At 36.9% G+C, this 57,117-nt stretch overlaps 6 protein-coding genes across 7 annotated transcripts; 3 read left to right on the forward strand and 3 right to left on the reverse strand.

Moving 5' to 3' along the window:
- The first annotated feature begins 3,459 nt into the window (after positions 1–3,459).
- Positions 3,460–5,879, forward strand: LOC121805981 (probable tRNA N6-adenosine threonylcarbamoyltransferase). Its single transcript, XM_042206042.1, has 5 exons — positions 3,460–3,838; positions 4,484–4,768; positions 4,875–5,030; positions 5,133–5,469; positions 5,689–5,879. The coding sequence occupies exons 1-4, from the start codon at positions 3,563–3,565 to the stop codon at positions 5,463–5,465; spliced, it is 1,050 nt and encodes a 349-aa protein (XP_042061976.1). The 5' UTR covers positions 3,460–3,562; the 3' UTR covers positions 5,466–5,469; positions 5,689–5,879.
- Positions 5,880–6,292: 413 nt separating this feature from the next.
- On the reverse strand, positions 6,293–8,563 carry LOC121802013 (pentatricopeptide repeat-containing protein At1g73400, mitochondrial-like). The gene has a single exon (XM_042201536.1). The coding sequence runs from the start codon at positions 8,187–8,189 to the stop codon at positions 6,468–6,470; it is 1,722 nt and encodes a 573-aa protein (XP_042057470.1). The 5' UTR covers positions 8,190–8,563; the 3' UTR covers positions 6,293–6,467.
- A 1,316-nt stretch (positions 8,564–9,879) lies between these two features.
- Positions 9,880–11,174, forward strand: LOC121803284 (transcription factor RAX2-like). The gene is made up of 3 exons (XM_042202964.1): positions 9,880–10,096; positions 10,194–10,323; positions 10,621–11,174. Exons 1-3 carry the CDS (start codon positions 9,961–9,963, stop codon positions 11,024–11,026), a joined length of 672 nt encoding a protein of 223 aa, XP_042058898.1. The 5' UTR covers positions 9,880–9,960; the 3' UTR covers positions 11,027–11,174.
- An 18,520-nt stretch (positions 11,175–29,694) lies between these two features.
- Positions 29,695–33,203, reverse strand: LOC121803007 (meiotic nuclear division protein 1 homolog). Its single transcript, XM_042202707.1, has 10 exons — positions 33,074–33,203; positions 32,295–32,375; positions 31,148–31,264; positions 30,960–30,998; positions 30,768–30,875; positions 30,627–30,689; positions 30,471–30,522; positions 30,294–30,338; positions 30,128–30,207; positions 29,695–29,988 (listed from the first exon to the last, which is right to left on the reverse strand). Exons 1-10 carry the CDS (start codon positions 33,074–33,076, stop codon positions 29,902–29,904), a joined length of 675 nt encoding a protein of 224 aa, XP_042058641.1. The 5' UTR covers positions 33,077–33,203; the 3' UTR covers positions 29,695–29,901.
- A 17,710-nt stretch (positions 33,204–50,913) lies between these two features.
- LOC121803862 (F-box protein At5g07610-like) lies at positions 50,914–52,168 on the forward strand. The gene has a single exon (XM_042203446.1). The coding sequence runs from the start codon at positions 51,020–51,022 to the stop codon at positions 52,166–52,168; it is 1,149 nt and encodes a 382-aa protein (XP_042059380.1). The 5' UTR covers positions 50,914–51,019.
- LOC121803034 (probable ribonuclease P/MRP protein subunit POP5) lies at positions 51,538–53,344 on the reverse strand. Of its 2 annotated transcripts, XM_042202744.1 has the most exons (5): positions 53,085–53,344; positions 52,791–52,979; positions 52,036–52,639; positions 51,759–51,892; positions 51,538–51,675 (listed from the first exon to the last, which is right to left on the reverse strand). In XM_042202744.1, the coding sequence occupies exons 1-3, from the start codon at positions 53,260–53,262 to the stop codon at positions 52,491–52,493; spliced, it is 516 nt and encodes a 171-aa protein (XP_042058678.1). In that variant the 5' UTR covers positions 53,263–53,344; the 3' UTR covers positions 51,538–51,675; positions 51,759–51,892; positions 52,036–52,490. The 2 variants fall into 2 exon arrangements, with proteins under 2 accessions (XP_042058678.1, XP_042058677.1); XM_042202743.1 differs by having other exon boundaries at positions 51,759–52,639.
- Positions 53,345–57,117: the final 3,773 nt, after the last annotated feature.

Raw genomic sequence — 57,117 nt, forward strand, 5'->3', positions numbered from 1 at the left:
AATTGCAGGGTGAACGTTTTATACTACATAATAGTTATTACTATTACCCAAAATACTCATTTGCGTATCAAAGAGAATAATAAAAACTATAACTGTTCAATGATAAGTTACATGTACTTTGAATATTTGCAGGAGTAGTTTGCATTGAATCACCGGAGTGCTTTGGGGGAAGAAGATGCAGGAGAGAAAGAGGTGAGAGGGGAGAGAGATGAGAAGGGTAAAGAGATTAGAGACGGATTGTGTATGACCTAGGGAATACATTTATAATGTGGAACAAATTTTCACCGGCAATATATAAATTTATAAATGAATGACCTATTTTAATACAAAATACGTTTTTGTATTAATTTGTGCCACACCCGTACGTTGCACGACTTATTTTATTTCATTCATTGTAAATTTTTAAATTGTAAATTAATTGAATGAAATGAGAATAAAATCATAAACACATATTTATTAGATAATTAAAATCGTGAAAGTAAATAATTTTGAATTAAATCAAATTTGACTGAAGCACTTTTACATATTCATACAATAGAATTGTCTATGGTTTAAACGCTAAATGCTGGAAAATGTTCCTTGAATCCCAATCTCCTGCAAGGAAAAAAAATTAACACTAAGTTTTAGATAAATTATTAAAAAACCTAATAAGATAAGAAATGACAACTCATACCATGAGATCATGGAAAACCCATTCCAATCGAACAATATTTGCTTGATCTCCATCCTTTGTCATTTAAAAAATACAAACATTCCAAACTTTGATGACTGATGAAGTTCTACTAGACTGGAGATTATTGAGGGGTGAATTTCATGGTTGCAGTGTCCTTTCTCTGGAAAAATCGCATTATTAGGAACATATTAATCACACGAAGAGTGCTCAAAATAAATTAATATAAATATACTTCTATTGGTAAACAGTAAGAACCATGCTGAAAATAAATTATTTTTCTTACACAAAATTCATTGATGCAACGAAGGAAGACAATGAGGAAGTGAATTATAAGCTAGAAATGATGTCAAACATATCTTCAAATAGATGCACTTTTGTGTATTTTGCGACAGATAGCTTTACCACTAATGATTCGTTTGATAAGAAAGGTGAGATATAAAAAGATATGTGAATTAAGAAAAGTAATATGGGCTTTGTGTCAACATATGGCCAGATAAAATTTTTACATTGCTATTTGGTAGGTGAGATGTTAATAAAACTTGTGTATTAGATAACACATGAAAAACATAATTGCCCTTCTTTAAAAATCTGTCGTAGGAGTTTGCCTAAAGAAACAAAGCAAACCTCAATGTGAATCCAAAATCATTTTAAGAGCAATTTGTTTGGAAAATCAAATATGCTCATATAACCACAATATCATCACTACTTTAGAGAATCAAAGAAGCATTTGGACCATTTGAATGAAGAAAATCAAAGTGAAAAATTGGTATACATCAAAATCATCACTGCCATATCTTTCATTAACAAGAAATTGAAGAAGAAAAGTACTAATTGTCACAGAATCAAAGAAAAACATCAGTTGAACCAATTAAACAGATGTCGAAGAGAAAAATCTATCAACATACAAGAACATCTTTGCCCAGATTTTTTCATCATCAAGAAAAAGAAACAAAGAAACCATCAATTAGATTTTAGAACCATATTCGTCTAATCGTAGAATCCATGGGAGAAACCCATCCCACATTCGAACCAACATCGGAGTGAATCGCACCCCACAGTCGACGTGCCTCGAAGAATTTGCCAGCCACGGTAGAAACCCAAGCCATTAATCGACGTCGGCCAGCGATGTTCCAATGGCGTTGATGGATGCCACACCTCGGTATTTCTCTCCCTCTGTCTCTCTCTCGCTTGCTGATGATGGCATCGTCGGTGGGCGACGTCCGTCAGCTCTCTCGCGCCCTTCGTCCAAATTCTTCTTCTCTATATGTCTCTCTCTCTCACGGCAAGTCCCAAAAATCAGGACTCTAGCACCTTCGTCCTCGCCGGCGTTCCTCACCCGAAATCCGGTTTGGCCTCCCTATTTCCGCCTCTTTTGCTCCTCCGACTGCAACCCCTCACAGCCATTGTCCCACGCAGCTCCATCATCGGCTTGGGTTCGCCATCCATGGTTATTTTCCTGTGGTCTGCCTCTTCGAGGTCATCGTGCAGCGTCTGATCGAAGAATACTCCAGTCGCGTTGCGTCATTTTCCTGCCGCTCTCTGGCTACCGAAATCGTGCCTCCAGATGCGGTCGTCGGCGTTCCTGCTCCACGGTGGTATGAACTTTATTGAGCGAAAGGGTGAAGAGTGTTGGAGAGGGAGGGTAGAATCGGATATCTAGAGAGAACAGTGATATAACCCATCAAATTGGTGGGATACATAAATTAGCATAACCGTGTATATTTGGTCGGGCCGACGGACTTAGGCGTTATGTTAGGCTTTGAGATAGGTATTTCTATGATATCAAACAAATAGAAAAACCAATATATAAATCACTATCTTGGCATTACAACCTTATCAAATGGACCCTAACGATTTTTTGAGTCAGAATTTAGTCTCATATTTATAGAACCAAAAAAGTCTTGTATAACCATTAGCCATTATTAATTTATAATGGTCGGATTCATTGGTGGAAATAGGAAAGGCAGCCACATTTATAAAACGTCAATTTCATTTACTTTCTAATTAACCAGTTAATCCACATTGACCGTGTCCACCTTATTATTTTTGCTCTATTCCTTTTCTCCCATAACCTAAATGAGTTCATGGAGCCTTGTGGCTTTTCATTTATTCGTATAGACGAAATGTGTTATAAGGATGTTTAAATTACAACTATATGTGAAATTAATTGACTGCCGTTAATGACGAAGAAATTAATTGCTAAAAATTAGTTTTAATTGAATTGTAATTTTTTTAATTAAAATGGCATTTATGTAAATATCTCCAAAACTCCCCTTTTATATATGTATAGATATAGATATCAATCAATTAAATACAATCAAGTAATTGAAATAATAACTCAATTAACTAATTGATGAAATAATTATTAAAATTTCCATTGATAAAACAAAATAATATAATAATATAATCGATAAATTATTTTTTAGGTCAATCAATAGTGCTAAATGCAATTTGTAAAGTTTATTCAATCGTTCAAATGTTATTATACTGTTTTTACCTTTTATAGAAAATTAGACATGTACACTATTTGTAGACCACTCAGAATTGTAACAGACATTCACAGAAAAAAAAAAGAGAATCAAAATATGCCCATAATTATATTTTTAGAAATATGCTATGATTTCAGCTCAAATACAATATAGTTGCGCATACATCGATGGCCCAACAGTCAAATTATATCTCATAAACCCATCAAATCAAATAAAGCCCAATAATAAGCCTAATTAAGTTTAAAAACTAATTTATATAGACTTTAAAAAGAAATGGAAAAATGAAAGGAAAAAAAGTTTATTGAATAAAAAAAGAGAACCCTCAACTTGAAACCGCCGTTTCTTTTCCTTGTTCATATTCTTCAGCTTCCATTTCTCAGTTTTTCTTGGTGTGTTTCTTATGGCGAAGAAACGGTTAATAGCGTTAGGGTTTGAAGGATCCGCTAACAAGATTGCGGTTGGCGCTGTGACGCTGGACGGTTGCATTTTGTCGAATCCTCGTCATACTTACATCACTCCGCCAGGGCAGGGCTTTCTCCCCCGCGAAACCGCCCAACATCATCTCCACCATGTGCTGCCGCTTCTCAAATCGGCGCTCGCTGAGGCCAACATTACACCAGAAGATATTGACTGCCTTTGCTACACCAAGGGCCCCGGAATGGGCGCCCCTCTTCAAGTATGAATTCACTTAAATTGGGGATTTTTTTTGTATGTTATCGCTCTTACTTATTTTGACTCCAAATAAATTCAGCTGTATTACCGTTTTATAAAGCTTAGGAGAGCATATTAACACTATTTTTCCAGCTGAACTTTTTTTCCATTTTGATTTTGTTTGATTGGTATTACTCTGGTTGAACATATGCTAAATGAGACCAAGTGTTTGCTGAAGTTTGAGGGTAAATGTTCTTTTTCTTGTGGAATAAATATAAATTAGGCAATGAAATTTCCAGCAGCTCTACACCAGAATATGAATGGTAGTATCATTTTAAGCCTGGAAACCTGAGGAAGTGGTGAAAATTAGATGAAGTGTTTAAGTATGATACTGTAAACATCATGGATCGATTCCTTGCCGAGTAGAGGGTTTTGCCTTGATGTTTATCTTTTGTGAGTTCTTTTGTCGATGTGACAAATTGGTGAATTTTGATTTTTGTCCTTCCTTTCTGGACTTATAAAATTGTATCAACAATTGAACGCAACACTGAAATGGCTGTGCTCTCTTAAAGCAGTTTTTATTGGTTATTTGTATCAAAATTTACCCATAACATTGGGTTTCCCAGGTTTTCATTGTTAGAAGGCTTAAAATCATGTGTTTCTTTTGTAGATTTCAGCTATAGTCATTCGCATATTATCACAACTTTGGAAGAAACCAATAGTTGGGGTTAATCACTGTGTAGCACATATTGAGATGGGGAGGATAGTGACTGGGGCAGATGATCCAGTTGTGCTGTATGTGAGTGGGGGGAATACTCAGGTCATTGCCTATAGCGAGGGCAGGTATCGCATCTTTGGCGAGACGATAGACATTGCAGTTGGAAATTGCTTAGACAGATTTGCTAGGGTTCTTAATCTGTCTAATGATCCCAGTCCCGGCTACAACATTGAGCAGGTATGTTTTTAATGAAGCTTTTAAAGCTGGTTACATGAACACAATTGCATATGATACAAAAACAACTGCTTGTGAGTCAAATCTAATTCCACTAATTTCCTGCCAGCTTGCTAAAAAAGGAGATAAGTTTATAGAGCTTCCTTATGTTGTGAAAGGAATGGACGTTTCCTTTAGTGGGATATTGAGCTATATCGAAGCCACAGCAGAAGAGAAACTTAAAAATAACGAGTGCACACCTGCCGACTTGTGTTATTCCTTGCAGGTAATTTTGGCCCATTTTTGTTATTGATGGGCTAATATCTAGTCCTCATATTTGGGAAAAAAGGAAAATTCTTACCGCTGGTTGCATATTGGGGATTTTCAGGAAACTTTGTTTGCAATGCTTGTGGAGATCACGGAGCGGGCAATGGCACATTGTGACAAGAAGGACGTGCTAATTGTTGGTGGTGTGGGATGCAATGAACGGTTGCAGGAAATGATGCGTGTTATGTGTAGTGAAAGGGGAGGGAAGTTATTTGCAACTGATGACCGATACTGTATTGACAATGGGGCAATGATTGCCTACACTGGGCTCCTTGCATATGCTCAAGGCCAGACAACTCCTTTAGAAGAATCTACGTTTACCCAACGATTCAGGACGGATGAAGTATTGGCAGTTTGGAGAGGGAAGGAAGATTTTAAATCAAATGGCAACTGACAAGGTATTCTCTAACTATGAACAATTCAACTTTTGTTTATGTATTTTAATTTAATCTGATGCATAGATTCTTATGTGTACAAATGGTATTTCAAACTTGGAACTTATGGTTTATGGGGATCTCTGCAAATGTCAACATATTTTCTATTACATGAAACTTGCATAGTTACAGCTACTAATCAAATGATTGTCGCATTTAATTAGTTATTTGTTTGCATTGCAGGCCAATCCACGTGTATCTTTTTCCTTCCGGATTTCGTCTTTGTTGTGTATTAGGATGTTCGATAAGGAATTACTCGATCATGTACTGATTTATACATGGGATTCTTTCTCTTCCATTATTTCTTCTATTGATCATATGTACTGATTTATACAGAAGATGAAAAATTCTCTCTTTTTCTTTGTTTTCTTCTATCGATCATGTACTTGTTATTGTCCAAGAATCAAGATAACTCAAACTAATTTAAGTCTAAGAATAAGCTTGATGTTGAGTTTTTATTTTTAATTGTAGTGCAATATTATCAATGCCATTCAAATAATACTGGTGTGAGTTATTATAAATTGAAGATATGTTATCTCTAAAAACATCCCAACATGCTGATCATGATAAGGTTCGACGGTATATTTTGTAATTATAAAGTTCCAAACTGAATTTCATGATATTATACATTTGTTCTAGATTATGGGCTGAACGACCCTAACTATGTTCTCCCACTTTGTTTTAACTGGAATAAACTTGCTACCCTAAACTTTGAAGCAATCAAATATGGCAAGAAGCTTCTTGGGAATAACACGCATTTAAAGATCGTAATAGAGAAGACGGACTATTTTTGCTTGACATGTGATTTAGTTCCTCAATAAACTGTGTCATTCCAAACTAGACAGAAAATAAATTTACAGGATGAAGAAAAGATGCCAAAGTTGATAAAAGTAAGAAATCGTCACATGTGGGGATATCATTACACGCCATTGTGAATTTATAGTAACCATTTAGAGAAGCACTCACCTTCCCCTCAAGCTCATACTTCTACGCTTCTGAGTTACAGCGAAACGGCGTGCCATTGCAGGATTGTAAAATTTACGCATTTGCGCCGACAGTTTACTGATTGTACGGAGGTCACCAACTGCAGAGAGCTCCTTCAAAAAGGCGTCAAATTTCTTAAAGGGTAATTTCATCCCCATGTTTAAAACTTCTTCCAAAAGTGAAATGGCATCCTTGGTACTATTGCATCCGAATAGTCCTTCAATCATCACGCAGTAGGTATCAGTATCACGAGCACAACCTCTTCTTTCCATCTCCCTCCAAGCTTCAAAGGCGCCATTGGGCTCACCAATCTTGAAAAACAACACAATCAACATATTGTACGTTTGCACACTGGGTGAGCATCCCACCTCATTCATTTTTTGGTAAAGACGAAGTGCCTCTTCACTATTCCTATTATCACACAGAACCTTGAGAAAGCAGTTGTAAGTGACAATATCAGGAGGGTAGCTTGTGTGTCCCATCTCTTCCAAGAACTTATACGCTGCTTCAATTTTCCCAGCTGAACACATGGCATCAATTAGTTCTTTGTACGTAGACACATCAGGAAGGCATCCACTAGCTATCATATCTGCTAAGATCTCAAAGCACTCATCCATTCTCTCATTCTGGACAAGTGCTACCATCATAATCGCATAAGTTTTTGCTGTGGGAGAAGACATAGTTGAGCCTTTGGTCTTCATGAACTGCAGAATCTCAGCAGCATCTTTCAGCATCCCTGCTTTGCAAAAGGTATCAATGGCAGTGTTGTATGTGAAATATTCGGGCGTAAAACCCATACTGATCATATTCTCGAGCACGCCCATAGCTTTAGTCGGGTTCCTAACCCTGCACCATCCAAAGAACAATATGTTATATGTGTCAGCATTCGGCTTGACCTTGCTTCTCACCCTCTGGCACATCGCCTCAGCATCCTCAACGAGAGAGCACTTGCACATAGCATCCAGGAGCAGATTTAACGCGTTTATCTCAGGCTGTGTCTTCACGCGTATCTTTTTCTTCTTCGCAAACTTTTGAAGATGCGTCAAGTGTTTCTCAGTATACCGTCTCAAAATGGTCAGCAACACCTCAATGGGTACAGAGCTTTTGTCGCTCCTTTTCATATAATCAAGAAGATCACAGATGATCCGAAACTGCCTCACCTTGTACTTAGTACTGGATAGAATTTCAATCATTCTATTATAGGATTCAGGCTCATGACTATAATGTCCTCGGTGCCCCGCCCAATTAAAGAACCTGAATGCTAGCTTCTCCTCAAATCGAAGCCTGTCTAGAACCTCTACTACTAAAGGTGTTGTCAATTCAATGCCAAGTTCATCAAGAGCCCCCTCCATTTTGTACTCGGGCTTTGCATAATCCAACACTGTTTTATACACCTCATCAGCACGATCAGTTCCATCAGTAGAAGATGGCTTGATCGATTCAAATTCCTCTGAAGTGCAATAGGGCCTAAACATAAGTGGATATGTAGTCATAAAATGCGGGCCGATGAGAATATTTCTGCTCGGTACAAAGGAGGGGTAGGCGAGCATTTTGCTGTAGTCTCTATAACAACTTAAAGCAACAGGATAAGGCGCTACTGCAACATGATTAGTGAATGATGCATTTCTCAATAATCTGTGAGTTGTGTGTAATAGTGAAAGCCGCCGCGACATTGCAGTGAACATTGCACACAAAAGCATCAACAAGACCTCAATGCATAGTCAATTAGATATCAAAGTATAAGAAAACACAGGTTCAGAGGAAAGAAGGCACAATCATGCCACTGAAGCATTTCATCGAACACCTAAGCGGCATTAAGATAAAGCCTTCCGATTGCCGACGCATTAATACTACAGAGCAGCTCAGATGTTGGAGAAAATCTATCGGACTAGATTCTTCAAAAGCTTGGTGTGCTAGGGGACTGATCAGAGGAATGGAGAAAATTCGCTCGAACTGTAACTCAAAATCTAGGAATAAGATAATTTGCTAATTTGCTTTCATGAAATATATACTAATACAAGATGAATAAAAAGGAGAGCCTTTTCGTCAGATATAAATACATGGAGTACTCTCTCCTTCGTTCTAATTTGACCTGCGAATTTTAAGAGACGTAATAGAATAATTTTAAAAAGTGAGGGGGGCGTGAATAATACTATTATATATTATTTTTTAATGTCAATTCTTTTTAATCAAAATCATCTTAAAACTTTAAATTTAAGTAACTTTCTCGATTTAAATTATTTTTTATAAAAAATATATCGAATTAAAGATAATTTTATAAGGATTTCAACGATATCTCAATTGCATATATTCCGACGATGTTCGGATGATGAAATTTGATAAATTATATTTCAATTTACATGCACTTTGATAAGCCGATTTTATCAACAAATGCAAAAAAAATCTCAGTATAGTATATGCAAAATCTCATCTGGGTTGATATTTTCTTGTACTTGTGTTGATATTCTCATGTCATATTGTTGATATTTGTAATACATTATGTTGATATAAAAAAACACCTATGAAAATTATCATATGATAACATAATGATGATATTACCCTTTTGTTGATATTTTGTCTACTATTTATTGAAATTTGTGAGCTTTAATCTCATTCATTCATTTTAAAATCTAAAGATGTAGATTTAGTCTTAGTTTTGGATTACGGTGTTATAAGCATTAGAAGAGGACCGGGAGGGAGTAGTATATATTAGTAATAAGTATTTTTTATAAATACTCTGTGAATTTAAGGATGGCCCCGTGTAAGGCCCAATCTGAATTGAAGAATATGAGCCTGACCCATGTATAAGAGTGGAAGAATATGGGCCATACATCTTCTCTCCAATTAAAAAATGTACTTGCCGTAAAAAATAAAGTCACTGTTGAAGATACAAGAAAAAAGTAGAATAAAATTTAAAGCCAGAGGATATGATTAACAAAAAACTTAGTTGATCAAATCTCATTACAAAAATGTATAGGTATCTTAGAATAGGGTAGAAAAATGGCAAGAAAAAAGATTAACAAGTCCTCTTTCAACAAAGTCATGCAATGAAATACTAAAAGGAAGGCAGACTATTCAGAGGGTTAATATATATCTAATCATCTTTCATAGTCTCTCATAATATTTTTACCATGCATTTTCAAGAAGTCATAGTTTAGATTATGTGAATACATCAAATCTGAGCAAAGAAAAATATCTATTGGGGCCCTTGAGTTGATACTCAAAGCAAAAAATGTTGACATATGTATTACTTGCCCATGAATCAAATTGACCAAGTTGTGTCCTTTATCCAACACAAGGGAATAAAAGTGCTTATTAATCCAAGTGGGGGAAATAAATTGGTAAATTAGTTGACAAAGTCAAGCTGGGTAAAGCACAAACTCACACCCATCCATAAAATCAAACACATTTCTTCCCCATATTTTGCCAGCCTCTCTCTCTAAACATAATAGTGATCAAAGTGAGAGTTAAATGGGAAGAGCTCCCTGTTGTGACAAAAGCAAGGTAAAGAGGGGGCCATGGTCTCCTGAGGAAGACACCACTCTCAGAAACTATGTTCAGAAGCATGGCACTACTGGAAGCTGGATTTCTTTGCCTCAAAAAGCAGGTACTAAATCTTCTTTTCTTTATTAAAAAAATTTCCAAATTTTTGTATAATATATTCATAGACACACATACATGCTCACTTTGTGTTGACTAAATAGGGCTGAAGCGATGCGGCAAGAGCTGCCGGCTGAGATGGCTTAATTACCTTAGGCCCAACATCAAGCATGGCGGCTTCACTCATGAAGAAGATACCATCATTCTCACACTCTATCATACCATTGGAAGCAGGTATTAATTTATCTCTAAATTCATCTCCCAAATGTTTATAGTTACATTCATTATCCATGCACTGATGCCATGAATTTATCAACAGACTCATTCTGCAACTAATCCATTAATAAACTATTAGTAGCGGAATTTAGTCTGTTCCTAAAATTTAGCAGCGACTAAATCAAGTCAATTTGTTGCTAATCTGTTGCTAAGCATTTTATAGTAGCGGAATTGTGCACTAGTAAATAGTGATTTTTTTGTAGCGAATTAAGTGTCAAATAATTGGCTTGGATTTATACTGTATGGTATGAATAGGTGGTCCGTGATAGCTTCACATCTTCCAGGGAGAACAGACAACGACGTCAAGAACTATTGGAACACCAAGCTAAAAAAGAAGCTATTGGCAACCAATCATCCGTCCACCGCCACGACAACAATGGACAGCATTAACTCAAAAATCGACAACATGTTGCCATATTTCCCGGCCGATGCAGAAATTGTGGACTCTCAGTTCCTACTTCCCGGCCTCAACGAAACACCGGATTCCATCCCGCTTCCTTCAGCTCCGGCGAGCCTTTCAAACATTCATGTAAATGGATCATCCGAAGACGACTCGTTTCTGGTTGAATTAATGCCTAATGATGCCTTCGATTTCGTCCAAGACAGATTCAACCATCAACTTAACTATCTCGAGTCGATGTATCAAGGTTATACGTATTAATTAAGTTATTCTATGTGAAGTTGAACAAGAAAGGAGTGATGTTAATGCATTCAATAAATCTTTATGGCTGAAATTTAGTGGTAATGGATAATGTTCAAGACGGAATGTACGCAGTATATAGTTGTGTTTAAACTATCAATGTTAATTAGCTGTCGTTGAAATTGTATGGTCTTTTTTAATTGATCATATCATACCAATATCCACATGCATATTTCTGTTTGAGATAATTGCAATATCTTGCTGAAAAAATAGTTTATGTTTGATCCAAATACTTAATTTTATAACATAGTATCAGAGCAACTAATGCCCAAAACTACCAAAACAGAAAAGATGGCATCGGTGTTAGACTTGACTTGTTTTGATTAATTATTATTATGTGATAGAATCATAGAAGTATGTTTTTCTTATATTCCTATCAATTGATTGTTTAATGAATTTGTTGAGTTTTCACAATAAAAAGGACTTAAAATATGTCAAGAATAGAAAATACTCACCTTTTATTGTTTAACACTGCAATATTTATAAAACTAGTATCACACTCGTGCTATGCACGGCCCATTTTATTTATATTAAATTATGAAATACTTATATGAAATAAGAAACATTATATGGTTCTAAAATTATAAATGTGGAGTATTTAATAATATAAATGTATACAATGATACATTTTACAAAAGTAATCAATTCTATTAAAATAAAGTTGTAATACATAAAATTTATGATAGTATATAATGATTTTTTAGGACTTCTCATAGTATATATAATGATTGTATTTACAAATGTGCACATATAAATCTACTAACACTAATTTCACTAATCCCTAAAAACCCAAACCTTGAAACCTAAATCATAAACCCTTAACTTTAAAATATACTCATCCCAGTTCAATTTTACTTTGTTGATCACTTATTCTATTTTGGAGATTTTAGATCTATATTCGATATTTTACACTGGGTCGACCTACTTGATAATCCTTACTGATAGTAGTGTTTTTTTTTTACCTAAATCTAAGTTGTAAATATGTTTATATGCTCGTATCAAGAGAGTGCTTTACAATAGGGCTATGTGAATGGTAAAAAAAATGCTTGCTTGCATTCATCCAAACATCTATTCACCCAATTGTATTATTTATTGGAGCCGAAGCAGTGTTTTGTTGAAACTATACTTGTATTCTATCTAATCAAATAATTGTGTTTGACAAGTGCAAGGAATGTAATATAAGGACTGGAATACATATACGAAGGCTCAAAAAATGTAATGTAAAGCTCCCCAAAATGTAACTTTAAAATACAGTCTTTAATATTAAAAAAAAAGATATTAAGATCTCTTTGCAAAAGCATTTCATCTTCTCTTCTAAAATCGTTTCACTACTCTCCATAGTTACGCGAACCCAAAAAATATTTTAACCTTCGAAAACCTTTTCATTTCTACTTCCCCATATTATTACAATAATAAAAAAACTTAATATTATAGATTCGTTTTAGTACTACTATTTAACTTCAAAGTTTAAATAGGTAATCAATTTATCTTCAAAATAAATTCGCTTCCACTTCTCCATTCAATTTATTTTCAAAAACCTTTTCATTTTACTTCTCATAATTATCAAAAATCATAATGACATTCTTTTATTTCTCCAAAACTCCACTTTTATAACTCATAAAATTTTATATGAATATCATTGTAAATAATTGAAATTTATATGGACTAATAATTTAGGTAGTATAATTTATATTATATAGTATATTTGATTGAATTAAAAAAAATTAATTATCGTCATTATTATTGTGAATTAAATATTACACAACATTATTATCTAATATTTAAAACTTTTGATACAATGGAAAAGACTCGATCACGCAACAGTAGTGAGTATATGAGTGTAATGGTCCATGATTTTAGAATACTAGTAACTAAGATTTCATTCATTTATACTAAGACAATTCACATCACATGCCATAAACCCGTCTCACACGTAACTTTACTTCATTTTGATGCCTGCAATACCCACAATAATTCATACCCCACATCAAACACCAAAATTGTATCACAATTTAATTTAATTTTCTCAAATATCTTTGATTCATTTTCCAATTTTTTTCCCCTTCAATTCAAAAACCTCTTATAATTTATTTATATATTAAATATAATATATATTCAATAAAAATTACATAGCTTGACAATTAAAGTGTAATCCACTAAACATACTACAATAATATTTTAACATAAATTAAATCATATGTAAACATTGGAATATGGTACATACTATAATAATAAAATGTAAAACGCATTTTTAAAAATTAATTACTACAATCTAACCAGTTACATTAGCTAATTATCTAGCCCAACTTATTTGGTCCATCCCCATGAATTCCAGATCACCTCTAAAGTAATTTCATAATCTAAAATATTAGCGGCGCCTTTCGAGTCTCTTCATCTTCTTCGACTTCTTTTCTCTTCCAGGTGAGTTTCAAAGCTTTTCCTTCTTCTCTTCTACCCAACGTTTCAATATCCAAAAAAGAATTGATCATGAAGGTATATAAATAGTAACAATCCATCTATCTCGTCTCGGGTTTTTTCACGATGGAGGACTCTATCACAATGGCAAGGAGAACTGCGATGAACTTTTTGGAGAGTGGGCAAGAAGTTGGAAGAAGTAGAGAAAATTAATTCCCTAGATGTGTGGAAGAAGAAAAGACTTTTTAATTATGCACAATAATAATGAGAATTCATGTTTTGTATGTATGACAGAATCCATTAAACAATGTTGAATGCATTGATAAAAATAATTTTAATAAAATTATAAATTTTCAACTAAATTGACATTTTCATAAATACCTCAAGAACTCTCCTTTTATTAATTCTTCACTATCCAAGTATGTCCGATGATCTTCTCAGGGACAGCCTTTTCGACGAATCCTTCACGAGAAGCTGCACAAAAAGGCCACAAAATCAAGAAGCGAAGAAAAGTAAAGAAACTGTCATGCACCCTATGTGAAAGTGAGAAGAAAAATTACCTGCTAATGAGATCTTTAGCTTCTTTTGAAACATCAGGAAATGCTAAATCAATTTTCATTATCCTGCAGCGGCAATCGGTGGACACAGTTCTTAATTAGTTGTGAATGTAATTTGCATGATGAATTTATGTTTGCCAAGTCTTGTGTTGTCACAGCGACAAAAACCAACCTTATGATTTACTTGCACTGTATACACATATATATGACTTAATAACATGTTTTAGCACATATATATGACTTAATAACATGTTTTAGCAATAAAATTGCATATAAATTACTGTTAATCCATACCTCATGATCAAGCAAAAATATTTCCAGCTTAATGTCTCCGTGAATGACATGGTTTTCATGATGTACTTGGTTGTTGGACAAGTGGAATATGTCTCTATATATATAGGCATGCAAAAGTTATGAGGAATGTAGAGGAATATGCAAAAATAATGTTATTGTATGGGAAGAGGAAAGAACTCTAATTTAATTCACCTATTTTGTGGTGCTTGCCAACTCTCAATTATATTTGATCTGTGTTTTGATTCGGTTACTATCCATTTCAGTTATTCCAATTATCACAAGAATTTACATACTTCAATAATTATGGCAGTCGTAAGAAACTTTTCATTACCAACACGTTAGACAAACCTTTCACATGCTAAAATATATATGCATTCAATATTGCAATAAATAGAATTAAAAAACTTTTCAAAGTGGTAATGTATTGCTACGTTTTTTTTGCAATAATTAGTTGGCGAAGGTAATTTAATATTCATATGTAATTTCTAAAATTTACTTATATCTATATCCAACATGTTATATGTGAATTCAATTCATAGTTAGAATGGAAAAAAACTTTTCCTCTACATTGATAGTGAAATACTACTAAAAGCTACTGAGAATATTATTTTATCATAATTTCAATGGTATATAGTATTTTTTTTTCAAAACTCCTTTAGTTTTTTAGTTTTTTCAAAATTCCATGGTTATAGATAATGATAGATTACTCCAGAAATGTATTAAAAATACATTAAATTAATTTTTAATTGAATTATTCCACATCAAAATTAATAAATTTTATAGTTAGATAGATTTCCAATCACAAACGGATGCAATCTATACATAGATGGCTGAATTCTATTAATGGTTAGATTGTCAATTAACTTTATTTGTAACGGCCAATGTCATTTCAGAATATTCAAAATTTAGCCAAATATTCTTAAATATTCTAAATGTGGCCCAAAACTCAAAATATACGAAATAGTATAGTCAAAATACGAAAATATCATGGCATTACAATTTTATACTATAGTATAAATTTATTTCTAAATTTATTAGCTATTTCAAAATTGTATTATCCTAATTAAATCCTTAAATTATGACACTCTTCTAATGAAATAAAAGAAACATAAGCCGCCTGCAATCTCCATCTTCTCTTTATACACTCTTCCAATGAAATGTCCCTCTTCTCTTTATACAATCTTCTAATGAAATAAAAATACATAAGCTGCCTACAATATCCCTCTTCTCATCTTTTACTCACCATTCAAATCTTCTGAAGGAGTGTTTGTCGTTGTTCTCTATAGATTTCTTTCTTTCACTTACCTTTTTCTCTTTCATCCTCCTCTTCTTCTGTACAGTATCATGAGGGAACAAAAATATTGACATTGGAATGAGATGCCATGAAAAAAATTACGTTAGTAAATAGTGTAACTCCAAATATGGAGTTGCATTGCTCAAAAACCCATCGGCTACAGCATTAATCATTTTTGTTGCTGAAGTTTTGATTGGAAGAAGCTGTTTTTCAAATGAGTATTTATAGAGATTTGCTTTGTTTCTACTGACTCTAAGTATTTCTGTATTAATTAGGTAATATGAAAAGATGAGTCTCTTCGCTTCAACAAATGACCGTTCTTATTTCTATGTTAATTAGCATTGATAGTATAATGAAGATTGTAGACTGAAAACCGTCTACTCTCTTCTAGTGTTACAATATTTATAATAATAATTATAATAGCATTGATTGTAGAATGAAGATTGCAAAATTAAAACCGTTTGATTCCTTCTATTGGTAAATTTTTTTATGTTATTTTATTGTAATATTCATAAGAAAAGTTAGCATTTTAACGCACCCTTAATACAATATTATTATAAAGTTAAAAAGTTATTTTTAGCAAAATAACTTTATGTAAATGAACAAAAATAATTACTACAAATAAACGAACTAAAATAATTACTATTAGACAATATTTTATTTAAAGATATGGAAAAATAGTAAAAGAAAATATACTATATACCTCTTTTAGCAAAATATATATAATAAATATTCTAGCACAAATTATAAACGTAATTAGCAAAATATATAATAAATTATAGCACAAATTATTCAACATAATTAGCATTCTAAAGTTATTATATACTGTGAATATAATGAATTATTGTTGGGCCTAAATAAAATAAGATAAAATGAGAAATGAGAGCAAAAGAGGAAAAGCCCTACATAGCCGGCACATTCGACTCCCACCATCTTGTACAGTCACACGACTCTCAGTCTATTTCAGCCGCCGCCTAGAGTTTAGGTCGATGTGCAGTGTATCCAGTTGTCGATAGCCACGTTGTACTGAATGCTCCACGTTTGAGGCAGCAACGCCACCATATGAGAATCACAGCCGACGACACTCTTTTTTCCACCACGGTCATGACACTTTTGATTAATAGAATTGAAATTTATAGAAAGATCTTGTTAGCATTATTCTCTATTGACTCTTAGTGAGCCCAATATAATTTATTAGGCTAAATTAAATCAACAATAAATTTGCTCACAAATATTTGACGTGAAAAACGGTTAGAATTGGATCCAAATGCTAAGAATATGGAACGCCTTCATAGGTTGGTTTTCTTAATAGTAAATGGTTGATGCTCTATATTACTCCGTTTTATCGTATTAAATTCCTTTGATCATTCCATTGAAATTAATGGATGGAGAAATCGGTTAAGCTCTCCTCACTATTCAGAGATCAATTGATTAATCATTTGATGTATAATATAAAGGTAAAAACTGAGAATTACATTCATATCTAAAACCGTAGTTAATATCATGTAAAATGTAGAGATTTATTAAAAATAACAGTTTTAATTAAATTGTAATCGAAATATTTTTTTATCATACGATTTTAAGTTGTTAATTGATTAACACAAGATCAAGTTTTGATTCCGAAAACAAATTGGTAGTATTGCAAGTTTTAAAATTGGACGATAGCTTTTCAAACCTCAAAACGGTTTTAAAATTGCATTTTGAAGTATAAAAGCGCCGACACAGAATAATATTGTCACAAAATTGTGTGTAATCTTTTTTGTATTCTGTATCCATTTAAATTAGTACTATACTTTATCATAGTCGAGCTTCGTTACATTGCAATATAGTGACCCTAATACGGTAAAAACCCAAACCTTGAAACCTAAATCCTAAACCCTTAACGTTAAAATATAATCATCATGACCAACAAATGAGCCAAATATTAGTAAAATCCTCCATCCGTCCCAGTTCAATTTTACTTTGTTAATCACTTTAAAACAAACTTTAATAATAGAAAAAAATAAAAAGAATATCATAACTTCATGTTATACAATATGAAGAGTATTGGAAATATGGAGGGAGTGAAAAACGTGATGAAAAAAAGAATATATGAGTGGATAAATTACCAAATGTCATATATTTATAGTCCAAAAAATAGAAGATAACTCCTCAAAACCTTTTCACTTTCTTCACCTATTATTAAAAATTTTAAAACCTTTTAATTTCCCAAAAATTAAAAACTAAGCGTTACGTAAATGTTATCAAATTTTGGAAAATGAATGACAATAATTTCCGCCATTGTATTTGTATGAAATGAGTAACGAATAAATGTATAATAAATTTTGGAAAATGAAATGGAATGGCCATTGAAGCAATAATCTCAGAATTTACTTTACAACATTTCGGTTAATCCACATACTCATACAACAAAATGTTGTTATTCCTCATACTTATAAATACCAATCAATAGCAATATTAAATCTCCGTAAATATCATTATGGATTTTATATAATTGTATAAAATACTTCAACACCAATGGTATTATTTATTGGAGCCGAAGTAGTGTTTAGTTGAAGCTAGACTTGTATTCTATCTTTAAATATTAAATATAGAGTTATTTCATTAAATTACATGACTTTTGTTAATTAAAATATACTACTATTAAACATACCATTTGACTTTTTATAATTTACTAATATGTATTATGTCTAATTCTGTGTATTTTTTTATTATTTATATTACTTGAATTAGCATTTTAATTAAATTCACAATATATGCTGTAATTTATTTAAGTGAAGCCAATTTAATCAATTGGTCCAATAAATAAGTAAGAAAATTAGATTAAACAACAAAATTTAAAAAATTTAACACATAATCAAATTTATTTATTAACAAAATTAAAAGGTAATCATCTATTTAATAAAATAAGTGGACCAACAAATTAGAAATCCCTTTTAAGTTCATTACAAATCAAGAGTTGATATGATACATATTTATTAGGCTAAATAATAGTACTCCCGCCTCCATTTATCTATCTCCCTAGCTTCGCCCCATCCATCATTTTCTTTGTAAATCCCATTTCTGCCCATAGATGTCGCTGATCATCTCTCGTCGGAGAAAGAGAATGCCCCGCCCGTCAGCTCGGCAGCCTCTACATCTCTATACTTCTGCCTCTTCCTCCGTTGTATTTCTTATGCAGCGGTGAGAAAACACCTTGGATTATCATCCTCGTTTGCGACTGTGGCTTACTAACCATGTTAGGGATCTGCAGTGACCAAGCCGACATCGAAGAGAGAGATGCCGTTTCCCAATTATCGAGATCATCATCTCCAGCATTCACCACTGATTTGGGCGTGGCTTATCCTCCCGTTTAAACGGCACGGACGCATGAGTCATGTTGAATTTTGGAATTTTGCTGGAAAAAATTGTTTTGTGAGAAGTATTTATAGAGATTTTGCTTTGTTCCATACCAAGAGTCTCTTTGATTCAATGACTCTTCACTCTTCTTATTCCTATGGTAATTCATATGTTCATGAGTATTGATGGTAGAATTAAAAGAAAATTAAGTAGTATTATGTTAATTGTCAGTAACGGCAGAATGAAGAGAGACAAATAATCTACTCTAGCTGTTATTCTAATTTTAACGGCATAAAGGGTATTAAATATAACCATGAATTGTTAATGAATGCCTTTCTAGTTACCAAATTACCATGTATTTATAGTTGATATAAAAATATGAGGAACCTATTTCAAAACCTTTTCGTTTTACCCACCTTTCAAAATCTTTTCAGTTTCTAAATTTATTATAAGGGCTCTACGAAACTTTTCATTTCCTTGAATTTATAACACATCTATCGATTTTTTATATGCATATTATAATGAATCATATACAATTGATGTCCTTTGAATTAAATTGTCAACGTATGGGATGAGTTATGAGAATTTATTTATTTAATTGTATTGCACCAAAGTTGCCAAGGCTTATAAGGTGAACAAAATTTGTAAACGTATAAGAACCAAAATTTTTAATTCCCAAAATGCCCCCAAAACTCAACTTTTATATATTTATAGATGAATTTGTTGAGTAATTGAATTTACCATGGATGACCATATTGAATATACAGCCTAAACAAACACGCACGTTCCATATGATATACACGTCAAAGGAAAACTATTTTTTTTGCTCTTCAATAAGTTTGAACCAAAGTTAAATATCATAATTACCATTGACTAATCTTGCAATAAGGAGTATTAGATTAGTAAAAGCAATTTTCTCCACGCGAGTAACGATAAGTCGACAATTATTTAATTTTACTCGGGGGGCTCTTGACTCTTGAGATCATTATCCAATAGTTTCTCCATATGTTTTAGTAATTGGTTTAGTATCGACATTTTGTCCTTAATCACAAAACATAGAGTATTATAAAAACTTAGATTTGTTGACTTCACAACATGACGGTGTAAATAGTCACTCGCCCTATGCTTTGAATTGAATCAATTGTCTAAACCATGTTGGTGAAATACGACATCAATCCACATTTACATAATCCTTGTTGATAATAAATAAGTAACTATTAATGATACGACCATACCTTTGCAAGTTAAACTTTCAGTTGATATATGCACCATCCATCCGCAATTAAATGTCCATTTTTTCTTTTTCGTATGTTCGCCAATAAATATTCCACTTCACTTTTTACTATATTTAGTAGATGGACCCTACATTTCACTCACATTTTATTATAAAAATCAATATATAAAAGTACAAACTTTTTCTATCCATTTTACTTTGTAAGGTCAAACAATATCTTAAAACCCGTGCTAGTCAGATATGAACATTTAATCATGGACAAAGGGAGTACATGTTATTATTACAGACTCCACAAAAAGTAAAATACTCCCCCGTCCACGAAAAATAGACCACATTTGTCATTTTTAGTTGTCCACAAAAAATAGACCAAGTTTGAAAATGGACCCCACATTTGCTACCTAACACCTACTAATAATATGGACCTCGCATTCTACTAACACTACTTCTCTCTTACTTTACCAATTCCACATTAAAATCCGGACCATTTACAATGTGGTCTATTTTTCGTGTACGGAGGGAGTAATTTATCAACTATTGTATTGATCCATGTATATACTTCATTCCTGGATTGGTGAAACAGCATTCATATATCATGCTTGGCATTGGCGGATCCAGGAATAAAATATCGTAGGGTCGAACAAGATAGTAAATATTTATTTAAATTAATTATTTAAATTAATTATTTTTATAAATATTTTTTAATATAAATAATTCATGCGAGTATCGATATTCTTAAAACAACATACTCCACTTTCTTCGTCCCGTCATAAGCGAGACGCTTCTTTTGGATACAGAATTTAAGAAAAAGACGTTTATGGAGCTAAGTGAAGAAAGAATAAAATATGATCTTAGATAAAACAAAGATGCAAATAAATAATAAAGTAAAAGAGAACAATTATGTTATACTACGTATTTCGACAAAAAAAATGACATACACATAGCATAATTTTTCTGTAACATACCAAATTTTTAAAGATTTAAAAAATTGAATATGAATAATAAGGTTGAAAATTTTAATTATAAAACTAAAAGTAGAAGAAATTAAGAAATATTTACTTTATATAAGTAGGTAGTTAATTTAGATAAGTTAATTTTGATATACTGAAAAAACATATTACTACTACTATTTAACATTAATTGATATTTTAAGATGAGAACATATTTTTAATGAACTTCTAAGAATTAATTCAAATAAAGAAAAATATTTCAAAGCCCATTTTACAATTAGATAACATATTTAAGATATTTAATCTTTTAAATTTAGTTAAATTTATTGAAGCCGATTTATTCTATTTCACGAGTTAATATAGGGATGAGAAAACAATAATGACATCTCCAATACCATTCCTCTTTCTCTTCGATAACAAAAACCGCGGAAGGACTCTTCCCCTCCAACTCCTTCGTTCTCGACAACAGTCTACCCATCCGGCTGCCCCACTTCCTTCCTTTCTTTCTGATCGGTCTCCTCATCATCTCACACGGCGTGAGGACGTGAGGTGGGGGCGGAGACGTGAACGCCGTAGGGTCGGACGCCGAAGAAAGTAGCTTTCCGGTGCACTCCGGGGCAGGTGGTGGGGTCGGCCGACCCCGCCCGACCCCACCTGGATCCGCCAGTGAATTGCTTGGTATAACAACCCTTCAACTTCAACCCCACCAACCAACAAACACAGGATTTTTGTAACTGTTATTAGACTTGGTCATTGACTCAAAAAGTGTGTTATTACTTCCCTGTTTAAACAAAATTTTCTGATTTTCATCCTTTAATACTTTATATACAGTATACTTACATACAGTGGTTTTCATCTATATACGCAGATATAAATCTCAATGAGTTCTCGAATTGACAAATTAAATGTACTTCATTTGGAGGGAAATTAGTACATTGCATAAGTAATAGTCATTGAATAGCGAGTGCCTTGTTCCAGTCTCCGCAAGCGGCTAGCCCAAAGTTCAACAAAAATAGTCAACAAGTCCCAACAAAAATCAATGGTAAACTCAAACTCAAACTCAAAATTCATAAATTGGCGGCAAGCTGACAAATCAAAAGCCAAAAATGACAAGAAAAGAACACTCTCAATATTAATAACAAACACTCTAACCCTTCATGGCTATTATTATATAGGAGTACTAGTAGTATGAAATTAAATTAAAGAGTGATCAATTACGAAAACTATGGAGACACAAGTAAAAAATAGTTACACATTCGTATTTAAGAATAAGACACTTAATTTGCAATTTGGGGCAGCTAATTATTGGACTGATTATAATACGGCTATTTGTAAAAAGGATATATTCTTAGGCTCCGTTCGATATCATGGAATTGAGCTTGTGGAAATGAAATCAACACTTTCAATTCCAAATTCATTGTTTAGTATTATAAAAAATTTGTATTTGGAATTCAATTACAATTACAATTCCAATTCTATAATTTGAATTTCATATTAAAAGTAGGTAATTGGAATTCTAAATAGTCATAATATTAGGCACTTTCACACATTACACTCACCGCACCCACATTACACACACTTATATCAATTCCTTCGAAATTCAATTCCGTATGGGCGTATAGTACTCCATCTGTCCCAAGAAATTTGAGTCACTTTATTTTTGCACTTGTTTTGAAAAAATCATAGTAATAAATAGTTAAAGTGAATATATACTAAAGTAAACGTGAGAATAACGTAGTTAAGACTCTCTTCTACATTATTCTCGCTTTTGTTTTACTATATATTCGCTTTAACTATTTATTACTCCCTCTGCCCCATAAAAGTTGAGTCACTTCATTTTTTGTACCCGTTTTGAAAAAATCGTAATAAATAATTAAAGTGGATAAATAGTAAAGTAAAATCGAGAATAACGTAGATAAGAACGATTTTTTCATAACAAGTGCAAAAATAAAGTGATTCAACTTTCTTGGGACATAGGGAGGGAGAGTATCAAAGAATTTGAAACTGAATTATAATAGCAATTCAAATTCAATTCCAATTCCAATTCCAATTCCAATTCTTGAACTGAAAGGACCCTTAATCTAGGCCAACCTAACAAAAAAAAGCCCAAAAAATTGCCTTGGCCCACCAGTAACTCACCAGATTTCTTGGTAGTAATTTGATAACGCAATGACTCTTTTCATGAACACTTCCTCTATTTTAATAAAGAATCAAATCCTTTCTGGATGAACCTTTTGAAGAATTGTTTACGTTATTACAGCAATTCTTTATTAAACAAGTGTCTTCTTTATTAAACAAGTGTATTCGATAAACAGAAGAAGATTATTAAGTTATGCGAAATGTTTCTGTTCTTTACTTTATTCTCTGTTTCACACATTGCTTCAAAGTAATTTCATAGGTGTATCAATTTTTATGCAATATACTAAATAAATTTTTGGGAATAATGGCAATATATTTGGCAAATCAACTAATCGTGAAGTGGAAAAAACATTTCCATTAATATAAACCCAGCTTGCAGGAATAATTATTAGTTTAAAATATGTTGGCCCTTCTGCCGAATCACAGTCGTATCTCATCCAACGGTTACACACAATTCTGTACAGATGATGAAAGATAAAAGAATTTATAATAACAAGAAAATTAACAAAATGGGCACAGATTAAAAAATAATAATAAATTCAAGACCAAAAAGAATATAGCTTTGAAGCAAGAATCAGAAATTAACAAATGCAATCCACTAACTAAACCCAGAAACTGAAATTTCTTCACACAATTGACGTCGATCAATGAATGATGTATGTAATAGCCAAAGCAACAAGCATCAACACATATGCTATTCCTTGATCGATAGCAACCCCTGCATAAATCACCAAAATACAAAACAAAAAATTGTCAAAACGTTTAATAATAATTATGGTTTTAGACATGATTATACAAAAACATTATAAAAATTTAAGACTGACCGTCGCTAGAAGGAGCAGGTGCTGGCTCAGATGCCTGCGCATTAATTGAAGGAGCCATCAATGCCAAAACTAAAGCAGCGATTACCATCACACTGTAACTGTACAATCTCAAAACCTCCATTTTTTATTTTGTTTCTCAACGAATAAATCTTGTTTGTATACAAGAGAGAGAGAAATGAAGGGAGCTGCTTATTTATATGAAAAATGAAGGAGGAACCATTTTCCATCTGTCAAATTTTTGTTTTCCAGATTCTGAAGGGCTGTGAAGCGTCGATGGTGGACACGTGTACGGCTCAGGAGCGTCGCACGTTCTGTTTCCAGGTAAGATAGAGCTGTTGGATGAATTCAAATTAGTGGGGATATGCGACACGTGCGGAATAATTTGGCATTTCGAATTTGGGTGACCGTTGGGGACAACTAAGAAAGGCTTATTGCTGACAAAAACCAACTAATTTTTCGTTGTAAAAACTTGGACTCTTTCTTTCTCCTTGTATCAAGCAACATTGGTCTCAAAATCAAATTCATGTTAACGAATAAAATAACAAAAGTTTTCTTGTTTTTTAAATTACAAAAGAAATAACGCTAACCTGACTAGACGACTAATTCTTGAATGCATAGAAACACCCATTTTTTAGTATGAGTATGTACTAAGGGTGTCCACAGTAGTTAGGTCATGCTCAAGCTCAAGCCAAAAAAAATTTGGCCAGGTCAAAAAAAACTTGTCCACCCTAATAGTGGACGAGCTCAAACCACAAATCTAATTATTTTTTCAATTCTTGGTATATTTTAATTCAATTAAAATAAAAATCATCGAACTATAATAATTAGAAAAAAAAACATAAATTAATTAAAAAAAGTTGACAATTACAAGTAAATATATGTATTGAAAATTTGAATTTTAATTATTTCCGTAATTAGGGTGTGAATTGAAATCACAATCCTGTCAAAGCATGACAATTGATAATATTTTAGACAAATTAAAATAGAAAAGGGTATGATAGTCCTTTAAAACTAAGGTTGGTATGCTATATCCTAAAATTACATCACATTTCAATAATCAAATGCACATATTTCTTGTACTTATATCTAATAGTACTGTTATGTTGCATTGTTGCAATAATAGTAGTAATATGTTCTTCACATTATGCTAATACATTTCATATATTAGTGGGTCAGTAATTTTATATTGAAAATTTCTTATAATTATATTTGTTATTTACGATATAGATATAGGAAAGTGATAAACGGATATAGATTATACTATGGACATTCTCAGAACAATATATTGATACATACAGATTGATATATTGTGTGTAATAATGAATTGAAGTCTATCAATATCAACACAATGATTATTTCCGAATAGAAGTACTAGAATATTAGTCAAACAATACCAGTTAATTTAAGATTAGTATAAATAAAATAAAATAAAATATAAATATATTTGAGAAAATCTAAAGTATGTTTTAAAAATTAATAAAATATTTCTTATATTGAATTTTGAATTTTCTAATTTGTTTATCTATCATTATATTAATAATAGTCTAATACTCTCTTTGTCCCATAAAAATAGGGACATTTTCCTTTTCTGCCCGTCCCATAAAAATAACTTATTTATATTTATGGAAAGTTTTCCCCAACTCATTATTCATATACATCAATTTATTTACAACTTATATCACTAGGCCGCGATTAAACAATATTAATAATTTGGGTCTCACTATCTACTAAAATTATTTTAACTATTTGCTCCTCCTCTCTCTCGCTTACTTTACCAAATATGCATTAATTCTTGTATCGTTCTAAATGTCCCAATTTTTATGGGATGGGGAGAGTATATGTGTATCTAATAATAAAATTGAAGGTTATTTATATTAAAAAAAATCACTACTGAAGTTGAATTAAGTGTCAAATAGACGAAACAATATAAAATAGTTGCACCTAGATCTAATTCACCGGGTCAGCCCATTTGGTTCCAGGTCAACCTACTTGGATTGCGGGCTAATCAGGTTTTACTTTTATCGAACTAGAAATTTTCAATCTCCCTCTAACTTTCTCAGGTTATTTAGGTCAGCCCACCACTTGCGTATTGCATTGATATCCCTAAAATTAATGAATCCTGGAGTATATTTTTTTTAAAACTTCATTCCTTATAAATTGATACTCCATTAAATTATTAATTATGATTCACTGTACTATAATCATATTTATTTTATAGTATAATAAATAATGATAAATAATATTTTTTACTACATGTAATAGAAAATAAAGCACCTACAACATGATGTTATGATCATTTTACCAACTAAATCATTTTCTTTTTTGTAAAATGGCATCTCACTTTAAGCAAAGTCCTGTTGAATGTCATCGTCGATCATCATTGTATTATATACCCACCTCGACTGCATTAAACTAACTCAACATCAAATAAATGTACTTGTGAACGTATTACAACGAAACGAGTCAAATGATAAATTAGGCATTCAATTGTAATTTTGATATGGAAAATGTTTTAGAGACATAATGTCATTGCCATAATAGGGGTTAAATAGTAATATTACAATACATTTAATTTCTTATTAACTTTACAATTTGTATATGTACATTCTTGTCCTTATATGAAAAACCGTTCAATTCTTCTAATTTAGGTGAATGAGATTAGCTAAGATCCCTATAATTATGGCATACTCCTAACATTTCTTTAATTACATTTAGTTACAACAAATCTCTATTTGACAATTCTATTATTTGAAAGTTGATTGTGATTGTAATTCGCAAATAATGATAAATTAATTAATTAATTAATTATTTGGTTTAATATTATTAATAAAACCTGTACTAATGTTAAAAGATATAAAATACAAACTAATAAAACATTTAATAATATAAGTTAATTGAAGATATACCATGCAAATAATTAATAAAGACATACATGAAATTTTTTTTCATCAAATAATTAATTTATCAAAATATATCTTTCAAAATTAATCTTATCATATTTACATTTACAATGTGTTACACTATATACGTTATACAAATTGACTTAAGAGTTTTCATAATTTAAATCCTCTATATTTCATATTGCTTAGTAATAAAATAAGTATGAAACTAACTAAAATAAATAAATACTATTTAAATTTTAGAGATATAATACTTTAAATAATTTTCATAATTATAATATCTTAGTGGTTTTAACTATAAAATAAATTATACTCCCTGTTTGATTTTTTAATTACTGACCCGAAAAATAGCATATTTTTTTATCTCGTACGAATTACAATACACATTTGATCAATTCCCATTGTATTGTTTTTTCCCAAACTAAAATTCCCTATGTAAATTAAAATACATATCTGATCAATCCCCTTATGTAGTTTATAAAACAGCTTTTAATAAATAATATTTTTGCTCAACTTGTAATTCTTTTATTATTAATTTTTGGAATGTAACAATCGAACCTCGATAAAAAAATAATCACATTTTCCTTACTCTTCTATTTAATATTTTAAGTTAAATAATTTATTTTTATTATAAAGTATTACAGTTTTTAGCTCAATTCACTATATTATGAAAAAAAAAATTGATATATAATCTGTTAATGCAAATTTTATTTTATAGTTTTGATATTGAGAATTTCATAATTTTGATTTTAATTTATTGAAATTCATAATTATTTGAATGTTACAGTCTAATTAGATAAAAAAATCACATGCTTTTAACTGGTCTATTTAATATTTTAAAGCTATAAATAATTTGTTTTCTCTTCTTCTTTATGTAGTACTATTAAAGTTCTCAGCTCAATTACTATATTATGAAACAAATTAAAATTTGATTAATGATATAGTAATATTAATAGAGTCTACGATTTTGATTTGAATTCTTTACTTTCTAAAAAATTCGAATTCATTACGATTTTGATTTGAATTCTTTACTTTCAATTTATTACTAACTTTTATTCTCATAAATAATAACTTATACGTATATTAAAAAAATTAAAGCAATAAATTTTATTCAAAAGAATAATAATTCTATATAGTAGAATAATAAATTTTTACTATATACGACTCTCTTCTATATTATTCTCTCTCTTACTTTACTTTCTCACCAATTTAATGATTTATTATCATCTTTGCAAAACAACGGTCAATAAGAAACGACTCACTTGTAGTGGGACAGAGGGAATATAATTAAACAATATGATTTTTCATAATAAATATAACTTTTATTCTCTAGAATAATACTCCAATTTCGATGATGATGTTCAGTTCAATTGGTAACATGCTCTCCATATATCCAATGAATCAAAGGGTTTGAGTCATCACATATGAAAGTAAAATTTATTGTTTACAATAATAAATTTTATTCACAAACTAAATTTTTCTTGAAAATAACAATATATTTTATTTATTACGACCATAAAATTTATTAATGAAAAGGATAACTTTTATTTATTAAAATAATATTAATAAATTTTATTAACAAGAATTATAATTATTATTTATAAATATAATAACTTTTATTTATAAAAAATAGTAATAAATTTTATTTGTAAGAACAATCATTTTTAATTTTATATTTTAAAAATATATGATTATTTCTGTAAAATTACGAAATATACTTTTAATGGTACTCTAATTAAAAGTATGAATACTCTAATTAAGACTTTAAATGCTCAATTTAATATTATGAATACATTGAATGCAAGCATGATAAGCATGTGTTAATTAATATTTATGTTTCTAAAATAACAATAGGGTAAATTAGTCATAATACAAAATATAATTATGTCAAGATAACATAAGGGTATTATGACGTAGAGACATTATGTCTTTAAATCACCACCCTTTTGATGTATATATATTGAATTATTCCAAAACCGAACCAAAACCGAAAAACTGAATTTAGTTCAAAATCCAAACCGAACCGAACCCGAAAAATCGAAAACCGAACTTAAAAAACCGAAAAACCCGAACAAAACCAAAAAACCCGAAAAAAATCGAAAAAACTCAAAAAAATAAATAAAATATAAATATATATTTATATATGTGTCTTTTATTTTATTTTATATATACTAATAGAATATATTAAAAGAATATATATATTATATATAATATAATATATTAAATTAATAGAATATATATATAATTCGGTTTTTCGGTTATTTCTTCACCCGAACCGAAAAACCGAATTTTTTTTATTTTTAAAACCGAACCGAATTTTAAAATTTCGGTTTAGTTCGGTTCGGATATTCGGTTTCCGGTTTTTTTGCTCACCCCTAGTGCATTATGAATTTATGATACACTATCATAATTAAATCCTAATTATAACAGATAAACTATAATTGTGGTTTAATATGTTTTTGGATTTAAACCAACCTAGACGTATTAGCTCTTAAAAAATTCTAATTGTGCATTAACAAAGCTTAACGGTGAATTATAAAACCCTGACAGAATTCATCAATATTAAAATATAGGGCAGAAGTCCACACCAGAGTTTTTTTTCTCTTTTTTTTCCTTTTCAATTTTTTGATATATGCGCGTCCACAGGCCCGCCCGACACACAAGACCAATAGCAAAAGTTGCTATGTTTTGACAAGATGTCACCAATATATTTTCAAAACTAAAAATGGGGAAATTGGCAGTTCATGCAGCAGTTAACATTATCTCACTGTCACTATCAAGTATATAAGCATTAAGAGCAATCTTTATAAAGAGTCAAGAAAGCCAGCTTCTTAAAATCCCCTTGATTTTCAATATATACTGTGTGCTGCTTTCTCACCTCAAGCTACAAAGCTCAAACATTCCTCTCGGTTTCACGGTTAGAGCAAACTGGAACAGGTGGAGGTAACTCCACATAGTCAAAGTCATCAGTTATTCCGACCTATTCAACATAATGACAAGCACAATCAAATGTTACCTAACATGGAAGGATGCTAATCCTAGGATCTAATTCTTTTGCCTAGTTCTTCCACAATTTCAAAAGATCTAATTGCAACTCAAGCTTGAGTATAGCTACGTACCTCATTGTAAAGTTGCTCGAGTTGCTCTGTTGCCTGAGGAAAGTTTTTTGAGCACCATTGTCGCAGTGTGAAGATGTTATCTGCAAAAGCATAACATGTAACGGACAGGTAAACAAGAGAAACGAAAATTACATCATGAGAATTCAGTAATATATTAGATATGAACCTGTCCATCTATTAGCCGCTGCAAGAGCTACCTCAGTGGCTTGCTCTGCAGGAGAACAACAGACGTAAGGATACGTACATAATTAGTCCAAGAGGACCATGAAGAGGTGAAAGATCCACCGCAAACATAGTTAAGGGAAAACAGGAATTTTGAAACAGAAATGATGACAAAACTTACTCATTGCCTCAAATGTAGCTGGGTCATTGTCTGAGTACTGTGAAATTTCATCCTGAAGAACAAGGGCAGGAAATTCAGAGGTCAATACCAAAATAATAATCCAACAGAAATATTTTATAACAGAATGCATTTCCCACGAGGATATGATATTTAAACCTTGAGCTCATTATATTTCTTCTCAATAGCTTTAAGTTCAGCAAGAGCCTTCTCCCTTTCATCCTAATAGAGTGAGAAGCTTGTGAAACACTGTTCATAAACTAATGTAATCAGTAAAAGCTCTGCAGATGATGTACTTACAGATTCCTCTCGTCCCTTCTTCAAAACACTGCACTGTTCATTAAGTTCTGCATATCGTTTTTCACTGCTCTGGAAATCAGCATCGAACTTTTTCTGTATATTTCTTAACTGGAGCAAACTCATAGATTGGTTCAATCAAAATTGGCTTAAATCTCATTCTGATTCAACATATGAACTTAACTATCAAACAACCTGGTTACCAGCACAGCTAGGAAGACTCCAAAAGTATACCTGAAAAGATTGGAAGTATAATGAAAATTAGAGAGGATATCTAAATAACTTAAAGCACAATGTCACATGAAGAACATATTATGCATAACCATTTCATGCAATATAAAAGTAAGAAGCTATATATTATCCATCTCAATAATGATACTCACAGATGTTCCAATCTTGTCTTTGAAAACAAGGTCGTCGTCTACTAGACTTTGGACGACATCTTTCACTGACTGCATAATCACGCCCTTTTTGGGGCCTGATTTCTCGAGTTCCTTCAGCTGTAAAAAAATTCAGAAACAAGCAGTGGTCTTAGCAAGTTAGTGTGTAAAACTTACAAAAATGAAAACATTTATATCTTGTGGATCAATTTTAATAAATAGAGCCTACTTCTTATCTCTTAAGGGAAATTGTGACTGTGAAACAAAATGTGCGATATGTCCTGAGATATGAAGAAATCAGCAGAAGATAGTGGGTTGTCACACCAAGTGTTGGTAATACGTAAGTTTTTCAAGTGCATTAAATTTGTTAGATAAGCACCCAGTTCAATACCAAGTCTATATATTTTAATAGTCATGTCAGAACTAAACAATGAACTCTTCAATCTGCATACAGCAAGATAATATAGAAGCCATATCTAAGAGAATTATAATGAAAAAAAGAAACATCTGAATGGAAGTATGGAACAAGGTTCCATTATTCAAATTAATAGCAGGAGCAAATGTCAGTCCCTAGTGGAGTGAACTATTGTGATGCCTTTCCTATTTCAGATTGCATTATATGCACAGGCTTTCTACATGTGATAGTTTCAATATTACATAGTATATTGAAAAGGAGCAGCTGATATTTTCTAGAATCTATTAGAAGCTGGCTGAAAAATGTATACAGGTTATTAGTTTAATTTATTATATTTGTTACACAGGCACACGGAATGGTTCTTCACTTTCAGCAAGGGGAAGTGACATCCCATTTTACTTTACCATATCATTTGTTAATTAGGAACCATAATGTTACAATAGTACTCATGATAATGGCAGAGTTGAATAGAGATCCTTTATAACAATTAACAAATATGATCATAAACTCAGGAAGCACTAGTCATTACGTCATCTTGATGACTACACACGCGAGGAAAAAAATCATAATGTTGATGCTAGTTTGCAAGTGTATAGAAGCTAAATGTTTAAAGGTAGCAATCCCCTGGGTAGAATCGGTAGATAGAGAAGAACCATTGGAAACGAATTGGGTGATTTAAGACATGAATGGCATTAGAACTTAACACACTATGAACACACTGGTTGAGATTCTTACGAGGAAGAAGTCCTGAGAGTCATAGAAAATCTGTAACATTTTCTCACGTTTCTCCTCCAAAGAGAGCCCTCTTTTCTTTGACTGCACATAACCAAAATAAATGTTAGAATTATGGAAGGGCTGCAACTGCTCTACTACGACATAGATGGAAATACCAAGTAATAAAACAGAATCAATAAGTATCAGGAGTAGAAGATATAACCAATTTTAACATATAAGCCAATAGATACGTTGAGATCTGAATCCCAAATATGCATCAGAAACATGCTGAATATATCAAATTTTTCATACGTTATTTTTCATGTCCCAGTTGCATGATTAAGTTTCCTGAGTAGTTTGCCTTGAATATCAAGATACAGATAATAGAATATAACACAAAAGTGGTGGAGATTTGCAGATTGTAAAGAATCAGGAACGATGATCACACAATTTTACCAAATTATACATCGAGTCTAGGAAACAATCCAAAATACAATTTCATCAGTGTCTACTATGATCCTTATACTCACAAGTCTGTACCAAAATTAAGAAGCCCGTCCAATTCTCACCATCCGGACCAATTACCATCCAATATACAGTCACTGAAAACTGATAAACGCAAGCCTACTGCAACTTACAAACCTAGGCGAAACGATAATTCTCAAATGTGGAACAATATGGCAGATAAATCGGCGAGTTCTCAGAGTAAATAGCAAGATCCGTCAAATGAGCAGCTGAACCGAAACAATAACTAATAGTAGATCTTAAAAAATGGAAAAAACAAAAAGCGAAGGGTGTACCATCGTGAAACGGTGAAGAGATAGAGGCCGTAAAGCAGAAAGCAGCACACGAGTAGTGAGGAAGCCGATGGATTTGGGAATGAAATGGTTTCGCGCTTTTACGCCTCTCCATATATAGTTTGGCGCGACAAATCCATTTTTAACTCCACCCCATTTAGGGTGTCCACCTTATCCACTATAAGGTGGACACGCCCAATAGCCCCGCCCCAGATTTTGTCTATAGCCCCAATTTTGTTGTCCATAGCTCCAAAATTTTGTGTCCGCCACTATAGTCGACACATCCAATAGCCCCCAAATTTTATAATCAACTTTCATTTTATAATGTTTCAAGTAATTATGAACAAATTTATCGGGCTATACGTAATTAGAAGAAGCCGACTATACGAATTTAAAATTAAAATAAAAATAAAAATAAAGATAAAAATAAAAATAAAAATAAAATACAAATTAAAATTAAAATTAAAATTAGAATTACACACTAAATTAAAATTAAAATTAAAATCACACACTACATTGAATCTAGTACAAATCACTACCAAGTTTACACAACGCCACTACCTCCCCTACGTGCCCACACTTCTTCAATCAAATCGGCCTGCAGCGGACACCCCCCCCCCCCCCCCCACTATGCCCACACTTCGCATGCAACCGCCGCGGCGGATATCCGCTACTATAATAGTCGCGGCTATAGCCGCGCCTATACCCCCACCGCCGCGTCCTCGCCCCACTCGCGGCGAAGCCTCGTCCGCCGCCCTCCCCCCTACCAGCCGCGTCCACCCTCGCGGCGGACACCCCCCCCACTATGACCGCCGCGCCTACCGCCCCCCAACGCCCCCCTTCGCGGCGTCCGCCGCGTCCACTCCATAGTGGACGCTCTTACCCTTTCTATTTTGTTAGAGCATCTCTAGTGGTTCTGGACATGCAATAACCCTCCCATAGCCTTGCCACTGCCACATTATCAGCACTAAAATCCTCCTGCCACATCATCTGGACATGCAATAGCTCTCTCATAGCCTATCCACATCACTAATAACAATTATATAATTTAATTTACAATCGTAGCAACATACGGAATTTAATTTACGAGACAAATACAGGAAAATTGAATAATACTATTAAAATTTAAAAAGTACAATAATTTTAAAAAAATACATTAATTAAAAAAAAGTACAAAAATAAAAAAGTACAATAAAAAAATTACATAAACAATCACTCTTCGCCGCCGTCCTCGCCTCCGTCGTCGCCCAGCCCTTCGACGTCGCCGCCGCCGCCTCCGTCCCCACCAACACCGCGGCTACTCCCGCCGGTATCCCTCTGCAACCCCTCCAATTCTTCACGCATGCTCCGGAGCAATACGCGAAATAAGCCTTCTCCTCGGGGTCCACCGCCGTCCGGAAGTCGGCTAACGTCTTCACCATTTGAGCGCGCGTTTGTTGACGCGCGAAGAATTTGAGCTCCTCGGTGGACCTGCCGAGGGGGATGCCGACTGGAACTCCTGGGAACTCGGGGTGCCCCCCTCGCATCCCGTTGCGCCCGCCTTTGGCCAACCGGGCGAGGTCGGCGACCGAACGAACGAGGGGTTGGGACCTCCTGGGCCGTCTCGGGGAGGTCGTAGGAACCACCGCTGCTGCCGCTATAATCACCGGTATAATTCAGTTTCTGCTTCTTCGGCCAGCCAGCGTCAACACCTGCCCGGAATTTCTCCGACTCGTTGAGCACAAGGTAGCATTTCTAGTAGGTGAACTCATAGTACTTCCCAGGATCCGGGTAGGCTCTCTCCGCAATCCTCCTGCAGTCTACCTCTGTTTGGCCACTGGTCCGCATGCGGAGGGCGTTGGCGTACAAACCCGAAAATCGAGAGACGACAGACCTGATTCGGTCCCAGCACTCCTCCCCGGTGCGCGGTCTCCCTTCAGGGCAAAATGTCCTGTAGGCTACGACTATCTTGGCCCACAAGTTAGCGATCCTCTGGTTGTTCGAAACGAGAGGATCATCGCAGACACTCACCCACGCCTTGGCCACCGCAACGTTCTCCGCGTCCGTCCACTTCCTCCGGACCCGGCTATCCTCACCCGGCTGCGACGACTCGCCGATCTTCTTGGCCTTGCCCTTCTTCTTAGGGGCGCTATGACCCCGCCCTACTCCCCGGCTTTGAATGGGAGTTTCCGGAACCTCGTTAATATCAAAACCCAACTCCTTTAAGGAGAAGGTCTCATACTGCGTGTACTGTGTATCCGTTGGGGTCGATGTGTGCGAAGAACCGGAGGAAAAATCAAAAGCCGGCCGATAGACGTTTTCTCCCCCGGGCATCCCCTGCGGCGGTGGCATCATCTGCTGCGCCGGTGGCTGCATCCCGGGTGCCCACCCCGGCATCATCTGCATAGGGGGTTGCATCGGCGGTACCCCCTGCCAAGCCGACACACTTCCCCCGGCGGCCATCGGTGGCATCATCTGCTGCCACGGGTACATGTTGTAGTACCCGGTCATCGGAGGCCAACCACGGGAGCCGGGGGAGTCTGAGACCCTCTCCCGGGAGTCAAGGGAGTCTGAGACCCGAGAGTCACTGGAGTACCTTCGTAGTTGTTCTCCATTTCTCGTTGTTGATCTTGTACAGAAATTAATTAAGATAGAGAGAGTGCTCGTTAAAACACGTGGTGCGAATGAGAATGAAGTCCAAAGCGCGTATATATAGTGTTTCGAAAAATATTTAAAAATTAAAAATCTGACGCCGGTCTGACGCCGATCCGGGGCCTACAATGGCGGCGTGAGAATCGGCGTCAGCCCAAGAATCGGCGTGGGCACGCCGATTTTGACGCCGATTTCGCCGACGCCGGCTGCAATGGTTCGGCGTCAGCACCTGCGTCCGCGAAAAATCGGCGTGCCGGTGCCGACGGCGCCATTGGAGATGCTCTTATGAGTAGTAGTATTAGTTTTATTATTATTAATTTCTTTAAATAAGTAAATTAATTTAACATATTTCTATAAATTAAAAGATCTTTATTTGTTAATTCATTTTTTACTCGAAGTCGCCAATATATTTTAATGTACAATAATTCAATCTCTGCTCATCGGTTATGCGGGAGTTGCTTTCGGTATAATCCTTGACAATTTTTTGCTATACACCGGCACTCATAATTTCCATTTCTAACTGCACAAGTGCAACTCTAATTATAATGAAACATTTTTCAAATTACTCCCTCCGTCCCAAGTTACTTGAGTCTTATTCCATTTTGGGTTCTCCCAAGTTACTTGAGTCATTTCTCTTTTTGGCTAAAAACAAAATATCTAATCACACTTACTTTATTCTTTCTTTTACTTTACCATCTTTCATCTCTCTTACTTTATTCTCTCTTCTACTTTATTTAACTCATTAAACACAATTTTCTTAAATCTCGTGCCGTAAAGAAACAATTAAAATAATGTATGTCATATTTCCTTTTTTGTCCGTCCCATACAAATAGTCAATATTCATTTATGACAACCTTTTTTCCTTCTCTTTTACTTTATTATTAACGCGTCCCACCATCTACTACACAATTTCAATTATTTTTTCTCTTTCTCTTTTACTACTTTTTCTCCTTTTCTCTTACTTTACCAATTACACGTTAAAATCTGTGTCAACCATAAATGGTGAGTGTGACCGATGCTAATAGTGAAAGCATCGCTTATACTGTGGCGTGACCTTATGAGATACATACTTACCAGATTGAGGTTTATGACTTAGAGAGTCGCACTTGGAAGCTCAGGTTGGGACCATTTACCTTTCCTGAAAGGCTTTTCTTGTGTGGTGAATGCAGGGGTGTGGTTGTGTACTGTAATGGATCGATATATTGGGAGACCACCTATAACATCATCTACTATGATATTGCTCGGAATGAATTCAAAACTCTCTGTATGCCTGATTATCCACCTTACGAGCAAGGAGTAATACGTTGGGCTATCCCTTCCTGTCTCCAAGAGGAAATATGGTCGTCTATACAAATCTAGATATCTCACTGATGGTTGGACGAATTTTTGATGGTAATAAATGCAGGTAAAAAATATAGATCACGACACAAGGAATTACGTGGTTCGATTTACTGAGGTAAATCTACGTCCACGGGAAGAAAGGAGGGCAAGATTGTATTGCTTGATCTGGTTTACAGCTTACAAATACAGACTTGCTATATGATATTTGATGTCTAGAGAGCTTTTTCTCCTTTTCTATCTGATCTAAGTTCTATTTATACATTGAATTAAGATCGTGGCTTGCATCACCACTAACTAGGTCGTGGATGTCGTGGAGGTCATGAGATCCTGCATGGGTCCACTATCTCTTTGTTTGGTCCGCTATCCTGCATGAGATCCTGCATGAGTTGACACCACTAAATAGATCGTGTAGTGGAGGTCGTGGAGGTTCTGCATGAGTCCACTATCTCCCAGTTCGGTCGAATACTGAGACCGAACTGCTGAACTATTGCCGAGCAGCTTTTGCCGATCTGAGAGTAGAGCTTGATTGGTCGGCTTTTACCGAGCTGTAGGCTGGGGCCGAACTCTTTGGTAATGCCGAACTGATACTCTTCCTTGGGCTTTGGGCTGATGGGCCGCTGCTATTGGGCTTGTTTAGTACGTACCCCATCACTACCCCCCCGAAAAGCGAAGTGAATCACTTCGGCGAAGCGAGTCACTTCGGCATTCTGGATAAAGGTACGGGGGAGGCTGACGTCAGGGGACGTGCCTTGCGCGTGACTGCATTAAATCCGACAGTAAAATCCGGCCGTTGAATCCTGAAAAGGTGGGATTCGAAACGGTGCGATGATTTTGAAATCTTCTCCGAATCTGATAAATACGTCCTTTCTTCATCATTTGAACACTTTTGCTATTGCTTCTTCTGCATTCTCTCTCTTTTGCGTAAAAATTTCCTTCCGCTTTCAAGAATTTCTTCAGAATTTCTTCAGACTTTCAAAGAGTAAGAACCATGTCTTCTTCTTCTTCTTCTGAGTCAGGTAGCGGTAGGAAAGGGGGTAAGGGGTCTTCTAGCCGGAAAGAATCCGGGGAGAAGACCGTAGAGTATTTTCACAGCATCTTGAGTAAGGATACTGTGATATCCCTACACGAAAAATATTTTTTTCCTGGGGGGAAGGTTGCGATTCCCGACGACCTTCATAGGGCTGACTCGCCGCCGGAGGGTTACGCCACCGTTTATGAAACCGGCTTGGAATGCGGGCTTCGTTTCCCTCTTCCCCCTGCCTTTGTAGAGCTGCTTGATTTTTTTCAACTCCCTTTAGGTCAGGTGACTCCGAACTCTTGGAGGCACTTATCGGCCTTTGCTACCGAACTGCGTAGGCTAGATAAGGATCTGTCTCTGAGGGCAATCCTTAATTTTTTCCAGTTTAAGAGAAAAGGATCTTGGTTTTACTTGATCCCTTTACAGCCTTTTAGGGCCTTCTGCAAAACCAAGTGGCCAAAGTGGCAACATCGCTTCTTTTTTTATAATAGGACAGCGGCTCCGGGCTTTCCCTGGAGAGGGCCGAAGTCCGTGATTCCTCATCCTCGGTTAGAACCGTTGGACGAGCTCGAGGGCGAGCTCAATAAGATTCCTATGATTAGGAAGCAGTACCTGGAGTCTGAGCTCGTCAAGGGCGACTTCGTGTTCGACTCCTCGTCTTCGGACGAAGAGACTGAGGGTGAGGACTTCTTTTTTGTGCCTTACTGCTTTTGTGGCGAAAACTAACCTTGCTTTCTTGCTTTTTGGCAGTGAACTTGCTAAATAAGATTAGCCGCAAATCCTCCGAGCTTAAGGAGCCGGAGAAACAGAAGGCTACCAGCTCGGCGCCTGATGCCGAGAAGAATCCGAAGAGGCAGAAGACCTCTTCTTCGGATCCAAAAAAGCCGGAGTCCACTTCGGCAAAGGGGAAGGGGAAGACCCAGAAGCCCCCAAGAGCGCCGGAGAGAGACATCGTCTTGGCGCCCCCTTCGGAGCATGTCTGTGAGCCTTTTGCATGGCCAACGGACTTTGCCGAGGTAACTTCTCTTCTTGATTCTTTGGCTTTGCTTCTTTCCTATGTTTTTTTGGTGGCCCCTCTGTTGACTCTTTCCTTTTTCCATTTTCAGAGGAATAGCATGCTCAGCAAGCTCGTCGCAGTCGAACTCTCTAAAGCGTCCAGCGACTATGCTGAGATGCAGAGGAAGTTGGCGGCTGCTCGTCACCAGGCCGAACAGGCTAAGGCAGACTTTGAGAAGGCCAGAGCTGCTAGGATCTCGGCCCAGGATGAAGCCCAGTTTGCCAAAAACCAGCTCATCATCCAGCGAGAGCAGACGAAACGGAGGGATGCTGCCGCCGTGGTTGCCCAAGGGGAGGTTCTCCGTGCTTTCGCGGAGAAACTCTTTCTGAGCAATCAATTTTCGGCCTTTGTCGGTGATCTGCTGAAACTGATGACCGATAATGCCGAGCAGGGGCCCGAAGTCGTCCTGCCGCTGTACGGCCGAGAGATAGCAGCTCGTCTCCAGAGTCTGCCGCTCCTTGAGGAGCTTGCTTCGTCCTCGGTCCTGCTTTCTGCTGACCGAGTTCGTAGTTGCCGAGCTGACCGGGACGAGAATATGGAGGCTATCTTTGCCTCCTTAGGGCCAGTTTCACCCGCTCCAATTTTCCACGGAGAGGGTGAGACCGAGCAGCTTGATCAGCAGACCGGAGACGGGCAGGCCGAGCAAGAGGTGCTGCAGATCGGTGATGGGGGCACCGAGCAGGCTGGGGGGAGCAGGGAGGCCGAGGCTGAAGCTGAGGCAGACAAGGAGAAGGAAGCTGAACCTCACCGAGGAGCCGGAGACGAAGCTGGCGGAGTATGATTTCGTCTCCCTTCTCTTAGTTTAGTTTCTTCCTTGTTGTAAAATGGCCTTGAAGCCCTCCTTGTGTAAAAATTTTTTTTCTTATGAATGAAAAAATTCTTCTTTCTACACTTGTGTCTTCGTATAGCTTTTCGTACTCTCTTTTACTCCTGTTGTGGTTTACTACCTGCTCAGTAAACTGAAATGCCGAACTGACATAGCTGCTTTGTATTCTTAACTCTTAAGGAGCTGGAGGTACTTCACTGGAAGCGGCTGTACTCTTCCGCTTTAGACTAAGCTGAGAAAAAAACCATAGCTGACCAGATGAAGAATGACGAACTCTTGGCTTGTTTAGTGAAGCTGGAGGCCGACAATAAGGACTTAGAGTCCGAAAAGAAAGATCTGGAGGCCGAGCTGAATACTGCCGTCGCTGAGAGGACTGCGTATGAGGATTTCCTCTGCAGGCGCGGGGGAATGACCATCTCTGAAGTTCAGGAACGAGTTGACGAACTGTGGGAGGAATATCATGTACTCCGGAGGAACAATGCGCTGGAGAGCTCGGCTTGCCAACAAGTCGTGAAATCATTGCGGCGCTGGGCTTCTCGGTACGACATCATTCTTTCCCGGCGTCCCTCAATCGAGAGATTCCTTAGGCATTTCCCGCCAACAGATGCTCGCACTCCAGCTCCAACCTCTGATTCACTTGCTCAAAACCCTACTCCAAGTCAGCAACGAACTCAGGAACAACCGGAGACGTCAAGACGAGGACGGACTGAAGTTCGCAGAGGAGCGGTGACTATGAGTGAGCAAGATCGGCAAATAATTCGTGAAGAGGCTCTTCGCCGCCGAGGTGCTAGAGCTTCCCGGGCTCAGGGAAGAGGCGGTAGGTCGATTAGAGCATCTCGTCGACCTGCTTATTCTTCAGCTGCCCGGAATGGCCGAACTCGGCTTCACGAGGATTTTGTGAATAGATGGCTCAACTTTAGCAACCATGGACAGTAGAATAGTCCTTTGTAATGGCGTAACGCCTTCTCGTAGGGCAGCAGAATTATATGCCGAACAAGTTTTAATAAATGAAATCTTCATTTCGCTTCTATCACTGCGTATTTACAGCTCAGCGAAAAAATTTCATCGTGCTCGTCCTCGGTCTTATGAAGTAAACTTCTTTGACCGGACTCGTCCTCGGTCTTATGAAGTAAGCTTCTTTGACCGGACTCGTCTTTGGTCTTATGAAGTAAACTTCTTTGACCGGACTTGGTCCTCGGTCTTATGAAATAAACTTCTTTGACCGGACTCGTCTTTGGTCTTATGAAGTAAACTTCTTTGACCGGACTCGTCTTTGGTCTTATGAAGTAAATTTCTTTGACCGGACTAAGCTTGTGTCCTAATTTGGCGAGTTTTATCGCTCGGATCGGACTTTCCCTTGTCCTAACTTGGGGATCGGACTTTCCCTTGTCCTAATTCGGCGAGTTTTATCGCGTGGATCGGACTTTCCCTTTGTTGCAGTTCGTTTCAGACGAACTGCTTGTTTCTTAAGCTGAATTGTGGTCTTGTATCCTCCTTAGAAGCTTGGACTCACAATCGTTGGCTCTTATATGTTCTAAAAAGGGGATCAGCCTTCGAAGAACAAGATACCTCAGTAACATTTGTAAGAGACGACACGCACATAGACAGACAAAACGCACATAGACAAATAAAAAGGACGAACAAGATTTTAAACTTTTATAAAACAAGCACAAAGAACAAGTAAAAAACAAAGAAAACACATACCTCTAGGACCGAACTAGACACAAGACTGACTGACCGGACTGTCTCTTACAAATGGAACTTCTTGAGGTTGGAAATGTGCCATGTTCGGGGTACTTGTTCTCCTGACACGTGAGTCAATTTGTAAGACCCTTTGCCGAGGACTTCTGACACCCGATATGGACCTTCCCATGTGGGTTCGAGTTTGCCCAGCTTTTCTGCTCGGCTTACTTCGTTGTTTCTCAAGACGAGATCTCCCACTTGAAATTGCAGCTTTTTCACCCTTTGGTTATAATACCGGGCTACTTGCTCCTTGTACTTGGCTGCTTTTATGCATGCCAATTCTCTTCTTTCTTCGGCCAGATCTAGTTCGGCTCTCAGTCCGTCATCATTCATTTCTGAGGAGAAATTTAGAGTTCGGGGACTGGGTACGCCGATCTCAACCGGAATCACGGCTTCAGTGCCGTACACCAGACTGTACGGAGTTTCACCGTTGGAGGTTTTGGGTGTAGTTCGGTAGGACCATAGGACTTGAGGGAGATTTTCTACCCATTGTCCTTTGGCTTGTTCTAACCGAGCTTTTAACCCTTTCACCAAGATACGGTTTGTTACCTCCGTTTGTCCGTTTGCTTGTGGGTGGGAGACCGAAGTGAACCGCTGTTGAATATTCAGCTCTTGGCACCAATTCTTGAATGTCTTGTCGGTGAACTGAGTCCCATTATCCGAAATGAGGATGTGGGGTATGCCAAATCGGCACACTATGTTCTTCCAGACGAAATCCAATGCCTTCGAGCTCGTTATCGTAGCTAATGGTTCAGCCTCTACCCACTTTGTAAAGTAATCCACGGCAACGATAAGGAAATTCATTTGTCGAGGAGCTTGTGGTAGTGGTCCTACTATGTCTATGCCCCATTGCATAAAAGGCCAAGGGCTTTGCATAGCATATAGATCGGTCTGCGGCATCCTTGGGATATTTGCATGGATTTGGCACTTCGTGCATGTCTTGACGAGCTGCACTGCTTCTTGTACCAAAGTTGGCCAATAATACCCCCATCTCAGAACTTTTTTAGCTAAAGCTCTAGCTCCGATGTGGCTACCGCAAGATCCTTCATGAACTTCTCTAAGGATGTAGTCCGTCTCTTCTGGCCCTACACATCGCAATAACGGCTGAAGGTAGGACTTTCTGTATAGGACTCCTCCATGAAGTTCGTACCGAAGTGCTCGGCATGTGATTTTCCGAGCTTCTCTCTTATCCTCGGGCAGTTGTCCTTGATCTAGATACTGTAAGATCGGCGTCATCCAGTTCGGCGAGCTGGCTACTGAATGTACCTCAGCTTCATCAATGCTTCGGTGCATCAATTCCTCCACCTTTGAGCTTGGATATGAGGCTAACTTACTTAAAGTATCTGCTCGGCTGTTTTCCGCTCTGGGAATGCGGATTATCCGAAAATAAGAGAAACTTCGGCTAATGCTTTGCGCTTTGTCCAAGTATTTCCTCATCCTCTCATCACGGGCTTCACTTGTACCCAACAGGTGATTCACTATGACTTGTGAATCACAATGGATTTTGAGAGACTTGATAAATAGACTTTGCGCTAGCTGGAGTCCGGCAAGGAGAGCTTCGTATTCGGCTTCGTTATTAGTGGTTGGGAACAAGAACCGAAGTGAATAAGTTACCTCGTGTCCGTCGGGAGCGATAAGTAGAATACCAGCTCCACTTCCCGTTTTATTCGAAGCTCCATCTACGAATCCGCTCCAGCAATCCGGCGGCTCTACTTCGGATTCCAGGGGCTGTGCTAGTTCGGTATTGGCAGAATTTTTCTGTTCGGCAATGACAGGGATTACTTGATCGAACTTTGCCTCTGTAAGAAAATCTGCCAAGGCTTGTCCCTTGATGGCTTTCCGAGGTAGGTATTCGATTGAGTGTTCTCCCAACTCTATGGCCCATTTGGCGATTCTGCCTGATGCTTCTGGCTTGGTCAAAACTTGCCGAAGTGGCAGATCGGTTAAGACGCATACCTTGTGAGCATAGAAGTATGGCCGCAGTCTCCTTGCTGCATTTACTAACGCCAGAGCAATTTTTTCCAGAGGTTGATACCTTGTTTCTGGACCTCTTAATGCTCGGCTTGTAAAGTAGATGGGAAGCTGCTTTAGGCCTTCTTCTCGTACAAGCACCGCGCTAATGGTTTGATCTGATGCCGCTAAGTATAAGAATATCACTTCGGCATCTGTTGGAGCAGAGAGAATTGGAAGCTTGACTAAATAACTTTTGAGCTCGTCAAAAGCCTTTTTCTGCTCGGCTCCCCACTCAAACTTTGGTGCCTTTTTCAACACTTTGAAGAACGGCAGTTGTTTTTCGGCTGCTTGGGAAAGGAATCTATTCAGTGCGGCTAGACATCCAGTTAGCCTTTGCACATCATGTATGGACTTCGGCATCGCCATGTTCTGAACAACTTGAACTTTTGAGGGATTTGCCTTGAGTCCGTCCTTTGAAACCCAACAACCCAGAAACTTTCCCGAATCTACCAAAAAGGTACATTTTTAGGGATTGAGTTTGAGGTTGGCTTTTTTGAGCACGTCGAGGGTGGATTTGAGGTTGTCTTCGTACTCCGAAGTGCTTCTGCTTTTGACGACTATGTCGTCAACATACACTTCAACCTCTTTTCCGATCAAATGCCGAAAAAGCTTATCTACCATCCTTTGATATGTGGCTCCGGCATTCTTTAAACCGAATGGCATCTTTTTATAAGCAAAGATGCCGAAGTCAGTAATGAAAGCCGTTTTTGAAGCATCATTCTCATCCATTAAAACTTGGTGGTAGCCTTTGTATAAATCAAGAAAACAGAAAATTTCGAAGCCGATCAAAGCTTCTACTTTTTTATCTATGTTCGGAAGGGGATAGCAATCTTTAGGACAGTGCTTGTTTAGATCGGTAAAATCTATGCACATCCGCCATCCTCCTTCTTTTTTCTTGATCATCACAGGATTGTCCACCCAAGAAGGATATTTCACCTCGAATAATACATCCGCTTTCAGTAATTGGCGGACTTCGTCATGGATGACTTGATTTCTTTCTGCCGCAAAGAGTCTTTGCTTCTGTTTTATAGGCCGGACTGAAGGATCAATATTTAACCGATGAGTGATTACCTCAGGGGGCACTCCGGTCATGTCCAACGGAGACCATGCAAAGACATCTTTGTACTCCTTGAGGAGCTGGATGGTCTTTTCCGGGAGTAGAGGCGTTCCCGCGAAACCGATCTTGACCGTTCTGGATGGATCATCTTCGTATAACTGAACGGTCATTGAGTTCGACTCTGGTGTGACTTCGGTCATTTCGCTTGCCTCTGACTCCGGCTGCTGTGATTGCTATGCTTGATGATGCCGATCTGATTGCTCGGCACTTTTAAGCGCAATCTGCAGACACTCTTTTGCTCTCTTTTGATCACCTCGGATGACCGCTATCCCACCTTTAGTGGGGATCTTGATGGTGAGGTGATAAGTAGAGCAAACGGCCCGAACTGCGTTGAGCCAGTCTCTTCCCAAGATGATGTTGTACGGGGACCGAGCTTTTACCACAAAGAACTCGATCATCGTACTGGAGCTTGTAGGCGCTTTTCCCACCGTGATCGGAAGGCTGATAATACCTTCAGGGCGGGTGTCCTCCTGGGCGAAACTTTTCAGAGGAAGTGGAGCCGGACTGAGCCGAGCTGGATCTACTTCTAGTTTATCGAAACATTCTTTAAAAAGAATGCTGACTGACGCTCCGGTATCCACAAACACTCTGTGGATCAGTTTGTTTGCCACTCCGGCTTGGATGACAATAGCGTCTTGATGAGGAGAGATGGCCGGGACGGGATCTGCATCTGAAAATGTAATCACTTCGTCCTGCTTCAGCCTTTTATGCGTTGGCTCCTCTCGATTGAAGCCTCTGCGCTCTGACTTCAGGGACGATTTAGTCTTCCCGGCAGGGAGAGCATCAATAGTCAGGATTACTCCATCATATTGCAGCTCGTCATCGTCTTCGGGGTCCTGTTGCTTTTTCGGATCCTGAGGAGCGCAGTTCGCACCTCTCTGCTTTTTGTTCTTTTTCGGCTGCTTGCTTTGGTATTTTTTTAACGTCCCTGCTTTCACAAGAGCATCAATACCTGCAGCCAAATGTCGGCACTCCTCGGTATCGTGACCGTGGTCTTGATGGAAGGAGCAATATTGATCCTGAGGTCGACGCGCGGCCGATTTCGTCATCCGCTTTGGTTTTTCGAACATATCGGAATGCAGTTCGAAAATTTCCGCTCTCGACTTGTTCAATGGTACGAACTGAGCGGGCGGCTTCTCAGGATTGAGACGTGGCCCCAATCGGTCTTGCACCGGAGTCCTTTGAATCCTTTCAAAAGGAGTTCGGCGAGGATGTCCCTGATCGCCAAAAGGAGTTCGGCGAGGATGTCCCTGATCGCCAAAAGGAGTTCGGCGAGGATGTCCCTGATCGCTATGATCGGGCTTCCTCCTGTCTCCTCGGGATGAGCTGTCTAAAGACCGTTTGCGACGGTCTGCCTCATCGGCACGGGAGAACTGGTCCGCAATGTCCCACATCTCTTGAGCTGTTTGCGGACTGCATTCCACGAGCTTTCTGTAGAGAGCTCCGGGCAGGATTCCATTTTGGAATGCCGAAATGACAAGTAGATCATTGAGATCATCTACTTGTAGGCATTCCTTGTGGAATCTCGTCATAAAGTCGCTGATCTTTTCGTCGCGACCTTGACGTATAGAAAGCAGCTGAGCCGAAGTGATTCGGGCTTCCGCTTTCTGAAAGAACCTCCTGTGGAAAGCATCCATTAGATCTCGGTAAGATCTAATGCTGCCTTGGGGGAGGCTATCGAACCACCTTCTTGCGTTCCCGATAAGCAGCTCGGGAAACAGCTTGCACATATGGACCTCATTGAGACCCTGGTTCGCCATGTTATACTGATAGCGTCCCAGGAAGTCATGAGGATTCACTAACCCGTCATAAGTCATCGACGGAGTTCGGTAGTTCTGTGGCAAGGGAGTTCGGGTGATATCATCCGAGAACGGAGTCTTCAATGCTCCGTACATGGCGAACCCGACATCTCTTCGGTATGGAGGAGATGGAGTTCTCCTGTGATTCCGGTACCGAGGAGGAACAGGAACATGTCGGGGTTGAGGATTCTTCTTCCTGGAAGACACGGCACTACTGCGGTAGTGACTTTCATGTCTGGATGAGGAGGGAGAATCCACCGTTTTCGTCTCCGGCTTTTGGCCCTTTTGCAGGAAAATTAAGAACTCTTCCTGCTTCTCGGCCAAAAACAACTTGACAGCCTCGTTCAAATCGGGCTGCTGGGAAGACTCGGTGCGATGAGTCTTTGAGCGGCTTGTTCCTTCTCCGTGAGAACTGGAAGTAGATTTCTCCCGAGGCTGTTTTCCAGACCTGCGGGCTGGACTAGCTTCCTCATGGTTATCACGAACGGTATTATGGGTGTTACGTGATCTGGTATGCATTTTTTTTTTTTTTTTGGGGTGGAAAAAGGGTCAAAAATTCGCTTTATCACAAATTTGGTTCTCTGTTTCCCACAGACGGCGCCAGTGATGGTTGGACGAATTTTTGATGGTAATAAATGCAGGTAAAAAATATAGATCACGACACAAGGAATTACGTGGTTCGATTTACTGAGGTAAATCTACGTCCACGGGAAGAAAGGAGGGCAAGATTGTATTGCTTGATCTGGTTTACAGCTTACAAATACAGACTTGTTATATGATATTTGATGTCTAGAGAGCTTTTTCTCCTTTTCTATCTGATCTAAGTTCTATTTATACATTGAATTAAGATCGTGGCTTGCATCACCACTAACTAGGTCGTGGATGTCGTGGAGGTCATGAGATCCTGCATGGGTCCACTATCTCTTTGTTTGGTCCGCTATCCTGCATGAGATCCTGCATGAGTTGACACCACTAAATAGATCGTGTAGTGGAGGTCGTGGAGGTTCTGCATGAGTCCACTATCTCCCAGTTCGGTCGAATACTGAGACCGAACTGCTGAACTATTGCCGAGCAGCTTTTGCCGATCTGAGAGTAGAGCTTGATTGGTCGGCTTTTACCGAGCTGTAGGCTGGGGCCGAACTCTTTGGTAATGCCGAACTGATACTCTTCCTTGGGCTTTGGGCTGATGGGCCGCTGCTATTGGGCTTGTTTAGTACGTACCCCATCACTCACAAAGGACCACAATCAATCAATTGAGATGTTTGAGTTGAAGATGAATGATGATCGTTCTTTTTCGTGGCTCTTGAGGCACGAGTAAACATACTATCTCCATTCCAGATTAAGTGAATCGTATTTCTAGTTGGGTTGAAACATTTCTTCCTTTTTTTGGAAAAATTAACAATTTTACTACTTGATTTTCTTTACTTTATTCTTTCTCGCATTTTTATCATTTTTACAGTTAATTCACTAAGAACCATTTTTTAAGTCATACAACCTCCCTTAACTGGTGACAAATTAATATTCGAACCAGTATTCTTAACTAGACAAATATAAATTCCTAACCAACTAAGTTGAAAAGATAAGCTCTAACAGCTAATAAACTATCCAAAAATTATATTTTTCATTCGTAGCTTATTTGTGTTGCTATCTTTTTTTACATAATCAATAATACCACTCCATTTTGTTATTTTTAATATAATAGCATATCATTTTTTTACTCTTTAAGTTTAAGCTCTTTAACTCTTTTGTATACAAATCTCTATATTTTATAATTCAATTATCCAAAACACTTTTACAATTGATAAGTTCTTAAACATAAATATCTTTAGAGGGGACAATATTTTTAGTCCATGAACTTTGCCAAACTATTCTCTCTGTCACAAGAAAGTTGAATCACTTCTTTTTTAACCTGTTTTGAAAAAAATCGTAATAAATAGTTAAAGTGGAAAAAAAGAAAAATGTTGATTAAAATACTTTAGAATATCTAATAGAAATAGAGCAATCATACTTCAATGACATAGTAATAAAACAAAATTAATAAAAATTAATTAGTGCACAACTTATAATATTCAACGAATCAAAAGTTCATAAGTGAAAAATATCTAGATATGATCCAAATATCATATCTCCAGTCTCCACACCCTGCGCTACCCAAAGCCACATCCCTCTTTTATCCTGGGCTTGGGGGCCTCCCAGCTTGAGGTGAACGTTAACTTCGATCCAATCTTGAATTGAAAAAAACAGATCATACCTTACACTTCTCTGTTCCAACCTCATAATCATCAATTCTCAATTCTTGTAATATGCTGCTAAAATCTGACTATAGTTTTCATGTTTATAATCCGACTACTAAGCTCTCAAGAAAAGTGAGTGTCACTGAAATTCATATTGGCATTGCTTGCCTTAGCTTTCGATGCTTCAAAATCGCCCCATTACAACGTTATTTGCATTAGGTCACCACAGAACGTCTCGGCGATTGTTATGCTTGTTAGATTGAGGTTTATGACTCAGAGAGTGGCAAATGGGAGCTCAAAACGTCTCGACGATTGTTATGCTTATTAGATTGAGGTTTATGACTCAGAGAGTGGCAAATGGGAGCTCAGGTTTGGACCATTTGAGTCATACTCCCTCGGTCCATGAAATGTTTTCCACTTTTACCATTTCGGTCCGTCTGCAAAATGTTGTCCTTTGCTTTTTTTTTTTCATTTTGATAAATTGATCCCCTTTTCACTAACTCATTCTAGTCACATTTTATTATAAAACTAATATATTAATGGGTGACCTACACTTCACTAACTCTTGCCACTCACTTTTTTATTCATATTTCTTAAAACTCGTGCCGAGTCAAACATGGACAACATTTCGTAGGCGAAGGAAGTATTCTTTTTTGGGAGGTCTACATCACCTACACTCTCTCTTTATCTTTCCTACTTTATTCATATCTCTTTTCAACACAATTTCATAATATCCTTGTCCAAAAGTTTTGACTCAAGTTAGTTGGGATGGAGGGAGTATTATTAACAAATTTATGGAGTAGAAATTTTAGTAAATAGTTACATGACAGTCAATTCATCTTTAAACTAAGACTTGTATAAAGAATCTCAATCAACTCAGGTAAAAAATAAATTGGAAAGCATTAAACTTAGGCTGCTTATTCGGCCGGTTTCGGTTCTAACCGGACTGGTTGACCGGTTAACTGGTTTTAAATTTTCATAAATCCTAGAACCGGAACCGAACGGTTCCGTTTTGGGACAGGCCGGTTAAGAACCGGTCGATTCCGGTTCCAAACCGGAACCGATGTGTAATTTTAATCAGAATTTATTTATAATTTTAAATAGTTCAATACTAAAAAAATAATAATCCAACATCTAGAAATATAACAAATAATACCTAAAAAATCAAATAAATGCACAAAAAAATACAAACCAACAATACAATAATATTCATGTATGGATAAGAGTAATGTCAAGTGTAGTAGGTCGGACTAGTTCATGCTAGCAATTTTTTAATAAAAAAATAAGAGTTCTAAACTTTAGCAATTTTTTTAAAAAATAAGTTTTAAAATTGAATTCCATTTTCCCTTTTTTGGCTAAACAAATATTCAATGGAATTTCTAATACTAATTGATCTTGCTGTGACTTTTTGGTTTATAACGGAACAATTAATAAATTATTCACAAACATGTTAAAATCGTATGTTAAATGAATTGTTACATAAATTTGTTATAAAGTTAAATTTCTATCATATGAAATGATATTGTATTTGTATATGTTATTTTGGAAATTAAAAACAAACTTATGATCTCCTAAAGTTAAATTTCTATCATATGAAATGATATTGTATTTGTATAAGTTCTTTTGGAAATTAAAAACAAACTTATGATGTCCTACTCATTGTAGTTAGTTCATCAAAAATGGATTGGAGAAATAATTATAGATTCAAAGTATCACTGTTTAAACATTTTAAATACTTCAGAAACAGAGCTCGCAAATCTAACACTATTTAAATCTAAAAACCACTTAATGTTTCAAATTATTTTACTTTAATTCAAAATCAATTCAATTAAATTAAATTTATTAGTATATTAAATTATAAAAAAATAAAATTGAATTATAATCCGGTTCCCGGTTAAGAATCGGTCAGTTCCAGTTCCGAACCGGAACCGATTTTATTTAAAAAGGTGGAACCGGTTCCAGAACTGGAATCGAAAAATCCGGTTCCGGTTCCTCAATTAACCGGCCGGTTCCGGTTAACCGAGAACCGAAGAACCGTTTAAGCACCCCTATTAAACCTTGTTTTCATCTATATATTATTTATAGTATATTATAGTTTTGTACATAATTACATTGGTGGCAACGATGCTATCTTACTTCCTTTTCTTTATAATGATACCAACATCTCTCCATGCCTTGCAAATTCCAACGGATAAAAACAGAATCTTGCTCCAAAACTCTGAGAATGGCCGGATTATTCCTCTTGAACGAAGACGTGGTGGTCGTAATTCTTCTTCATCTGCCTGCGAAATCTCTAATCCGATTCAAATTAGTATGCAAGCATTGGCTCTCGATCATCTCTGCGCAGCAGTTCTGCCATCTCTACTCTCTCCGCCACCCGAAACCACTGCCCTCTCTCATCCTTCGAACTCATACCTCACACTGCTTTTACTTCAATCCAGTTTCAAGTAGCCATAAGCTCGTACCTTACACTGTCACCGTTCCAAATTCGAGAATCTTGAATTCATGCAACGGGCTGATGCTGCTGCAGTCTGTCCATCCAGACCCAGTGGAGTATCATGTTTATAATTCAACCACAAAACAATCAAGAACTATCAGCCTTACTGATAGCGAGGATTTCCCGAAGATTATGGGGCTAACCTTAGCATTTGATCCTTCAAAATCGCCTCATTACAAGATCGTGTGTGTCAGGGCTAAAATGAAGGCCCCTTCTGCTCGTGAGAGACATTGTCGGATTGAGGTTTTCAACTCTCAGAGCCTCACTTGGAGGGTGTGCTTGGAGCAGCTTACAGCTCCTACAGGAGCAAACTTCTCTACTGGAGTACACTGCAACAACGTGATTCACTGGGATAACTATCCTCGCGCTCATTTATACTATAATATAAACAAAAATGTCGTTGGAAATTTACCTCATGCTCAAGTTCCATGGCATGGAGGTGGAGGAGGGGCGGCTTCTCACTGCCAACTCCAAGAATCAAACGGTCTTCTCTATCATTTCATCATAGTGTCGCACCTTGGCGACACATCAATAGCAGTTTATGAACTGCAGGAAGATTATTCTCAGTGGCTACTGAAGTATCATGATGAAGTTGGGCAGCTTCCGGGAAAGTCTCGCATATTAAGCTACATAAAGGGAGAGGAAGGGCAGAGTTGCACTATGCTCACTCATGTCCCTGGAAAGATTACCTTGTACAGTTTTCTCGACAAGAGATCCAAGGAGATCGTTGATTTGACAAACCAGCCATTCTATCAGGAAGATTCTGTTCAGTTCGATTCCACAGATGTTTTCCACTTTGGTGAAACTCTAGCTCCTGTCTAGTTAAAGTATTGACTGTTGAAACAGAATCTGAAACAGAATCTTGTATAACAATGCCAAACATTTCACCTACACAGCCACAGGAGGCAATTAGTTTCAAGAATATGGATTACAGAAAAGAATTACTATATCTAAAAGGAGGTCATTGATTTCACAAACAACCATTCCGCGTGAAACATTATATGCAGTTTAGTTACGAAATATTTTTCCATTAATGGAGTATTAAAAATTCCACTAATACACTGAAATATGGTCAACAAAGAAGGAAATAATCTATCAGTTGTCTACTAATTAGCCTCGCATCTATCTAAGCATAAATTTAGTACTAATGTTCCAAGAGTTCGAGAGTCGCAAGGCAGTTTTGCATCTCCTTATGAGCATCGGCTGTGAGGCGGTCACCGGCTGATAACTTGTACTGTTCAAATTTCAACTCCTCGAGCTTCAGAGCAGCAGTTTTGCAGGCCTTGATGCTTCCTAGAAAGAAATTTTGAAATGATTTTTTTTTCTTAGTGTATGTAACTATAACAGAGCATATACATATGAAAACAAATATAACAAAGAATGCATAAAATAAATTTTAAAGGGGTATATCCATATAATACTTAAAGAATGCATAACTCTTTACCAGAGCAAAAGGCTGGTTGGTATTTGAAAAAAACAAACAAGTAAGACTTAGAGATAAGGTCAAGGAGGTTGAAAACCACAGCACAATGCCCCACACTTTTAATCATTGTAATTGCAGCCCAAACTTTCTGGTAGTCCTCTCTTGAAGTTCTCACGATGACATGTTTTGTAGTTGGATTCACATACTTCACTGCAGGCGAAAAAACACACGTTAAGTTCTACACAAGCAAAACATCAATAAGTTCTACTGTTCTACAGATAAAGTGATATGGATACATCAAAGTAACAATCTCACCTTTAGAAGAATTTGTGGCCGACGCTAGACCACATTCCCCAAAGTTCACAAGAATGCTTTTTACAATTGCTTCCCATAAATTCTTAGAAGTGATCCTAATAGGTTCATCCACCGAAAATTCTTTGTTTGGGTCCAGAAAAACCCCCATTATCAAGTACCTATTCTTAAATCCTACCATGGTGTTTCTTCATCAAGGATTAAATCAATGTCAGGTTTCACACAAAAAAAAGAAACAAAAGAACTTTGACTCCATTTCATCGGAGATGTTGTGGAAAAAGGTGAGGTTCTTTTACAAACGGTGCATACTGATAATAACCCCTGCTGAATAGGTACAAAATGTCTTGTCGTGGATAAATTGCTCTCATGCATCAAAAAGTTGCATTTTGATTTTGGTTGAGCATGTGCATGTCCCGGGGAAAGACCTTGCTGACTCTTTGAAGTCACAAGGCAACTGAAGTCCTACAAAAATAATTGGTTTACCATTTGGAGTTTTGTTAAGGCAACTTGGTATTTCTTATGTAATGAACTTTGTATTCTTTGGTGATAGGAAATACCTTGTAGGCTGTGATGAAGCAACAGCAGACTAAGGCTCTCCACATGTGCTCCCAATGTAGTCCAAGGTGGAGAATGTTGAATTATTTGTGGACTAATAGGTTTTGGACTAATATATTTAATTATGTTGGGTTGATCCAATTATAATTAAATGTGAGGCCCAATTACATGCCCAGCCCGTTACCCCGAAGTCTCACCTGATGGCCGCCACATGTCCCTCCCACTCAGATCACAATCCACAACCGTTGGATCTGTGGTTGTGTTTGTTGTGTGAGTTAGTAGAGGAGCCGTCTCCTCATCGCTCATTCATTCTATTCCGATCTCTCTCTCTTACTCTCGGAGTTTTCTCTCTGCCTTCTCTCTTCTCTCTCACTCTTCATCCATGGCGGTTACCACCGGTCATCTCCCCCGATCTTCTGGTTTCTCCGATATCTCTATGTTTTAGCTAGATCTATCGGTAAAGATCTTGAGTTAGGTTACTCTCTCGGTTTCCTTTAAAGATTGGGTGTTAGATCGAACCTAGGGTTCGCGATCAGACTGTGTAAAGTGATTGGAGTGTGAGAACTTGTGAAGTCCTTGTAAGATCAGTGAGATTTGTGTTCGTGTGAGGGTTGGTGACTGTTCTGGTGGTAGTCAGTGAGACTAGGGTTTCTGACTCCGGTGTTCGACGGTTTCTCTCACCTTGTGACTTGTGGTTGAAGCGTGTAGGGAGGTTCTTGGCTTGGTGTAGTCGTTGTTGCGACCTGAGCCACATCTCTGCTTTATTCTTCCTTAGTTGCTTAGCTCTGTTGTGTCCTTGATCCGATAGGATCAATTCCTTGTAATACTAACGGTGCTACTTAGTGTGCAAGGTATACAAGTAGGATAAAGCTTGGTGGTCTGACCAGTGGTCAACTGACCTGTAGCTAGGGTTTCCTATTTTATATTGTTGTACTTAGATTTCTTGTAATCTTGGTTCTAACTTTGTATCTTGGCTTGTATCTCTGAGATTAGCCATCTCAAAACAATATCAATAAAAGAGGTCCCAGTAATTAGTGAATCTCGAATGGTCTGATCCCTACAGTATCTCTGATGCTTAACTTGCCCAGTATCTCTTTGAAGACCTTTGGGTGAACTGCTTTGGTCAGTATGTCTGCAAGTTGTTCTTCAGATCGGACAAATGGGAATTCAATAATGCCTCATTCTAGTTTTTCTTTGATGAAGTGCCGATTAACTTCCACGTGCTTCGTTCTGTCGTGTTACACTGGATTTTCTGATATACTAATGGCCGCCTTGTTGTCACAGAACAGTTGGCTCTTCCGAGTTGGTGGAAAGCCAATTTCTGTGAGCAATCTTCTTAGCCATAGGATTTCCATGAGTCTACTTTTCATTCCTCGGAACTCAGCCTCGGCGCGCTTGACAGAGCTACAACCTTTTGTTTTTTACTTCTCCAAGTAACCAAGTTGCCCCAGATGAAGGTAAAGTAGCCTCCCGTAGATTTTCTATCCACTGGATTGCTTGCCCAGTCAGCATCAGTGTGTCCATCAATCTCCAAGTCTTCTCTCTTTGCTAGAAATACTCCATAGCCTACTGTACCCTTCAGGTATCGCACGATCCTCAACGAAGCCTCTATATGATTAGCTTGGGTCGGTGCATAAACTGACTCACTATGCCAACTGCATACGTGATGTCGGGTCTGGTATGCGAGAGATAGATGAGCTTTCCGACAAGTCATTGATACCTTTCTCTATCTGCGAGATCGACCCCTTCTTCTATTTTCAAGTCATGGTTAGGAATCATTGGAGTGTCTGCGGGTTTACATTCGAAGAGACCAGTTTCTGCCAGCAAGTCTAGTACGTACTTCTTTTGTCTTAGGAATATTCCGTGTCTGGATCTCAACACTTCTATTTCCAAGAAGTATTTCAGTGCTCCTAGATCTTTCATCTCTAATTCTCTAAACAAGTTTTCCTTCAAACTCTGGATTTCTTCCACATCATCTCCAGTAATGATCATGTCATCAACGTAAATAATCAGACATGTTACCTTGTGGTCCCTCCTTTTTGTGAAGAGTGTGTGGTTGGAATGGCTCTGCTTGAATCCATGTTTGAACATTGCCTGGCAGAACCTTCCGAACCAGATCCTTGGAGATTGCTTCAAACCATACAATGTTTTCCGTAGTCGGCAGATTTCTTCTCCTCCAAACTCTTCAGAGAATCCCGATGGAACTTCCATGTACACCTCCTTATTTTTTTCTAACTCTCCATGGAGAAACGCATTGGTGACATCGAACTGGTGTAGTGGCCAATCTTTGCATACTGCTATAGACAATAGGGCTCGCACAGTATCCATCTTAGCAACTGGGGAAAATGTTTCTTCATAATCCACTCCATACACCTGGGTGTTTCCTTTTGCCACTAGTCTCGCCTTGTATCTCTCAATTGAACCATCTACTCTTCTTTTTATGATGAATATCCATTGACATCCAACTGGCTTTTTCCCTTTAGGCAACGTGCATTTCTCCCATGTGCCGTTTTTTACCAGGGCATCTATCTCCTTTTTCATGGCTTCTCTCCAATGTTCATGTTTTCTTGCCTCTTCAAATGATTGTTGGATTTCTTCCTCCTCATATAGGGCAGCTTCAAACGCCAGGGCCATTTCTGACAGGTGACCTTGAGCAATATTCGATACTACGTATTTTGCCTTTCTTCCTTTCCAGTCTAGTGAGTATCTTCTAGAAGGGATTCCTCTCGTACTCCTTGGGAGGCAACTCAAATGGTTCTCCAGTATCTCCACTTCTTCCACTAGTTCCATATTCTTCATTATTATCCCTATCAAGATTAGTGCGTTCTGAAGGTATATTATCGAAATCTGAACTGTTTACCTCAGGAATCGAAGAAGGGGTTGATGGTTGGACAATGTCATTTTGCTCTTCGCTCTGTATTACAGGGCTTGACGGCCAGGCGGTGCCGCTAACTTCCTTTGTTCGACGACATGGCTTAGCTGTGACTCTCCCCCTGTCTGGTGTTCCCCTGGATGTGGTTCTCCCCCTAAGTGGTGGTTTTCCCTTTGACCAATATCTGATAGTCAATCTGGGAGGTCATTGTTTGGACTATTGTCTGAAGGTTGTGTCTCCTCCTGACTACTAGATTGGCTGTAGAAGTATTCGCCCTTCACAAAATCACAATTGGTGGTGGTGTGCATTTGACGGGTTGTTGGGTCATAGCACGTGTACCGTTTCTGATTTTTTCCATAGTGAAAAAAGACACATTTGAGAGCACAAGGATCAAATTTGGAATGTTCTGGTTAATAAGTTCTCTTTTTTTTTACGGGTTGCGTCATCGTATCCATAATAAATCTCACTTTCACTGCAGACATCTAAGTATTTTTCAACACCTGTAATCTTCTTTTCAAGCTTTTATTTTTATAACATAAGTCTTGATTTTGACCAATTCCTCCTGCTTTATAAAATAGTTTTCAAAAGACACTATTAAAACTCTTATTA

The sequence above is a fragment of the Salvia splendens genome, chromosome 5, assembly GCF_004379255.2.
Source record: "Salvia splendens isolate huo1 chromosome 5, SspV2, whole genome shotgun sequence".
Taxonomy (NCBI): domain Eukaryota; kingdom Viridiplantae; phylum Streptophyta; class Magnoliopsida; order Lamiales; family Lamiaceae; genus Salvia; species Salvia splendens.

Excerpts from the sequence above, each read along its gene's own strand:
- LOC121803862 (XM_042203446.1), top strand. The coding sequence starts at position 51,020 with ATGCCTTGCAAATTCCAACGGATAAAAACAGAATCTTGCTCCAAAACT.
- LOC121803007 (XM_042202707.1), bottom strand. Across the intron at positions 30,690-30,767 it reads AGAAGGGACGAGAGGAATCT|GATGAAAGGGAGAAGGCTCT; the intron begins GTAAGTACATCA and ends TCACTCTATTAG. Across the intron at positions 30,208-30,293 it reads AGCGGCTAATAGATGGACAG|ATAACATCTTCACACTGCGA; the intron begins GTTCATATCTAA and ends ATGCTTTTGCAG.
- LOC121805981 (XM_042206042.1), top strand. The coding sequence starts at position 3,563 with ATGGCGAAGAAACGGTTAATAGCGTTAGGGTTTGAAGGATCCGCTAAC. Across the intron at positions 4,769-4,874 it reads CCGGCTACAACATTGAGCAG|CTTGCTAAAAAAGGAGATAA; the intron begins GTATGTTTTTAA and ends ATTTCCTGCCAG. Across the intron at positions 5,031-5,132 it reads ACTTGTGTTATTCCTTGCAG|GAAACTTTGTTTGCAATGCT; the intron begins GTAATTTTGGCC and ends GGGGATTTTCAG.
- LOC121803034 (XM_042202744.1), bottom strand. The coding sequence starts at position 53,262 with ATGGTAGGATTTAAGAATAGGTACTTGATAATGGGGGTTTTTCTGGAC. Across the intron at positions 52,980-53,084 it reads GGCCACAAATTCTTCTAAAG|TGAAGTATGTGAATCCAACT; the intron begins GTGAGATTGTTA and ends TTTCGCCTGCAG. Across the intron at positions 52,640-52,790 it reads CCAACCAGCCTTTTGCTCTG|GAAGCATCAAGGCCTGCAAA; the intron begins GTAAAGAGTTAT and ends ATTTCTTTCTAG.
- LOC121802013 (XM_042201536.1), bottom strand. The coding sequence starts at position 8,189 with ATGCTTTTGTGTGCAATGTTCACTGCAATGTCGCGGCGGCTTTCACTA.
- LOC121803284 (XM_042202964.1), top strand. The coding sequence starts at position 9,961 with ATGGGAAGAGCTCCCTGTTGTGACAAAAGCAAGGTAAAGAGGGGGCCA. Across the intron at positions 10,097-10,193 it reads TTCTTTGCCTCAAAAAGCAG|GGCTGAAGCGATGCGGCAAG; the intron begins GTACTAAATCTT and ends TTGACTAAATAG. Across the intron at positions 10,324-10,620 it reads TATCATACCATTGGAAGCAG|GTGGTCCGTGATAGCTTCAC; the intron begins GTATTAATTTAT and ends TGGTATGAATAG.